This window comes from Eulemur rufifrons, chromosome 16 (assembly GCF_041146395.1).
Source record: "Eulemur rufifrons isolate Redbay chromosome 16, OSU_ERuf_1, whole genome shotgun sequence".
In the NCBI taxonomy this organism is placed as follows: domain Eukaryota; kingdom Metazoa; phylum Chordata; class Mammalia; order Primates; family Lemuridae; genus Eulemur; species Eulemur rufifrons.
In genome coordinates, this window is record NC_090998.1 from 78,811,879 (window position 1) to 78,883,967 (window position 72,089).

The 72,089-nt window shown below is 41.9% G+C and overlaps 1 protein-coding gene and 1 non-coding gene across 2 annotated transcripts; one reads left to right on the forward strand and one right to left on the reverse strand.

Moving 5' to 3' along the window:
* Positions 1-1,177: 1,177 nt before the first annotated feature.
* Positions 1,178-30,668, forward strand: DRAM1 (DNA damage regulated autophagy modulator 1). The gene is made up of 7 exons (XM_069490410.1): positions 1,178-1,308; positions 12,751-12,818; positions 15,555-15,697; positions 20,951-21,128; positions 25,647-25,705; positions 29,790-29,882; positions 30,436-30,668. The coding sequence occupies exons 1-7, from the start codon at positions 1,178-1,180 to the stop codon at positions 30,478-30,480; spliced, it is 717 nt and encodes a 238-aa protein (XP_069346511.1). The 3' UTR covers positions 30,481-30,668.
* LOC138397772 (small nucleolar RNA SNORA20) lies at positions 7,628-7,757 on the reverse strand. The gene has a single exon (XR_011235880.1). It is a non-coding gene; the product is annotated as a small nucleolar RNA SNORA20 (small nucleolar RNA).
* Positions 30,669-72,089: the final 41,421 nt, after the last annotated feature.

The following is a 72,089-nucleotide window of genomic DNA, read 5'->3' on the forward strand; positions in this document are numbered from 1 at the left end:
TGATCTATCCGTCTCCTAGTCCTAATGGTGCTATTTCATCTTTGCAGCCCATACTCTAGCAGGTGCAGCACCCAAGAAAGGTTAATGTGGCTGGAAGGAGCCCACGTTGGGTCACCATGACCCAAGAACCTCAGCCACGTACGTGGGGCCCAGAATCCCTAAACTATACTTCAAAATCACGGTGCTTGCAAGCTCCTCCAGAACACAAATCCCTTTTGCAGGGGTTGACATGTATCAAGTCACCATTACTCATCTTAGGTCAAGGCTCCAACTCTGGGCAATCCAGATCCCTGAGAGGAGAAAGGGAAATCTGATTTCCAGGAAACACTCCAGGTGCGCTCTTGTTGAAAGCGGCACAATGGGCCGCTCGGCTCTGCCGGAGTCAGCCCCACCCGCTGCCTCCTCCCCCTGCTCCTACACTGTCTTGGCTTTCAGGTGGACACCACCCAGGTGGGTGCCACATCTGTGCCCTGTGGCCTGGGGAATGTCACCGAACATTTCTGCCCGGACCCCGCAGCAGCAGCAGTAGCAAGGGCAGCCACGGGACCGGATGGTGTGGGTGTCCCCTCGCGCCGGCCACCCTCTCCGCCGCGATGCGCCGGCGGCGGGGCTTGAGAGGGGAAGCCCTCGGGGTGCAAGAGTCGGTACCCCGGAAACTCCGAGGGAAGGAGGGTCCGGGAGGAGTGAATCCATTTCTCCGGAGTTGCGCAAGAGCCGGGTGGCCAGGCTGGGTGGGAAGGACAGAGCGGACATACCCTCCGACGACCCCGCGTAGCCGCCCGCGCCCACCCGCGCCGTGTCCGAACCAAAAGCGAAAGTAACTTGACCACCGCGTCCCCGCCGGCTCCGGCGTCGCGTCCGCTGGGAGGTCGCCGCGAGCCCCCGAGGCGGCCGCCCCGCCGCTTTGTGACTTCACTGGTTTCGCAACAAGCCCGGGAGGCCCGCGCCCCACCCACCCCCAGCCCGGCCGCCTCGCCGCCCGCCGCCTCGCTCCGCTCCTCGCGCTTCCCTCCCGCCGGGGCCCGGCCCGCCCGGCCGTCGCGGAGCCGCCCAGTCCCGCCGCCCGTGGCCGTCCGCGCCGTGGCCGCCACCTGGCGGGCCGGCAAGTGCGCGGCCCCCGCCTCCAGGCAGCCCCTAGCAACCCCGGTTAGCGCAGTGCCCTCTCGGCGGCGGCGCGATGCTGTGCTTCCTCCGGGGAATGGCCTTCGTCCCCTTCCTCCTGGTGACCTGGTCGTCCGCCGCCTTCATCATCTCCTACGTGGTCGCCGTGCTCTCCGGGCACGTCAACCCCTTCCTCCCCTACATCAGGTGAGGGGCTGGGTGGGCGCCAGGGGCCAGGGAGCAGGCGCAGGAACCACAGGGGAGCGCCACCGTTGGGAAGGGACGGCGTCCGGACCCAGTTGGGGGCGTCTGGCGACAAGATCGAGGTCTAACCCAGAGGAGAGTGCCCCCCACAGCCCAGGGTGTGTAGGGAGCCGAGGGGTTCGGCGCAGAGCAGCGCTGCCTTTACCCTGAACTCAGCAGAGCGGCACCTGGAGAGTTCCGGACAAACGGTAGAGCTTCCAGTCTGGGTATGGGACAGAACCTCGGGAAGACGCTTGTGTGGCAATACTGAAACAAGGATGGGTCCTGAATAGATGGCATTCATTGTATAAGGTAGATTCAGGGTTGCTCTAAACAGCTCACTATTTCACTTCTGCCTCCCAACATCCTTTGAAGTGGATGTCTAGATTCATTTGTCGTACAAGGAAACGGAGGTTTAAAACAGATGAAATATCAACAACGTGACACTGATGTTACACTAAGAAATGGTAGAAGCAGAATTCACATCCAGATCTGTCCCATATGGAAAGCCACCCTGTGCTTTCCTGGTCCTTGGGAGTCTGGCTTAAGCTGCCCAAGACCCCTCCTCGGCACTGCACCCCTAAAGTCAGAACCCTCAACTTGCTAACAACTTGTGACATCTCTTGTGTTATTTTACCAAATCATTTTTGCTGTGTTATGCCCTCCACCTTTCCTGAGGGTCACTTCATCAGTGCCAGTGACAATGGCCTGGTCCTTTTTACGTCTCCCAGCTCTGTGCCTTGGCCGTACCTTGGTGCCTTGGTGGCAGTAGGCATTCCTTCAACATTAGAATAATCCATCCTTATCTAAGTGGTGTGACCCCTCTGGGTCTGCATTGGTTGGTGAGGGGATGATAAAATTGGTGACACCCAAAGTTTGTTATGCCTTTAAGATATAGGGTACAGGGTCTCCCCTTCCCTGCAGCCATTCTGTCTGGTGAGCAATGTTTTGTGGTGGTGGGTTTTTTTTTTGTTGTTGTTGTTGAGGAAGGAAAAACAAAGGAGAGGAAAGAAAGGACTAGCGTTTAAAAGATGGAAGGAAGAGAGTGATAGGTAGAATAGCTCACAGAAACAAATCTGCAGTAGCTGTGGTGGTTTTGCCCATGGAAAAAGAGATGTTCTATACATTGAGGAGACTTTCCCATCTGGTCTCGTGCCCATGCAGAAACCTGGGCTTGGTTTCTCACGGCACATGTCAGGCCCAAGTGCCATCGGCTCACTTGTTTATGAAGCAGGATAGATCCTCTTAGATGTGTGTGAAAGGAAAGTGCTGCTCTCCCTGCAGTGCTTTTTATTGAGAAAATAGTTGCTGTGTTTGGCTGGATCTGGAGGTCAGGGACACACAATATGTGATATGCATTGGCCAGGCTGACAGAGGCAGGGTTTGAATCTTTGTAGAAGTGTCTGATGTAGCTGTGATTTAACGTCACCCCAAGGTGAACTTGAAATGGGAGCTGTTCAGAAGTGGGGAAATAAGCTGACAGAGCGAAGAACCACTTGTGAGATGCTCAAATTACAGACACTCCAAAGAAGGGGGTTTAAAGTTTAACAAGGAAAGGAAGCCTTCAGGAAAAGCAGAGTTATGAGCAAAGAAGGCATGAAATTGTCCCTTTGCTGCCAGGAGTCCTCAGCCAACAAACAACAAACATGTGTGTGGATTGCCTATCTATGCTGGGGCTTTGGGGTTGTTTGCGCTCTCTGCTTACTTAGCTCACCCCTGCCTTTCTGAGAAAACTAAGTCACTGAATCAAGGGCAAGACGTAGCTAGAATCAGACAGGGAGAAGTGATGGGAGTAATTTCATAGTCATCTGCCGGCCAGAAATGTTCCACCTTATTATCTCTAACCTTAATGGCCCCTCCTCTCCTCTTCCTTTACTCCTTGGACTTCCCTTCAACCACACTGGCCTCCTTCCTGCGTCTTAAACGCATCAGGCACACCTCCTCCTCAAGGCCTTGCATTGGCTGTTCCCCCTGCCAGAATGTTCTTCCTCTAGATATTGCCAAACTTTCTCCCTTGCTTCCTTTGTTCCAATATTACCATCTTGGTGAGACTTACCCTGATCACCTTTTTTAAAATTGAGCCTGACCACTCCTGATCCCCCACATCTAGTCTCATTATCCACCGTAGTACCTGTCACCTTCTAACAAAGCATGTGATTTAACTTATTGATTATGTTTATGATCTGTCTTCCCTCACTGGAATATAAGATCCATGAAGACTCAATGTTTGTTAAATGAATATTTCTTGGGCACTCACTACCCTAGGGAGGGCGAGGGCAGAACCATTGGGGGAAAGCTTGGTAAGGCCATTCAGTTTGGTGGCTGGGCAGTGATTTGGAAGTTCTCAGAATGAGTCCCCTTTTACATTCTAACATTTTTCAACCAGTCTGGTGGTCTGATGTTTTTAGAACAGTTAAATAAGAGCCGGAAGCATAAGGAGGTCTTCTCCCCAGTATGACATTCAAAGTCAGCTTCCTTACCAGATATGTTCTCCTTGTAACATTGTTCGTCTTCAGTATATTGGATAAATAGGCAAATGGCTCTTAGACATGTGGAAAGATGCTCAGCTTCATGAATAGGAATAAAAATTTCAAGTTACAACTCCCTGATGTCAGTTTTCATCTGCTGGATTAGCAGAAATCCAAATGTTTGGTACTACTACTGGTGAGACTTTGGGGAAAGGGCCTCTCTCATACATTGCTCATGGGAATGTAAATTGATTTCAATCTCTATGGAGAGGCTTTGGTGATATCTGTGAAAATCTGTCTCTCACACACATACACACACATCATTTGATGCTACAGCCTCTCTTTTGTAAATTTATCTCACAGGTATACATACATGCTCATGTGAAGAATTCCGTATCTACAAGGTTACTCACAGCATTGCTTTGAATAACAAAAGATTGGAAACAATATAAATGTCTTTCAGTAGAGGACTGGCTAAATAAATATGGTTTATCCAAAGAATACCTCAAGCAATAGCTCTCTGTACATAGTATATTCTCTTTAAATCATTATACTGATACGAAAACATCTCCAAGAGACACTGTCACATGAAAACAAGCAAGATGCAGAACAAAATATGCTACCATTAGTTGGTAAAAAGGAGGAGAAAAATAATATATAATTTGTATTAGCTTGTTTAAAGAAACTAATGCAAGTGGCTTATCTGTGTGTGACAAAGGGAGGAGTGGGTCAAGGTCAGTGAGATATTAACAGGTGGGGAATAAGGATGATTATAAGGCATACCGTTTTATATGTATTTTAGCCCAGTGGATGGATTTCATATCAGAAAATGAAATTAAAAACATAGGATTCAAACAGCCACTAAATTTAACAAGTTGGAATAGCATACAGTGATATTTTTATATTATGAAACCATTAATGCGAGGATGTCAAAACCAAGGACAAATAAAAATCAACCTCAAAAGATTAGTTTAAATTCATACAAAGGCACACCCACATTCTCAAGCACACACAATCACGCTTAACTTGTTATAGTTTCTTACATTTCCTTTGTAACCAATTCCCTAAGGCTATCTTGAATTAACTTATTAACTCGTTCCACCACCCTCTTCTGTCTTCTTCCTGGGAATGGGTCTCTTGCATCCACAATGTTCTGTGACCCTTTCCTCTTTTTATTTTGAGACAGGGTCTCGCTCTGTTGCCAGGGCTAGAGTACAGTGGCATCATCATAGCTCATAGCTAATTTTAGAAGATACCTGTTTATGTGTGAATATAATATCAGATGCTTTCTTAACCAGCCTCAACTTAATCAACTTGCTGGGTTAACTAATAACTTCCTTCTCTGAAAAATACACTGACTGTAGCCAGTGGCCCTTGAAAATGTCTCCTAGTGTGGGGCCCCTCTCTGGGTACTTGCTGGCTTCTGTCACCTATATCTTTGTAGTCTTATCAAATGCCAGTTGTGTTTATTCTCAAATTATATTTATGTCTATGCCAGTTGTATTTTTTATTGTAATTGTGTGACTTAATATACATCAACTCTTGATCCTATGAATGCCAAAAGGGAATTATAATTTCTAAAAAAAATTGGTTGAACATTTTGGAAAGATTCAAAAGAGACAAGTTGTCGAAAAAAATTGCAGTCGTTTTAGTAGTGGATATGACAATTGTAAAGATTTAGGAAAACTGATAAAAAGAAAACTGGGAATCTGCACTCAAATAGCTTCAAAAGTGTCTCTAAGATTTCCAACCACTTTAAAGAAACCAAAACTGGTTTCAGAGTAGATGTGGTTTATATGCCAAGAGGACGCACAGTGGATCTGTACTCTTGTAATGGCCTTGACCCACATCAACAGGTGGGCAATGAATGTACATTTATGTGCTTTCAGTTAAAATGTTTGTGGTATGTATGGATCCTTATAATTTTCTGTGACTTTTGTTGAAACCAACTTTTTTGATTACTGAAACTATACTGAATTTCAGGCAGTGGTGACTTTTGCTTTCCTCTTCAGCCATAACAATGAGGACAAGGACAATAAATATTCAGATAATGAGGTCTGTGTGCCTGAAACCACATATTCTGCCATGATGTTAATGATACTTCAGTCTTTACAGGTCTGTGATTATTACCTCATAGTGTTTCTAAACCATAATGTCATAAGGACAAAAAGGCAGACATGTCGTTTAAAACTTTCAGCTAGAAAAGTATCGTCCTTGAAATGATCATTTATCATTGAATATTTACTTCAAAAAAGCATGACCTAGATTAGTTAATTCTAAGAAAAGCATAGTAAGAAAATTGAAGGTCCCAAACTTTCTCAGCCCCAAAATTAATTAAGGTGATGAAAGCAACGTTGTTCTGCCTCTGAGTCAACTGTAAATACACAATTTCTTCTCTGATTTAAATTTTCCACTGTCATTTGAGAACATAAAATTCATTTTTTTCCACCAAATTAAGTAAACTTGTGAACATTTTTCTTCTGTTATTCCTACTTTTAAAAAGGCATTAGAATATTCTCAGAAAGTCTTGGCTGGTGAGGGGCTGACAACTTTCAAACATAAGCACTCAATCTCAATTTATTAAAAAAAAAGTTTGCTCCATTCAATAGTCATCTTTATGTGACAGTAATTGCTTTTCAGTCCAAGAACATGCATTGAAGAGTATTGGGAGCCAAGGACTTCTATGTAAAGGCTCTGGAAGGAATAGCTGATACGACCCTGATTGTAGAGATACAATACTGTAAACTAACATGAAAATGATAATTTGTTTAAATAATGTAATGTAGCACAACAAAGAAGAGTTCCTAAGTTGTATCCATTAAAATTAGACAGTTCTAGATTTGCATGGCTTGGCTTCCTCATTTACTATCTATGTGACCTTGGGCAAGTTACTTTTCATCATCTTCAATATAGTGATGATAAGTACTCTCCTTATAATGTTGTTATGAAGATATTTTTTTTTTTTTTTGAGACAAAGTCTCACTCTGTTGCCCGGGCTAGAGTGCCATGGCATCAGCCTAGTTCACAGCAACCTCAAACTCCTGGGCTCAAGCGATCCTCCTGCCTCAGCCTCCCGAGTGGCTGGGACTACAGGCGCACGCCAGCATGCCCGGCTAATTTTTTCTATTTTTAGGAGAGATGAGGTCTCACTTTTGCTCAGGTTGATCTTAAACTTATGAGCTCAAGCAATCCTCCTGCCTCGACCTCCCAGAGTGCTAGGATTACAGGCGTGAGCCACAGTGCCCGGCCACTGTTGTGAAGATTAAGTAAGATGTGCCTGGCAGAGTATAAGTGCTGAGGAAAGGCATTTATTTCTATTTTTTCTTTTGATATCATTAGCTGCTGGAGTCTTAGAGGGGGTGGTTTCTAGAGACTCCTTTCAAAAAACTTTCTAAATCTGACGACTTTCATCTCCCTCTTTATTACCATGCTGGTCTGGGCCACTGTCATCTCCTGACAAACTGTGGAAATAGCTTTCTAGTAGTCTCCCGGGTCCACAGTTGCCTCTCTACAGTCTTTTAGAAACATCCTTTAAAAAGGTCGGCCGACTTCATAGCACTGTGCTGCTGTAGGCCCTCAACAGCTTCTCACTGTGTTTAGAATGGCTTCCGAAGTCCTTATCACGACCCCTCCCCCTGCCCACACATATCCCACTGTCTGCGCCCACCCCCTTCCAGCCACGCCCACGCCTTGCAGCCTTCTACCACAGGGCCATCTCAAGGCCTTTGCACTTGGCTGTCCCTTATGTTTGTAACTTTCTTGGCCCTGATATCATTTTTTTTAATTTTTAAATTTTTTCACAGTTTTTACCAAAACAATATCCAGTGATGCAGAAGAGATGAAAATGGTTACTTCGTTTCAATTTACAATGGCCCAATATAATTTTATTCCATAGGTATAACTGCTCATAGCATTGTGAAATTATAGCAGCAAATGAAGGGACGTTTTTTTTGTGTTTTCTTTAATAGACAGGGTCTTACTCTGTCTCCCAGGCTGGAGAGCAGTAGCATGATCATTGCTCACTGCAGCCTAGAACTCCTGGGCTCAAGCAGTCGCCTGGGACTACAGGTGTGAGCTATTGCACCTGGCCTGACTTAGCCCAGGTGTTCTAATGCTCACTCTCTCCTTTCGTTCAGGTCTCTCATCAAGGTCACCTTCCCAGATTACCCTGTCACAAGTAAGCAGCCCACCTATCTTTCTCTGGCCTCTTATCCACCTTTCCCTTTCTTCACAGCACTCCTCCCTCCTAGATTATTGATGTTTGTCAATATAAACCAGAATATATATTCCATGAAGGAGGGGCTTTTTCTGCTGTATTCACTGCTATATTTCCTGAGCCTACAAAATTGCCCGTTGCATAGAAAGCAATCAGTAACTAGGAATCTTTGAATTGTTTGTTAGATGCTAAGCTTTCTGAAGGTAGTACATTATCTTTTTATCTTTGTATTGCGGTCACCTGCCACAGTTCCCCACGCTTAGGAGATGCTTAACAATTTCTTTTAAAAAGTGTTGTATGCGTGAACAGAGAGGGAACTCTGACGGAGAGGGGGCAAAATTGCATGCGAGTAGTGCAAGAAAAGAGCAAGTCATTTGCATTCGTGAGTAGGAAATTCTTTTTTAGTTTAAAAATAGTTGATATAACTGTATGGTGCCTCCCACTCTGGAATAGTCATCACTAAGTGAAGCCGCCATAAAGTTAGCCCTAATAATTAAAAGTATCTAATAAACTGCAATATAACTTTTTACTACCATACTTATTTCTTTTAAATGTATTTAAATATGGTAAAGATAAAGGAAATAATGGTCTCTTTTTACTGGAGCATTGCATTTTTTTTTTTTTTTTTTTTGGTTTTGAGTCCTGGTCAATCTTCCAAGCAATAAGCTTATGATTTTAGAACAATCTAATAAACCTCAGACTGGATATAAAGGTAATGTTGCATCTTGTCAGCATCTAAGCCCCTCCAATAAACCATCACTCCAGGCTTTGGAGTAATTGAATCTCCTGTATCCAGTGCTTTAAAGAACAACATTTGACCAAGCTTGGGAAAGTCTTATGTTATCAAGCACATTTTCTTTGTACTGTTTTCATTACTTTGAGCATCAGTTGATTAGGCACTGGCTTAACTTCATAAATTAGTTTGGAGAACGATGTTACACAGACTACTTGGAATTTTCCACAGTCAGCTTAACCTGCGGATATGTAAATACAGGAAACGAGCACGTAAACTGATTTCATAAGCACAACCTACCCTGGAACAACCGTGTCCACTTAACAGCCTCAACAGCTTCTAAACCATAGGTAACAACTTGCTCTCCTTTTCCCATTGCAGTTTCCCGGAAGTGCCTCATTAACAAGCAGGCAAGTGAGGTGGTGGGTGGGGCTGAGGTGGGGTTGGGGCAGGGCCAACCACAGTGCTGAAACCACATGAGGCAGAATGATAAGGGAGCTGCATAGAGAGACTGCTGCCAGGTTGGGAAGCAATTGGTTTCCCCTCTCACTCGTTCTCCAGTGTCCTGAATCAGGCACCCAGGCACAGCTATGCCAGCCAAATACTACTACCTCTGCCCTGTGTGATGGAATCATTTAATATGAGCTAGAAAATAAAAAGAGGCTACCCACAGGGTCTCTTGGTTACCCCCTTAGTGTTATGCTCATCTGAATTCCAACATCAGAAGATGTGACTCAATATTTACTTACAACGTAATATATAAGATCAGAGACTGAAAGACTTATAAGAACATTTTTCATTGAGGGGTAAGAGCCCTTTCATTTTTATTAACCAAAATGGGTGACTGCTACCATTCTTAAAAGTTTGTACACATATCTACATTTTCATTTGCTGCTTGGAAAGTTTTTATGAAATATTCTTGAGCAAAATTTCAGCTAACATAATATCCTTTTGTCATTTAGTGGAAATAAATCACAAACTCTGACAATTCTTACCTGATAGATTTGGGAATTTGTGATTCAGGTTGTGTCTAACGAGTGCTTTGTTGATGAATGGATAAATGTTATCATTATCTTGAGGAGCCAAACCAAAAATGTTGAAAAGATGGTTGTTCAACCAAACAACTGGTTATGAATTCAGTGCATTAATATTTTCCCCAGTTTTTGTTATAGTGCCACTGCCTATCTTTTAGTGCAAAGATGTAGGGAAGTGGCCCATTGGTTCTCATGCATGGATGGTGGGTGTTATGGACTCAATAATCCTGAAAAATAATTAGATTTACCATGGTAGTTTTTGTCAAAGAGGTTTTACAATTCAGTTATAGTATTTGAGAAGTTTTTATGGTTTTGCCCAGTTTACATCTTCCTGGGACACAACAAAGGCATACTGATCTCTTCTCGTTACCGTGAAGGTTCATTCCCATGGTGTGCTGGAACCAGCTGGTATCTGCCCCTGAGAACCCACTGTGTGTATCTCTTCCCAGCTCCATGTTCAGTGACCTGCCTTTGGTAGCCTGAATTTTGACACGTTGGGAGTATTTTCACCATGGAAATTAGCAAATGCTATAATACAAATCAGGTGCCCTCTAGAGCTATCTGTTAAACATGGACCAGCATATTAGTGTTTGTGCCCCACCCCCATCACTCTCCTGGCTGCTTTGTTCCTTGCCTGCTGTTAGAGCTCAGAGGACGCTGGGACGTCAGGGGTTAAACATTTGGATTGGGATAAGGATTCTTCTACATAGCTCTTTGATCTTGAATGAGTTTTGTAACCTCTCTAATACCCAGTTTCCTCCTTTGTAAAATGGGGTTGATATAAAATCCACCTTAGGGTTGTAAGGATGAAATGAAACGATTACAGTAAGCACCTAATGGTGTCTGGTACATAGTTAATGCTCTGTAAGTGGTATCTATTAGGTCATTTTTTTTGCCAGTACTAATAGTCATTCATTCAACAAATACCTATGGACTGGCTATTTGCAAAGTGCTTTTGGTTCCACCTGTATGGTTTTAAGTGTACAGATAAACAAGAATAAAATACCACCCTGAAATTCTGAGTTTTCAGATCACATGCTTGATGTCCTGTGGACCATACATCTGGGCCTTTGACATAGTCTCAATTTGCCATCAATAGACAGGGTCCCCAAATCTGGTCTTCTTCATCGCCTGTTAGAATACTCTCATGCCCCCAACTGCCTGTCTTCCTAAATGTCTTCCTCATTCTTCCATTTCCTTCCCTTTCTCCACAAACAAGCAAATAAACTTCTTCCCAGTACATCTCCTCTGCCTGTGCTTCTGTCCCTGGTGAGTGGCTGCCTGAGTTTCCAGAATTACTCTTGGACCTGTGCAACAAGTGCCCTAGGATGAGTCATCTGGTGGCTGCTTTTTTATGCCCTTAGGCCAAGAGAGGAAGGCTTGATTTCCTTGTCAGAGTTAATTGACTGGCAAAAGTGCTGCCCGAAGTTGAGAGCTGTCTCTGCTTTCTTCCTGGTACTGGTTCCCACTCTCTTCTCCATGCTGTTCAGCAGTGTGCTCAGAAGGGCGTGGTGCATCTCAGGCAGCCGTCTCCACCTCAGCACTCCTTTAGTGTGCAAAATGGTTTTAGTGGGAAAAGTGGTAATGTTAAATTCTAAACCCTTCAGGTTCTTACAGGTACAAGTGACACTGCGATTGAGATAATTGGGAATAAAGGCATTTGTTGTAAGGGGGGCTGATAACAACCTCTGTATACTCTTTTTTTTTTTTTTTTTTTTTGAGACAGAGTCTCACTCTGTTGCCCAGGCTAGAGTGAGTGCCATGACGTCAGCCTAGCTCACAGCAACCTCAAACTCCTGAGCTGAAGCGATCCTCCTGTCTCAGCCTCCCGAGTAGCTGGGACTACAGGCATGCACCACCATGCCCGGCTAATTTTTTCTATATATATTTTTAGCTGTCCATATAATTTCTTTCTATTTTTAGTAGAGGTGGGGTCTCGCTCTTGCTCAGGCTGGTCTCGAACTCCTGAGCTCAAACGATCCGCCCACCTCGGCCTCCCAGAGTGCTAGGATTACAGGCGTGAGCCACCGCGCCCAGCCTGTATACTCTTTAAATGTTCACAAAACTTTACAATTCTTGCTTTCTGCAAACACAGGCTTCATGTAGAATTCTTCAGACACTTTGAAATGCATCTTTTTCAATGTGATCAGTTTTTCAATACTTAAATTTCAGAAGCTGTTTTGAAATGTGGAAGCACTCAAAACGGGTACAAGTTGTTTCATGTTGTACTGGGAAAGTTGCTAAGTGAGCAGCCTGAAAATGTAAACATTTAAAACTTGGAACTAATAGAAAATAGAACATGCCAAACAACATTTTTCAACTCACTTAATGTCGATAGACTGCACCTGAAAAATGTTTTATAGAAACCCTTTTTCATTAAAATAATTGATCACAATTAATATACCCTTCATACCCTATTGTTTCCATAAAGTACTAATAGAGATCAATAATATTGCTCACCTTTTTATCATTTTATTTTCAGCACTATAACAACATGGGCATAAATCTAGTTATCAAAAAATTAAAGTGGTGTGTTTAGGTATATTTCATGTCTCAATAGTAGAATTCTGAAATGTGATTTTAGATCAGTTACTTTTTTTTCCCCAAAATAGTCACAATCAATTTTTCACTGAGCATGGGTTTGATCATTTGAGAAACAGCAACACCATTCATTTTAAACATTTTCTAGCTTTTTACTATGGCAAAAAATTAAATGTAATCTCTCATGGTAGAAAAATTAGTTTTAGATTTTTCAGAGCCAAAATGAAAATACTTTAGGAAAAAATCAGGCCAAATCTTTGGAATTCAAAGTGGCTGAACACCCAGATGAAATTAATTGCCATCAGTTTTAAAACTGGGAGCTATAAAACAGGCCAATATAAAACTTGCCAGTTCTATGCCTGCTCAGAGGTCTGAACTGAATTCAATAATTTGGACATTTCTTCTCTTTCCCAGTGATACAGGAACAACACCTCCAGAGAGTGGTATTTTTGGATTTATGATAAACTTCTCTGCATTTCTTGGTAAGTACACAATAATTATTATCAATAAATGAAAAACTCACAATCCTAAATGAAGTCAAATGTGTTACTGACAGCATGTGTATGTATAAGTTTTAAAACTACAACTTTTGCAGCTAGAATTTTTCCCTACTTTGAGAAACTAAAGTGACTAGAAATCCAAAATTATTTATGGCTTTATTACAGAACTTTACTTTATCTGGTAATTTGTCACAGGATTTGCTGTAGGTGGTTTTAAATACCAAACTTCTGAAATTGATTTTAAATGTAATTTGGTTTTTAAAAATTTTGGTTTATATCCAAGACACTGTAAGCCAAAGACACCCAATGTAGAAGCTAATATTTCTCAAAATGTGTTCTGAAGGCAACTTGGTGAACATCATCTGAGGCTTTGGTTAAAACACATGTTCCTGGACCACACTACAGATCCACTCAACCAGAGCCTTTGGGAGTGGGGTCCAAGAATAGTTAACAAGCACTCTCAGGGACTGGGATCCTCACTAAAGTTTGAGAACCCCTTACAAAGGCATCATCTTATCTGTCAGAGAAAGGAGAAAGGTGAAGCAAGGAATTGTTTGTCTCCAACTCAGGTATGATTTTTCCTTTCAATTCCTCAGATGCTCCTGAGATGCAGTGGATGGGATACAACCCTGTCATGAGCCAACTAATGTAATGCACATTAATGGCAACTGTTTTATAATTACTGTAAAATGTAGTCTCCTATGGGGTGATCTGAGTGTACAGATGTCAGCTTGTAGGGCTCTTTCTCTTAGTCCTTCCATAGTCCTTCACCCTATGGAACAATCAAGTGTTTGCCAAGGGTCTATTTGTTGCTTTCTGCTGGTGCAGCGTGGGAAGGGACAGGTGCTGGAAACCCTACTTAGTGACTGGGCGTCTTTGGATTTTGTTAATTCTACCTGGTACAGAGAAGGTTTCACTTCCTCACCCGTTTGTGGTCCTCTCCTCCTGAGGTTTGGGAAGTGAGCAAAAGGAAGTAGAGGTATGGGGCGGATCAATTCCAGTGCCCTGTTACACCATCTTTGCCAACAGTCCAGACTTGGAAGACAGAGGGACTATTTTATCACCAGCAAGTGATAAAATCTGGCTTTTTGCTTCTAGGCAAGGCAGAAGCTGATGTGGACATATTCACTGGAAATAGTCATGATAAATTATTATTTTTTTACCTGCTTTTTAAAATTCACTAAAATATTATGGTCATCATTATGTCACTACATACAAGTCTACCTTATGCTTTTAACACATGCATGATGGCCATCACATGGATGTATTATAATTTAGTTAGTGAGTCCCATATTGTTAAACTATTTCTGATATTTTGTAGTTACAACATTGAAGTGAACATCTTTTTAAATATATTTTGCATGTTTATGTGAATTTTTCTATAAGATAAATTTGCTAAGTTAAAGGAATATATATCTAAAATTATGATAGCTGTCCATTTCTTCAACATTCGTTTACTAAGTATCTACTGTGTGATGAGCTTTGTGCTTAGTGTTGGGGTCACAACAGCAAACAAAACAGACAAGGCCGCCGCTCCCATGTAGATTACATTTTACTGACAAATTAGTCTCTTAAACAATAAATGCTATTAAATAGTTTGTTAATAGACTAGCTAAAGAAATGGAAAGATTTGGAAAAACATATCTTTAGTATTCTCACACCATACACAAAAACCAATTGCAATTAAAGAACTAAAAGTGAAAAGCCAAACTATAAGATAATTAAATTATAAGAGAATATTTTAAACCTTAGGATAGAAAGCTTACAAAAAACCTAGAAGTTAATTAGGAGAGAATTGACAGATTTCAGCAGATAAAAAATTAAAACTTCTAAATGACAAAAGATACAAGAGGCAAAGTTAAAAGACAAACAAAAGACTAGAAGAAAATTTGCAATGTTTATAGCAGACAATAGACTAATGTATATAACGTGTAAAAAGCACCTACAAATTAGAAAGGAATAGACACACCCAAGAGAAAAATAAGAAAAAAATTATAAACATGCAATTCTCAGAAAAAAAGCAAATGACCAGAAGACATACTGAAAGTTGCTAAATGTCACTAATGATCAGGGAAATGCAAATTAAACCAACAGGTTGCCATTTTTCATTCTTTAGGTAGACAATAATTAAAAGGGCAAAGGCATGCAGAATTGCTCTCCAGCTCTGCTGGTGGGAATATAAATTGTTAACAGCAATTTGGAGGTGTTTCTCAACATTTTAATTGTGCATGGTTTTTGACTCAGTAGCATGACTTCCAGGAATTGGTCTTTCAAAAACACCTGGAAGTGTGCCCAGAGATTTATATACAAGGGTGTTCATTGAGCATTGTTTGTAATAGGAAGCAACATAGAAATTTATCCTTAGGAGAATGATGAAGTAAATGTGGTATCTCATACCGTAGACCATGATGAGACCCCTAAAAACAATGAGGTAGATCTATTTGTCCTGACATTGAAAGATCTCCAGGGTACATTGTTAAGTGAAAAAAGCAAGTCACAGAATAATACATGTACTATAATAGCATTTACATGAAAAGGATAACCGCTAAGATGGGGGGTGGTGTGCGTCCATCACGCTGGGGACAAAGTAAGACAGGGTGAAGGACAGGGAGATTTGTAATCAGGATATTTTTCAAAAGTGATACAAAACTTCCCCTGTGTTTGTCATTCTAAAAAAATCAAATGATGAAAATTCATCAAAGTTCCTTTCTTTTTCAGGTGCCGCCACAATGTACACAAGATATAAAATAGTAGAGAAACAAAATCAAACCAGCTATTTCAGCACTCCTGTTTTTAACTTGGTGTCGTTAGTTCTTGGATTGGTGGGATGTATCGGAATGGGCATTGTTGCCAATTTTCAGGTATGACCTGAAGCTTCTTTAGCTATTGGGGGTGATGGGCACGAGTGTCTGGGAAGAGAAGCAGGAATGCAAGAGGCACACTTGCACCAGTACAGCTGAATGGTTGATGAGTTTGCAAAAATTGGGCTAGTTTGCTTTTTAGAAACAAATGTTTAACATTTGGAAGTCAGTCCTGCCTGGTACTTGGGAGAGTTGGGTGTGCCTGTTTGCGTGATTAGGAGAGTGTGTGTGCTTCAAATGACGCGCCGGGCTCTGCACTGCTCCGTGTTCTGACTGATGTGGTTTGGAGTGTTGGGAGAGCTCCTTCAGCCACTGTAATGATTTCGCTGAGTGTGAAAATATTTGTGTGTGTTTACCGATTCTATCGTTTGAACATCTGGTGTTCAAAGGGCAGCATCTGATCTCTTCCTTTTGCAGGTAACGGGGTGTAGGTTTCAGGAGATGAAATAATTTGCTCGGGGTTATTCAGCTAATAAGTTGCAGAGCCAAAATGTGACCCCACCAGGGCAAATTAACTTTTGTGACAACCACTGGGGAATCTGCTTGATATATTCTTACTGTGTCAAGTGTTGGAAAAAAAATCATCCTAATTCTAATTTGTGGATTCCTATTTGATTCCACGTTCTCTTTCAGGAGACAATATTTAATATTTTAAAAATATTTATTGAATTTAAAATGAATATACATATACTAATGCCCACCTAACAGGGTTTTTGCAAGGATTCAATGAGATAATGTACAGTAACCAGCAGTCTGTACTTGGCAGCTGTCATGGTCATTATCGGGTCGTCATTACAGCCTAACACTATCGTCGTCCCGCTCCATCACTCTTGTCTCTGTGAGAGCAGAGTGGAAGCTACTCCAGGAGGACTTCTGGGTTGGCCCAGGGATACTTCTTTAAATTTCTGCCCGCCAGAGGTAGGTCTCATGTGATGCTTATTTTCACAAAAAGACAGCGGCCTTCACAACCGAGGGCTGTTCAAATTCATGTCCACGCACTGAATAAACTCAGGCCCCTGCCCATACCATATGCTTTCCATCCAGTCTCTAATGTCTCTCCTGTGTGAAGTTGGACCATCGTCAGAGAGTCCCCTGTCTGTCCTACACCATGTGGACCTCATAGCCTTCTCTGCACGGCTCCTGGGGAGGTGCCGTCTGCTGATGGGCTGTGGGGGCCATTGTAATTAAGTGCCTCAAGAAACTCAGGGCTGTGTTTACCAAGGACGAAGGAGGAAAGTGCCCTTTCTTACATTACACCACACCTTCAGGATGACCCACAAGCCCGGAATAGTCTCTCAGGTCTCAGAGCCAACCAGTTTTAGTTCTTGGATGTTATAAATCCTGTGATTATTAGTGTTTCCTTGTTAACATTGGAAGCTGGAAGGTGAGTGCCAAATTTGTAGCACTTCTGAAGCAAATGTATAGGGCTTTGTGGGGCGGGAGCATTTTTTTTCAACTTTCTCCTTTATTTATCATTATTACTTTTTTTAGAGATAGGGTCTCACTGTGTCACCCAGGCTGGAGTGCAGTGGTGCGATCACAGCTCATTGTAACCTCGAACTCCTGGGCTCAAGTGATCCTCCCTCCTCATCCTAACTTTCCCTCTAAAAGTCATGTGGACGGCATTCTGTGCTCTAAGTTTGCTTCTGGCTCCATTTTGCTTTTCTATCCTTATTGTCCTCATAGGATGAAATAAGACAAACAGAGAGCTGCAGTACATGTTGGCATGTGACATTTGTCACATGGTAGAAGTTCTCAAGACATTTCTTTATGTTATATGATAGTATGCATTTTGTTTTTCCTAACAGCAAACATTTATTGATGTTTTTCTATGTGATAGACATGTTTATGAAAATGTCCCCTGTTTTAACTCATCACTTCTAATGGAAGCCTTGTAAGATAGGCACTATTGTTTTCTCCATGCCTCAGTGGTGAGATGGAGGCTCAGAGAGGTCAATACTTGCCCAGGGTCATATGAGTAATGTGTGGCAGTGGTGGGCTTCAACTTGAGGTCATGTTCTCTGAGCCAGTGGGAAGATTTATCCTCAATGCCAAAAATGAGGAAATACCCGTGAGAAAAAAGCAAGTATACAACTCACAGTTCTACCGTGAGAAAGCACGATGAAAAAAACCCCAAAAGGGGAGATCTAGAATGATGTAACTTGTCTAGTGCAGTGTGGATATATATGGATTGTTCTGGGGGGGGAGGGTGGTGGCATTGTATGCACCTTATCATACCACTTTATCCTCTGAATAACTCAACATCGTGAGAGATACAGATAAAACCATAACCATCTTTTAAACCATAAGGCAGACCTTAACTTTAGGAAGAAAACGTACATGGTTAGATAATTGAACTTTTGGTTCTCTTTAAGTTTTCAATGAAGTGATTAAATCTTTACAAAAACCAGAAATAGAATCTTCAGTAGAATCTTTAACTTTCCGGCAGAAAAGTATTTGTCTTGTCACTGTTCTGATAAATATATGTTTATCAGATAAATATATGTTTATCTGATAAATATATGTTTACAGCTTCCTTGTTTGATAGCCTGTGACTCATTTTCAGCATGCTAGGAGCAAACCAACGTGAGCTGTTCCTTGAGAATTTGAGATGTGAGGGCAAGAGAGACTGTGATTGCCTTTGGAGGTTTCTCTTGAGTAGCAATAAATTACATTTATGAAAAGTTCAAGATAACTACCTCTCTTTCCCAAACGCGGGGGTGGGATGACTACTTTCTGGTGTGTCCTCATTGATCGCTGTCAATGCTTTATTGTCCCTCGAGAAGTTTCCTTTTTGAAATCCTGCCACTTGGGACAACACAGATGAACCCAGAGGACATTATGCTAAGTAAAATAAGTTAGTTGCAGAAGGACAAATACTGCATGGTCTCACTTATATGTGGAATCTGAAAAAGTCAAACTCACAGAAGGAGTAGAACAGCGGTTACAGGGGTTAGGGAGGATGGGGAATGGGCAGATGTTGGTCAGAGGGCACAAAGTTTCAGTTAAACAGGAGGAATAAATTCGGGAGATCTATTGTGCAACATGGTGACTATAGTTAATGGTAACATTGCATATTTCAAAAGTGCTAGAACAGGAGATTGTAAATGTTCTTGCTACAAAAAAATGATAAGTATGTGAGGTGATGGATATGCTAATTACCTTGATTTAGTCATTCCACAGTGTAAACAGGTATGAAAATATACACAAGCCCCATAAATGTATACAATTATTATTTGTCAATTAAAAATAAAATTTAAAAAAAGAAGTTTCCTTTGTGGAAAAGAAAATTTGCATGGTTTCACCCTGTCAGTAGTCTAGTATTCTCTATTTTTTTTACTACCTTTTGAAATAATAAGAGAGTTTTCTAAAAAGGGGTCCACAAAGGGTGCCAGGTTTTCTTCTTATCCTCTATCCAAAATTCATGTCTGATCTAAGAATCATTTCCCTTCTAAAAAACATTTATGGTAAGAGAGTATATACCCTATGGTGAAAAAGCCACATTACAAATAAAACTCCCACTGAATCAAAGGCCTTTCGATCTGATAATATCAGGGTTAATGTGGGGACTCCTGAAGTTTGCAGATTAAAACTCTAAAAGATATGTTGAATTGGCCAGGGTTGAGGAAGCATATTCCCTGATGGTATTTGTGGGCAAAAACATGGTATGTAAATTCAGGATGTTGATGTACTTAGCACGAAAAGACAAGAGAGGGTGGAAAGTACCGGGATTCTCAGTTTATTCCTGAAAGTGACTCATTAGCAGTAGATGCCTGGCCTTTTGTTTATTTTTCCCTTGTCCAAACGTGCCTGACATCTAAGGAATGAAAGGACTTTATTTCTCTTAATTCTTTTTAAAAAATTCTTTTTAATTGTGCTGTAATATACATAACATAAAATTTACTATCTTAACCATTTTTAAGTGTACCATTTAGTGGTTATTTTCCTGAATTATTTAAATACTTAGGTTGTACACACTGTTTAAAAGGCACTTTATTTTTCGTATGTAACTTTCCTGACTCTCTATGTCCATACTAGGTATCTGAGGTATACAGAATCTATACCTAATAAATGAATAATTTATACGACATATTGCAGAATGTCAATGCAGTCATATTTGGATATAATACAAATCAAGTAATGAATTTCTCCCCATATTCCCAGGTTTGGTTTGTCCAGGAAGTAAATTTCCTTAGAAAATAAGTTAAAAGCTTTTTTTTTTTTTTTTTTTTTTTTAAACGTCCTCCTTTCTCGTGTGGAGAAGGAAGATTTAGTAGCAGTTCAAGCGTGCTCCAGCTTGAGGTTGAACAGTCTGGATAGAAACTCTGTGGTGCTGGGGAAGCCCCGGTGGCCCAGGTCAAAGAGCAGCCAGAGGACGGGTGTGCACAGTGAGGGGGGGCCATCGGGGCCTGTGGCCCAAACCAGGCTCTCGTGGACAACACTTGAACTTGCCCCTTTGCAACGCTCGAAGTTTTCAAGTTCAAGCTGAGACTCAGTGGTTCCATCTAAATGTCCTTGTTATGCTGGAAGGAGGTGCCCAGTGCTCATTTGAAAGGAGCCCAAGGTGAGGCTCCACCTGGGTGTGGACACGGTCGGCACCAGACTTTCTGCCGGGACTGGGCATAGGGGCTGCCTTCTGGGCAAAACAGCTGCTTAGAGGATGGTGGCCGGTTGAGAACTTGTTTTGAAACTGCCTTTGCATTGCAAGAGCAGTGGTTTTACTTGTTGGTGTGTTTATTTAGGGTGGCTTGGAAGGAGATTATCAGGGAGCAGGGACCCTGAAAACCCCAAGCCACCCTTGGTACCATCATGAAACGAGTTGTGTACTTTTATACAAAATTATTATATGAAATATATTATGTAATCCTCATCGCAAACCTGCAAGAAAGGGATGATTATGCCCATTTTACAGATAGAGAAATTAAGGCTTTACACCCAGGTCACAGAGCCTAGTCGTGGCCACGTGTGCCAGACTCCAAAGCCCACCACAGTCAACTCTCTCACCTCTAAGGCAGATGTCATTCTTTCCTTGTCCCGTGGTCCCAAGTTCGCTGTGGAACCACCAAGTTCTTGGCATTTATTTCAGCATCAGGAAGATTTTTCTCTTGGTAGTCTTCTGTAAGCAGCCGCATTTTCCAAGGAGCAGCCCATCTGTGATGACTGATGGCTCAGAGCAGCCCAGAGCGAGTGAGTGCTCGTGGCTTGATGTTGACGGACTCACACGGAGTAACATATTTGTGATTTTCTCCCCAGGAGTTAGCTGTGCCAGTGGTCCACGACGGGGGCGCCCTTTTGGCTTTCATCTGTGGCGTCATATACACGCTCCTACAATCTATCATCTCTTACAAATCGTGTCCCCAGTGGAACAGTCTCTCGACGTGCCACATACGGATGGCCATCTCTGCCGTTTCCTGCGCGGCTGTTGTCCCCAGTATCCTTTTTCACATTTGTCCGTTGTTAAAGGGAAAAAAATATTCAGTGACACTTGTTAAAGCATGGCAAGGAAAACTTTATTCAGGACCCCCGAGGTGGGTTACAGGAACCACTGCCATGGGGTCTTGCAGCTGGGAAGAGAGACTGGGCTCGGCTCCGGAATGCCACATGGGCAAGTGGGAATTTATAGCCAGGAAGCAGGGTGGGGGCAGTGGGTGGGAAAGTACTACAAGGAAACAGCAGAGGTAACAGGTATTCTGGAATTCTCACTGAAGACAGGCCAGGGAGACCAGGCACCATGTGGGGGACAAGTGGAAGATAAGGAATCTGACTAGATATTGAGGGCAAGAGGTTCTTGCTAAACTGACTTATACTGGATTTTATACAGTGCACAGATGGATTTAGGAGAAGGTTCAGGAAGCTTACTAAAGTTTGGCCAAGCAAAGAATCTTTGTCACAAGGTCCTAGCAAGCTTGACTCCCCACCCCCACCCACACATATAAAAAGGGCACGAAGAAAGCAAAGGATAACAATCAAGTTTCCACATTCTTTAGAAGAACAATTGGAATAAAAGTGTAAATCATTAAGAAGAGATCTCAACATTGGTTAGATCAAAAGAATCTTTGGGGAAAAGAATGTGGGGTGAAAGGAGGGTGGAAAAGTATAGGAACACTTCAGTTTCTATTTTCCTTCCCACAGGGCCGGCTCCATGAGCAGTGTGAAAATATTTATTTTTCTTTGTAGTACTTGGCTAAAGACACCAAATATTGATATTGTACTTAAAGTCATAGCCCTGTGATGTCCCGTGAGGCCAGACTTTCCCCTCTCCCTGCATGTAGGTGAGAAGACGGTTTGATTAACTGGTCCATATTAAGAAACTTTTAAGAAGCTCTAGATCACTTATTACTAAGTCAATTAAAATACATTCAGCATTTTCTTTTTATAGTCACTGATTTCATTTTCAAAATGAAATTCATTTTGTTCTCTAAGTCAGCAATGTGAAAAGAAACTATAAATTTATCATGCTTGCATATTCTGATTTAGAGGAAATAAAAGCTTTGTCTTTTCTTTTTCCTCTTGTTTTATTTAGTTATTTATTTTTTAGAGACAAGGTCTCCCTCTGTCACCCAGGCTGCAGTGCAGTGGCACTATCATAGCTCACTGCAGCCTCAAAATCCTGGGGTCAAGTGATCCTCCTACCTGTGGAATAGCTGGGACCACAGGCCCCTGCCACCACACCCGCTGTCTTTTCTTTCTTTAATAAAGTATTTAACAAAGAAAATAAAACAGCTGTGGTCTTTAAGGGTTGGTGTGCAGAATTTCCCATCTTTAAAATACCATTTGTAGTACTATCAGAGAAAGCAGGGTCATTGCAAATGATGACTAATGTCAGATTGTGAGAAAATTGGAACTATTTTACCAGTGGCAAATTTAGTCTGGGTTGAGTTATGGTATAAAGTGGGCAAGCTTGTGTGAAAACACATCATGTGCTTCTACATATTAAGCTTTGCATTTATTTTGTAAAACTGAAACTATACAAAATGTGGAGTCTTAAGTATGGTTTTAGGGGGTTTTTTCCATCTTAGGGAAGGAAAATTTTAATTACAAAATTTCCAAGCACAGAGGAACCAAATTTACCAACAAAGTATAAACTCTTATTCCTAAGATAATTCCTTCTCAATTTCCTTGTTCTGTTTGTAGATTGAAGACATTCTTGCTTTCTCTTTGAATATATTTTGCTAAAACTTTTAGCTTGTGTTAGTTGTAAAGGTTATAGTAGAAGTGTTTGTAGTGTTAAAAAGCAAAGTTTCTTGGTGTAGAAAACCCTTCCTTGCTTCCAACTTTGGAGACAGATCCCTAGATATTAAAGTCAGAGAGTTTTAGAAGAATAAACATTTCAGGCCTCAGATTTTCACATACTAAAAGTTCTCATTTCTAGGAAGTTCTCATTATGAGCTATGCCAAGGGGTAGCTGCCCCAGACAGAAAGGGGTTATGTCCCTATATCAAATTAACTCAAATGAATGCATCCCTATGAAAAAATCTTTTGTCTTCAATTTTAGCATGGTATTTATGTTTCCTCACAAAGACTAGAAAGCATCTTCAAAATGCCCTGGTTTCTCCTTACTGCAATATTTCTGTGAAATGGCCTCAGTTGACTCAGGAAGAAAGTGAGGCACTTAGGGAGGCAGGCATTAGACTCTTGCTTCTAAACCCTTCCTGCTAAATTATCCATCTTGTACCCGGCTTCTAAGGCTTCTGAAGGTCTTCACAAAAACCACTGACAGCATAAAGTCCAGGTGCCTTTGCATGAGACACATGCTCCAGAGACCTCCTGTTGCTTCAAGCTCATTTTTATGCTTTCTTCCTTGGGCTTAGCTGTGTTTTGTGCTCTAATTTTTGCCCATGCTCTTCTTGGCTAGATTATCTTTGTCTTTCTAGAGCTGTCAGTCCAACACAGTATCCACATGTGGCTTCTGCATACTTGGAATGTGACTAGTCTAAACTGAAATGTGCCCTAAATGTAAAATACACACCTGGTTTCAAAGATTTAATAAGAAAAAAAGTGTACTATCTCTTAATAATTCTTTATCTTATGACACAGTATTAATATTATTATTGATCATATTATTTGATATATTGGGTTAATAAGATATATCATTTATCAATATATAAGATATAACATTGAATAATATATCAATATTATATTGACAAATTTTTATATGTTGGATTAAGTAAGGTATATTATTAAAATTAATTTCACTTGGTTCTTTTTTATTTTTAAAAATGTGGACATTATTATAGCAAACTTATTTATTTTCCCTGCTTCCCCTCCCCCCTTATTGTAGAAAATTTAAAATTACTCATTATGTTTCTGTGGGATGCTGCTGCTCTAGAGAGCTCCTCAAACTGCACAACTTAGATTAAGCTCAACTCAGTGAAGCTTTTCCTGATACCCCAAACCCCATTCCATTCTGAATTAATAATTTTCCCTCTGAGTCATCACTGGACCCTGTTCTTTTCTCTTTAGCATGGCGCGATCCCTGGGCTCCACCCAACTGTGATATTTCTGAGAGCTGAGACAAGTCCATTTCGCTGGGGTTTTCCCTGTCTCTACCCCTGAAACTAGCATGGTACCTGGTGTACCCAAGATGCAACTAAAGAACAAATAAATGAAAGAATTAAGAGGATTTTATTCTATTTTTTTTTATTTGTCTGTAACATATCCCCAGAATAAGAGGGTTTTAAGCTATTAGAAAAAGAAGTATGGTAATGAAATTATCAGAGAATCTATGCTTTCTATTTCTTTTGTTTTGAGACACTGAGAAGTTGTTAAGCATGGCAACGTATGCGGGGAGGGGTTGCTGGCTGAATTCAGAGGAGGCTCCAAACTTTGCTTGGCTTAGCCCTTTGAATTCCTAATTTTTTGTAGACTTTTTAGAGCATCCTGTTTCCTTCTCACTTTCTCGTCTGCATTTTAAGTTCAATTTAAATGGTTGTCATAGCCTATTTACGCACAGTACAGTCCAAGGAAAGCAGGAGCCTCAGCCTTGGCATTATTAGGCTGGCCTGCAGGGGTTTGTCATTCACTCCCAAAGTCAGATGTAGGGCGAATGTCTTTGAACTGTAAACTCTTTGGGCCAGGAAGGAAGGGCTCCACTTATATACCCAATTACCCAACATGAATCTATTTTTTATTTCATTTTTATTTTTATTTTTTTGAGACAGGGTCTTACTCTGTCTCCCAGGCTGGAGTGCAGTGGTGTCATCATAGCTCACTGCAGCCTCAAACTCCTAGGCTCAAGCAATCCTCATGCCTCAGCCTCCCGAGCAGCTGGGGCCACAGGTGCACGCCACCACACCCAGCTACTTTTTTTTATTTTTTGTAGAGAAAGGATCTGGCTCTTGCTCAGGCTGGTCTTGAACTCGTGGTCTCAAGTGATCTTTCTGCCTAGGCCTCATAAAGTGCTAGGATTACAGGCGTGAGCCACTGCACCTGGCCAAAAGTCTATTTTTTAAAGATAAGAGTTTGAATTTCTGTAGCTTCTTTTTGTATATGAGCCTTGGTGCTTTGAAATGTTAAATTTTCCTTAAAGCTGTTACCTTGAAAATAGTATTTTAGGGGAAAAGTATTTTCATTCAGTTAGCAAGTACCCAAAAAGGACCCATCTTGGACTGCTGGGTCAGCCATTTTGACCAAATTTAAATAGCTAGTTTAAGTAGAAACACCCAGCAACATGCAGGATTGAGCAAAATGTAGCCACAGATTAAAATTTTGCTAACCAACTGAAAAAGTATTGCTAAGGACTTACCATACTTCCTTGTTGTAACTTAACTGCTATCCTAATGGAATTTTAGGTTTGAGATCATGAAAAGCTAATTGTTTTGTTTGTAGAAAAGTTGGTATTAATATTTTAGCACTGTGTGATGATTATATTATTAGTAGAATAATCGAGTCTCAACATTAAAGGAAATGTTTTCTGCTGTGGTTTCCTTAACAGCTTCCCTTTTTTTAGTGATTGCTTGTGCTTCACTAATTTCTATAACCAAGCTGGAGTGGAATCCAAAAGAAAAGGTAACATTTAAGTTGTTCTCATATGACTGTTGAGCCTGGTTATGTGACACTGTGGCTGGGCAAAGCCTAGGAAGGATCACTGTCATTTCTTAGGACAAATTGCAAAAATGTGGATTAATATGGTATATAATCAATTTACTGTCCAATTATTTGGCAATGTATATGTAGTAATTAAGCAGCACCGTAATCCCATTTGGTTCCTGGGATTATTTTCAAATTTTTGAATTACTGATTTATTTATTTATTTCTTTCTTTCTTTCTTTCTTTCTTTTTTTTTTTTTTGAGACAGGGTCTCGCTCTGTTGCCCCGGGTAGAGTGCAGTGGTGTCATCATAGCTCACTGCAACCTCCATCTCCTGGGCTCAAGGGATCATCCTGCCTCTGCCTCCCCAGTAGCTGGGACTACAGGTGTACACCACGCCACCCAGCTAATTTTTCCATTTTAGTAGAGATGGGGTCTCACTTTCGCTCAGGCTGGTCTCAAACTCCTGGCCTCAAGCAATACTCCTGCCTTGGCTTCCCAAAGTGCTAGGATTACAGGAATGAGCCACTGCCTCCAGCCCTCTGATTTCTTTCTTAACCATTTGAACTATCTACACTTAGTGAAAGAGGTTGGACACTTAAGGATGGGGGACAGTGTGAATGAAGATGTGTGGAGGCCCGAGGATACATGAAATGCCAAAAGCAGAGGGGATGAGATCAACTCCAGTGTAGTGGGTAGTTCATTTCAGGAGAGGGTGAGAAATAAATGTAGTCCGAGATAACTTTGCAAGGGAGTAGTGGCTTTCTTTAAGAGGCAGGCAGAGAGGCTCATACTTGTCATGGGTGACCAAAGTAAGCCTTTGAAAACTTTTGAATAGGAAAGTAAATAGAGTACTATTGGCTGAGTATTAGGCAGAAGTAATGCCTGGGAAGAATTGAAGAGAGAGCTCAGCATTAAGAGGGCAGGGAGAAGGCAGTTCAAATCAAGATGAGCCTGGTTTGGAAGCGATGGGGGAAACGTATTTGAGGGGTGCTGGCAAGTGACTCACATGAGAATGAAGGGGCATGATGAATTAAGGATGACTTCTAAGTTTTTATCTTGGGTGAACCAAAGAATTTATTCCCTTGACCAGGTAAGGTCTCTAACAGGTATAAATAATTTTGTAGGCAGAAGTGGATGACTTTGGTTTTAGAGTCCTTGACTCAGGCTGTTGTGAGACATCAAAGTGAAATGTCCAGTTAGGAACATGGGACTAGACCTCTGGTGGGATTGTGATTCGCCAGAGCATAGGGTAGTGTGACTGATAATTTCTAGACTAAACATCAGAACACATGGAACTGAATGTTTGGAATTGAGATCGACTCCTGCAATTAGATATCTGTAGTGGTGGTTCATCTAGATGCCATATAGGAGAATTAACGCTGCCCCAGGAGAGAAGAGAGTTAGTGAGAGAACAGCAGGAGGTTTTTTTATCCTCCCAAGGGGCAGGTGAAGGAATGTCTTCAGTGAAGGAGAATTAAAGAGAAGGAGTCATGGACCAAAGAGAAGAACCAGAGCTGTGCTGTGTAGTCAAATTCATCGACTCTTCTGCTGGGAGATGGTGGAAGGAAGGGTAGCCGTGGGATAGAGGGTCCCCAAGGAAGTTTATAGTTCAGAGGGACAAACAGCCAGTTGTCAACTGCTAAACGTAATACTTTGAAGAATAAAAGAAATGCTGAGCGGAATATTGTGGAAATATCGAAGCAACAGCAATGAACTCTATAATAACTATGGAGTGAGAGAAGATACTATCCCGGAAAGGACATTTTTCAAGGGAAAGGGAGAGGGTTAAGCATGGCACATGTAGCTGAACAGTCTTTAGGAATGAAGTCCCTCAATTTCTCAATTTGGGCAATAAGGGAGCCACTCGTGTTTTTCAAAAAGCAGTTTAATAAAATGTTGGGGTTAGACGCCAATTGCAAGAGGTTGAAGAAATGGCGAGGGCAATGGTTCATTCGCTCAGCTAGCAACCATGTGTTTGCTGAGTCCTATTCTGGACTGGACGTGAGAGGAAGAGGAGAAGCACCGTGGTGGCTGGAGTGGGCACAGGGCGAGAGGAAGGATTTCCCAGGAAGGAGGATTCTGGCGTTGGGGAGGCCTGCCCAGACGGTGGGGACGGACGCTGGTGAGGAAGACAGGGATCCAGACAGGACTTCAAAAAGTGCTTCCTTTGAACGTAACTTTAAAATGGACAAATTAGTTAATAGATTAGAGCTAGACAAAAGGCATTTTTCCCCCTGAGGTGTGGGGAATTCGCCCCATGCGAAGGGGGTTCAGTTCCTCTTTCCATTGGTGAGACCCGCTGAGCCCTCACCGCAGACTTTCCCGGGTGTGCTGCGCGCTTCAGCCACCGGAGGGCGCCCTTCCACCACAAATCAGCCGCCGGGACGGCTTGTCAAAGCCCATCCCCAGGCAGTTCAAAATCTGTTATATTCCTCTTTCTATCTTAAAAATGTGACCAGTACTTGGTTTTCTATTCACTTTATAAATTACTGTGACACTCGTGTATTGCCTTCTGTTCCAAACCTCAACGGATGCAAAAAGAAAAAAAAAAAAACCCGAAAAATGAATGCTTTACATTATTAGTTCACTGAATAATCGTTTAGGTACTGCCCCAAACTTCTGTATCGTGCTTGAGAGCTTTCCCAGCACATTTATGGGCATTGACTCACTTGGTAGGGAGGGTCAGGATTAGAATGTCATTGTCCCATTTCATACAGCAAGGAGATTAGAGCTTCACGTGCATTCACACATGTGTAGTGGAGGAGTAGAGACAGGTTCAATGCACTTTCATTAATATCATGCCAAAGAAATTCCACCCCCCCCCCCAATTCTGTCTCTATTTCTAGAAGCCATCTTCATTGTTAGGGCATGATATGGGTTGGGGCGGGTCTCCTGGTGCTGGCACCAAAAGGAGGAGGCCTCTGTTCCCTACCCCCTAATGTAGGCTGGTCAGGGTCTCCCCAGGGTGGCCTAGGATGAGAACAATGGATGCATGACAACATCCCTGGCATGGAGAGCAAAGAGCGGTGTCCACGAAAGTGTGACACGTCTTCACTAAATGTTTGTGGATGAAAACACAATTAAGAAAAAAAAAAAACACTGTCACCAGAGAACTGACTTGGACTGCACCACATTTGTTTGCTCACACTTGCAGCCTATAGCAGAGCAGAAAGTGAAGTAGGAAAAAGAAATTAAGCCATTATTTGAAACCAGAGGAGGCAAGCTGACAGTCCCCAGGCCTCGAATGGCATGTGAGCTAAGGCAGACATGCATTTTTGACTTGCACAGAGTTTAAAAATGCTTTTAAATTAGTTACCAGCATTAAAAAAAATCAGGAGATGGCTCCCTATCTTCCCTCTCTTTTCACAATCAGTTTTATTTATTTTTACTAATTTTCTGGCCTTGGTAGGCAGCTGAGTTTGGAACCTCTGATTCAAGCCATTCTCCTTCTTGGCTTCCATTCTTTCGTTCTTGCCCCCAGAAGATATGCAGTTAACATGTGGATGTCTTGTTATTAGCATTTACTTTGCAGATATATTTCCCTTATAATGATCAGTGGAACTATTTTCTGAATTAACAATTTCTATAGAAACAGAGGAACACAAAACCTAGTGGCGCTACTCAGCCAGTTTCATCTAGATGCATACACTTATTTTTTGGAACAGCTGCGGGTGTGCTATTAAGTGTGTGCCCTTCAGCTGTGGAATTCCCAGTGGAGGGAGACCAAGACATGTCTTGTATGGAAAGTTCTTTCTTCTCCTGAGTCCACATTTGCTTCCCAGTGTCAGCCATTTTGTAGTTCTTATTCTGCCTTTTGAAGTTCTGTAGAGGAAGTCTTAAAACCAGAGTGTGTGACAGTGGGAACTTTTGGAATAATTGCACTCATGTTCTCATCAGGCGGGTGCCTAGGCATTTATTTACATAGCGTTGCTTACTATATTTCCTCAACGTTCTGATTTATGCTCACTGGACAGCTTTTTCCTCTAGTCTAACCTTCTCATTATTATTTCAGTATGTATGCTAAAGTGAGAAAATTCTGTTTCTTTTTCATTGCTATTAGGATTATGTATATCACGTAGTGAGTGCGATCTGTGAATGGACAGTGGCCTTTGGTTTTATTTTCTACTTCCTAACATTCATCCACGATTTCCAGGTAGGTATTTATCAATTCAAATGTTATACATTAGTATTAGTAAAAATTCACAGAAACTTTCTTGCAATTTATTTTATCTTTTGAGATGGGATCTCACTATGTTGCCCAGGTTGGTTTCGAACTCCTAGGCTCAAGTGATCCCCCTGCCTTGTCCTCCTGAGTAGCTGGTGTTACAGGTGCACGGTACTGTGCCCAATTGCATTTTTAGAAAGAGCACTTGTTTTCTTTTTACTCTTAATGCATTTGGAAAAAATATGTAAGTATTGTGCAACTTAGTTTATTAGCTTATTCCCAAAGGGAAGCTTCTTTAACAGCTCTCCCAACCAATGACATTTTCATGATCCTCTGACATTTGATATTAATAGTCATGTGTCCTGGTTGTTTTGTTTTTGAGGAAGTCTCATTTACTAATTCCAAATAATAGAAAATATTTCTTTTTAAAAACAAGCCATAGTGAGGCCAGCTCTTAGGTGGCACAAACCTGTTACAAATGTCATTAGTATTGGAATTGTTTAACTTTTAAATGTTTTTCTTTTCATTTTTTAAAAAATAGGGTGTCACCCTAAGGATATCCACAGAAATCAATGGTGACATTTGAAGAAAGAAGAATTCTATCTCACTCAGTGAATGTCGCCGATAATTTCTAGAAGTGGTCCAGAGGACAGGCAGGGTTTTGATGCTGCCCTCATTAGCGTGTATCTGCGGCACATCCAGGACTTGAATTTCTTTAAGAATTCCCAATAGTTGTACTATTTTCAAAGGTATGTTTTCCTAGAGAATGTAGAGCACTTGTGACATTGTAGCAATGTTTTCATAATTTTCTAAGTAGACACTTTTTTATATTAACAAAGTCATATATAGAAAAGATGAGGTGTTACAGAAAATGGAGAGCTCTTATTTTTGTACAGATTCTGTTGTTGCTTTTTCTTTGTGTGTGAGTGATTTATGGAAATACACTAAATGAGGGCTTTAAATGTAGGACATTTGTTACAAAGTAAAATCAGGGGATATTCATTTTTTAATTTCATTTTTAGAGAATGAACTGTATCATTGTTTATTATGAAAGCATTTATAAAATTGAATTTATAACGATCATATGCCCAAATCACAAAGATTTAGTTAATAAATTAACACTAAGATACTCTGATTTTTTGCCTGAACTAAGCAAAATGCTTCTATTGAGAGGTCTTTGTACTACTATGCACAGTAACTCTAAGTGACTAGGGGAGACCTCAGTTTTGAAATCCTGCCTCCTTGTTTCTCCCTGTTCACAGGGCGCAGCTTGTACCCTTGCTGCTACACTTGATCTTAGCCAAAAGGCCAGGAACTATATCCTTGCTGCTAACTGGCAGTCCCTAGTGGGCGTGATTCCAGGTGGGGTGGATTCAGCAAGGCAGATGAGAAACTCTAAAACCGTCCTTTATTGTCACTGGCATAACTTGAAGTATAGTCTGACTCAGAAGCTGAAACTCACACCTCAAATTCATTTTTTGCCAGTAAACATGCAAAGAGGACAAAGGCCCAAGAGTGAGACATAGATCAAGGAGAGAAGGGGGTGGCCCAAGTTTCTGGGTGCAGGGTGCTGTTTAATGCCTGTGGGTGGATGTCCACAACACCTTAGGAAATCTGCAGGCCCGTCGTTAAGCAGGACCTGCAGACTCCACCTTTTCACCCAAATAATGAAAGACAAATGAAAAGCAAGTCATTCCAGAGGAAGAAGTAGCCCTTGAAATGCTAAGGCTTAAGCTTGAAAGTTGACGGGAAGGAACTCTCAAAGACCCCAGGGCTTAAACCCACATCTGGCCAAGTGGGACCAAGCATTAAAGGCCCATGCCAAGGGCAGAGCCGTCCATTTGGGCAGCCTTGGAGGGCACAGAGGTGTGGGGAGTCTGTGGCAGCTCCTCATTAACTGTTTGCTGGGTGGACACAGGGGTGAGGTTTAACAGCAGTCAGCCACCCCTGCAACGACAGGCTGTGTCTCCCCTGTGTGTTTCGAGGTGGGAAGCTGCTAACCATTTCTGGGTCTGCTGTAACTTGTCATAATGCTGTGAACCCCCATTGCACCACTGGAACTGAAAGACAGTGACCAAAGTTACAGCAAGCATCATTATTCTAAGGAGGAGGAGGAACGCCACATATTAAAAATACGTTTTCCATGGAACCTATGGTAGAGTGAATCCATGGTTGTGTCTCGCTTTGAACAGACTTTTGTTGTCAGAGCTTCTCATGATGCATTATCATTCTTCATTTCCAACTTCTCTCTCCACAATTAGATTGAGAGCTCCTTGAGGGCAGAGTATGTGCCTTAATCTTTATCTTTCTATCTCCAGCATTTCACATGGTGCTTCCTGGTACATTGTAGGTGCTCAATAAATACTCATTGAATGCAGGCATGAATGAATGAACAGATGAAGGAATGACTAGGATGTTTGTAGTGCTGTATAACGGGATTCACTCTGGTTTACTAGTTAGTTTAATGATAAACAAACAGTCTGTATCACCCAGTAATGTTGACTGTTTTGCTTTGTGTACTGTAAACATTTCAGTTGTTTGGGCTTCACCATTCTATGACAACTCTCTTCATCCTGGACAGTTACTACAGAAATTGTTACCTGGTCTAGACCAAATGATACACCTGTCTTGGCAAACTGAGAAAGCGAAAACTCACTCCAGACAATGACATTCTGCTGATTTCATGCACCCTCTAAAGCTGGTCTTGTCCACATTTTGGTATTATTTCTAATTTCTATGAACTTGCATTTCCTTGGACCTCATGGCTGAAAGAGTAAAATAAAAAGAAATATTTCTTTATTTTAGTAATTTGTGTTTCTGTTAAATTGTAACATGTCGCCTGGGTACTACTATTAAGTGTGTTTATCTGGGAGATGATTTCAGATCCGTTTGGACTTTATAAAGTTAGGGTTTAAAACTTATGTTTTCTTTCTTTTTTTTTTTTTTTTGAGACAGAGTCTCGCTCTGTTGCCCCGGCTAGAGTGAGTGCCGTGGCGTCAGCCTAGCTCACAGCAACCTCAAACTCCTGGGCTTAAGCAATCCTACTGCCTCAGCCTCCCCAGTAGCTGGGACTACAGGCATGCGCCACCATGCCCGGCTAATTTTTTTCTATATATATTTTTAGTTGGCCAGATCATTTCTTTCTATTTTTAGTAGAGACGGGTCTCACTCTTGCTCAGACTGGTCTCGAACTCCTGACCTCGAGCGATCCACCCACCTTGGCCTCCCAGAGTGCTAGGATTACAGGCGTGAGCCACTGCGCACGGCCACTTATGTTTTCTTAATTCGTGTAGCTTTTCATGTGGGCACGATTGGGTCATCTTAGTAGAGGTTCTCAAACATTAGCCTCCGAAGTTTGTATCAGTCAAGACTCTTAGAGTTGAAGGCATAAGAAATCCAACGGGAAGGAAAAAAGGGACCCTCTATTGCCTCCAGTACCTGAGAAGTCCAGGAGGGGGGCTGGCTTTAGGAATGGCTGGATCCAAAAATGCCACCGGGACTCCCTGTCCTCTCTCCTCGTCTGAGCTCTGCTTTCCTGCCTGCTGGCCTCACTCTCAGGCAGGCTTTCCCCTGGTGGAAGTGAGAGGACATCTAGAACCTCCCAGGCCTACAACCCATCCAGTGGAAAGAGAGGACTTCTCCACAGTCACAACAGCAAGCCTGAGAACTGAAACACGTTGCCTCTTATTGGCTGGCGTGGGTCACATGCCTATTGGAAAGCGTGATGCTCGGATTGGTCAGACCTGAATCACGTGTCCACCCCTGGGGCAAACTACTGGGCTCATGGTGGGTGAAATTTGTTTCTCAGGAGAAAGGGCTGGGAAATGGAACTTGAACAGACAAAAAGCAGCAGATTCCGCTATGGAATTAAAGTCCCCCTTACTCCAAAGCCGACCTAACTTGTTTCAGAGTAAACCAAAGTATACTTGCTAACAACTTTTTTAGATTAAAAAAGAAGGTAAATGTATGCCATTAACATAGTACAAAGACCTTCTGTTAACTTCAAGTCGTGTTTCTGTTTTTTTCAGGGTTCTTGTGCTCTTATTTAGCCTCTATGAGATTGGTCATGCGGTTAATTATCACATTTTTCAGATAAGAAAACAACGCAAGAGAGATTCGGCAACCTGCAAGCAGTTCTGCAGCCTGATGACAACAGATTCCAGTCTGGAACTCTGTTTTCCTGATTCCTAATCAAGTTGGCCTTTTTTATTTTTTTTTTTAAACACTAACACAGAGGATTCCACAGAAATTGCATTTTATAAACCAAATTAAGTACATCCGTGTTGTGCTGTGTTTGGGTTTCCTAACATCCCTTACATGTGGCATTGTCCCATGTTCCCATTTTTCACTCAGTTGGAGACATGCTGGTCTGGTGTTTGGGCCTGGAATGAGGAAAGGAGAGTGGGAGGAAGATAAGTGGTATCCCATTCTCCCCCACCGCCTGATTCTGGCAGGCCTGTAAGCCCAGCCGTCTCCCCACACACATACTCTTGGTCTGGCTCTGAATGCCCCGCATTCTCCAGTCCAGAATGTCATGCATCTGCGTTGTGTCTGTTGCACAAGAGAGCAACCACAGCCTCAAGCCCTGGAGGGGAAGCTTATGACTCTCCTTTGTCACTTCCAGCAGATTCATCTTCTAAAAGGAAGGGCAGCAGGGTCCCAAACTCTACTGGGTGGCAACAACCTCCAAAGTCAGTGCTTGGAAAATGCTGAAGGAGACACCAACAACCTCCTTGGTGGTTTCAGACAAGGTACCATGGGGGGCCTGGAAGGCCTGTGATTTAAGCAGCCTCTCAGCAACAAGCACTGCTCTGTGCCTTACCGTCCCCGAAGCCAGTTCTATCTCTGGACTTCTCAGTCACATGAGTTGACGGGGTCTCTCTTTAATATCAGTCAACTTGAGTTGGGATTTCTGATGCTTATACCTGCGAGAGTCCTGACTGATTACAAAGACTCAAGAGTTCCCCCAATATGAAAATATAGTAAACTGCTGTCACCTGGAGTCACCATTCAGGGTAGAAAGATCATTTTTAGATAAATGGGATTCAGCTGTCCCCGCTCACAGCCCTTACTCTCTGAGACATCTGTTCGTATTCAAAAAAAAGTTGAATGAGTAATATATTCATGATTCAAAACTCAAAACAATGTGAAAAGTTATACTATCAAAGGTCTTTTTGCTTTCCTCTACCCGCATTTACTCAATTCCCCCCTTCCTTGTAGATATCCACTTTCTATCAGATTTTTCTGAAAAGACAAACAAAACCAAATATCTTCACATTTTTATTTTAATTTTTACCCCAAATGCAGCATACTGTGCAAACAGTTTTGAGCCTTCCATTTTTGACTTAGCAATGTTATCTTGGGGATGTTTGCTTTATCAATACATAGAAATCTTCCTCATTTTGTTTTTTTTATACCTGGACAGTATTCCATTGTATGGGTGTGCCATCATTTATTTAACAAGTTCACTATTTGATGAGCAATTGTGTGGTTTCAAAACTTTTGCAATTACAAGTAAATCCATCATTTCACACATGTGCAAGGAAATCTGTAGGAGAAATTCCAGTGAGTAGGATGCTGGGAACTGCGTCTGTAATTTGACAAATATTGTCATCTTGCCTTTAGAACCTTTTATTTGAATATTTTTGTTGGAAATCTTCCCAGTTGCACACACTTCCTTCTAAACCGAGGATGCTGAATGTAAGTTCACCTTTTCTTGTGACTCAGGCATCCCTGAGAGCACCTGTGACTGTAGATGAGGCACAGATGTGGACTCTGCTGTAGATGGTTTGGGACAGAGGCCTGCTGACTTGGTCACTGGCCTTCTGCAAACACTCTCCGTCTTCGTTCCCTCTTTTATTCAAACACTTACTGCAGGGAGGGTAAGGCTGTGTGATCCTCTTTCTGCAGACAGCAGAACTCTACTGCCTTCTGCCTCGCCGCCTCTGACTCTACTCTCTTCTTTTGCATGGTCAAGAGTGTCTCCAGCTCACTTGGGTTTGTCATTGTGATCATGCACTTTTGTCACTGCCTTTTCCGTTTTCTCCCCCACTGTCCCTTTTTGGTATCTCTCTGAAGTCTTGTTACTTCTCTTACACTTTTTCTTATCTTTTGAGAGGATTATGCTTTTATAGACATCAACCATCAACCAACTACAATATTCCATTTCCTCCTTCTGGCTAACTGACCCATGACAGAAGGGGTTATCCACAGACCTTTTGACCCTCCTGGCCTTGTAACTTGGTGGTCAGTGCAGAATGACCCCACGAGTGGGGGACACCAGCAATCCAGGGGCCAGAGAGAGAGAGAGACAGGAGAAGCTCCAGCTTTGAGAAACTGAAAAATTGACTTAGAAATAATCAATCAGCTTTCATGTTGCTTACGTATGTCATTGGGAAAAAGAAAATCTTACTTGGAATTACCTATGGGGAGGTATAATTTTTTTCAGTACCAGGTATTTAGGGACTTTTGCTTAAAAACTAAGGATATTTCTTTACCTGCTTTCATTATCACTCAGCTTCCTTTTTTTTTTTTTTCCTTTTTTTAGTTCTTTGTTTGTTACTATAATCATTCTGGTTCTATTAACGTCGATGGAGCATCTACCATGTTGCAGATACTGTGAGAAGGGGATTTCCTCATAGTTAGCCCCATTTTGCTAACGAGGAAATTAAAGTGCAGTGAGGTTGTCACCAGGTATCAAGTGGTGGGCCTGGGACTGACCCCAGGGCTGTGACTCCTACAGTCAGCCTTTTCCATGCTGACAACATGATTATCAACCGTTATCCTGTGAGTACGAATTAATTTGTTAGATTTTTATAGTATAAGGCCCTGAGGAATGAAACTCCTGAATTGGCAAGTTCGGAAAAATGGGTGAAATGTCTGGGTTTCTGCCTCGAAAGGGCAGATCCTGGCTGACGTCTGAGCATCTAAGATTGGGGGTGCAGGTGACAGGCAGCAGGAATCAGGAATAGAAACAGTAAAGAACAAGGGCTCATATGACTCACTCAGTCGTTGGTGGAGTTGGAGATCAGCTCTCCCAAACCTGTCATCAGCCCTGGGGAGGAGCACTGAAGTGGCCACCGTTCCACTGGGCAGTGAGGCTGGGGTAGGGGCCCTCAGCATGAGTAAGGCTCTGGTGAGCTGTGGCTCCTTAGGATTCTCCACTTCTAGTATCTTTTGCCTCTGGTTGGTGCAGTAAGATGCACTAGGGCTGTGTTCTGTTTGGAAAGAAGCATCTCTCTGGACTTCCCAAGGGGAAAGTCATAGTGGGGCCCAGGGGAAGACCATGTGGGCTGCCACCAGGCTGGGGAAAAGAAGTCCTCGGTGTTCAGTTTTTATAAAAACAATATTTTATTTTATTTTATTTTTTAAGAAGGGGTGGGGAGTGTGAGGAAAGGTGCTCAGTTTCCTTGGGTTTTGTTGTTGTTGTTGTTGTTGTTGTTGTTGAGACAGAATCTCACTTTGTCACCCTGGGTAGAGCGCAGTGATGTCGTCATAGCTCACTGCAAGCTCCAACTCCTGGGCTCAAGCCATCCTCCTGCCTCAGCCTCCTCGGTAGCTGGGACTACAGGGGCTGGCCATGATGCCTGGCTGGTTTTTTTTTTCTTTTTGGTAGAGATGGGGTCTCACTCTTGCTCAGGCTGTTCTTGAACTCTTGACCTCAAGTGATCCTCCCGCCTTGGCCTCCCAGAGTGCTAGGATTGCAGGCATGAGCCACTATGCCCAGCCTCATTTTCCCCTTTTTTGATAGTAGCTTTCCTAAAGGGTGAGAGGTGGTATCTCATAGTGGTTTTGATGTGGATTTCTCTAATGATTAATGATGTCGAGCATCTTTTCATGTGCTTATTGGCCATTTGTGTATCTTCTTTGGAGAAATGTCTACTCAAATCCTTTGCTCATTTTCAAATTGGTTCCCCTGCCCAGCACTCAGTCTTGTCACAGACATGGGTTTGAAATCAGATCACCAGCACACAATATAGTCTTTTCTGTGCCTGAAGCCACAGCAGGAAATGATAAAGGACCCAGGGTCTTGGGCTCCAGCTCTCTCGCTGTCCCTTGCTCATCAGGCTGATATGAGCCTGAGGGACAGGAAAGCCTGGAAGACAAACTTCACGTTCTTTAACAATCATTTTGCTTAGGGTCAGCCCAAAGAGTAGCAAGTTCCAAGTGCCACACATGACATCTGATTTAAGGTGAAGAGTGATGTATTCAGAGTTGGCCAGGGCTTTGGCAGCTGCTAACATAACCTTTAACATGTGTATTAAAATGAATACTGAGCTTAGTTCAGTCTTTCATTTCCTCTTAATACTTGAAAAGCTACAGTTTTGTTTTAAAGTTCCCTCAAAAGGCTCTAGCGGGTAAATTTATTCTTCCGCTTGACTGCATTTGGAACCCTTAAGTAAAAGCCACCTTGAAATAGAAACCAGGAAAATCCTGGGTCTCTGGCCAGGAGAAGAAGTGAAGGTATGTTCTGAGGCTTATTAAATAATAACCTAGTTGTTGACATGCTACTGGGGGGCAGAAAAAAGCCGAGGTGTTGGCAGGCATGAATAGAGATTAGTAAGGCTCTTGGGTGATGAGGCTTATAAATGAGGTAGCACAATTTGGTGTTCCTTGACCTTCGACTCAAGACAGTCAAACCAAGGGATGTGGTCTTCAGGCTCAACCTGGCCTTGGCGTCATATGTCATTATATTGACTGTCTCATTGGTCATGGTCAACTGTGAGCCAGTTGTTTGGAGCATTCACAGCAGTGACTTGGGGAGAAGAAAATGGGGCATCAGAAGCATAACCCAGAATGAGCAGTCGGAATGAACAGCAGATAGGGCAGGTTTCCTAATGTAATAAATCGCTCTGGGACTAAGTCAGAGCTTCAGGGAGGGACGATGTTCTCATTTGGTGATACCTTTGATCAGTGTTCCAAACTTCAGCCATCTGTGTTCCCCCTTCGAAATTTCTTGTCATACTATGTACTGCAGTTGACTCAATACTTTGTGATGACTCTTTAACTTAAATATTTTTATTTCAGAGAGAAACTTCTTGTACTGCTTTTCTCCTGGATTGCCTAGCTTGGTCAACGGTGTTATCATCCACTGGGTGACCCAGGGCAGAAACTCCAGAGTCATCCTAGATTTCTCACTTTGCTCAACGCCCCCTCCCATGTTCTATTAACTTTATTTCCTATGTACAGAGTGAATAGATAATTGTCATCCAAGCCAGGGCATGCAAACCAGGGGCATTTTGGGCAGTGAAAGGGACACTGTTAAGAATTATGCCCAGGGTAAACTGTCTGAAGCAAATTGAGGATGTCTGGCCAATCCATGCCGATCCTCGTCCTCCTCTCCATTCTCACTGTCACTGCCTTAGTTCAGGCCTTCATACTTATTTGCTTAGACTAGTGCAGTAGCTTGCAATTTTTTCCTTGGCTTCAGTCTTGGTCCTTTCCAACACATCTTACACACTGCACACAAACATTTGATATATCACCCTCTTAAAATCCTCTGGTGGCTGCCCATAACTACATGATAAATTTCAAATTCCTTAGTATGGCTCATAAAACTTTACACAGATCTTATTCCTTTTTATTCCAGCCAGTTTGCTCATTCATCTATTCCTTTATTCCTGCTTATTGAGTGTTACCCTGGGTCAGGCACAATGCTACGCTCTGGGAATATAATAATAAATAAGATGGGTTTCTTATTTACAGTGGAGTGCAGAAACAGCCAAGGAGACATTGCAGTAAAATGTGCCATGGTGTAGCACTGCACCCTATGACCTCGATACTCAAGGTGTGGTCCCGGGAGGTGCAGCCTGAGTGTGCCCTGGGAGCTCCATAGAAATACAGATTCTCAGGGTCCCTGAGGAGCCAGACTCACTAAATCCAAATCTGCATTTTGACCAGATGCCTGGGTGATCGCAGTGAATGTCAGGTTTTGAAGCCCCGGTCTATGGAACCACACTAGCTGAAGCACTTGATTCAGATCCCCAGGGGTGGTCATGCCTGGTGGAAACTTGGAGGATACAGAGTTTGCTACGTGAAGGCGAGGTGGGGACAGGCACACCTCCTGGAGGCACTGGCGTGTGCTGTGGCAGAGGCAAAAGAGAATCTGCTGTTTGGGGTCAGTTACAAGTTGTTCCAGATTTTGGGAATACAGATTACCAGTGGTGAACTTATGTGTCTCAGAGACACCCTCCATTCAAGGAAAAGGTTTGATCAAATTTAGTACCCCCATCCCCTTTCTGAGCTCATCCTGAAACATAGCGATCAATTAAGAACAAGTACTTTTGATTCAAAGACAAAAAGCAGAATAGAGGTTACCAGAGGGACTGGGGCCGGGAGGCAGGTAGAGAGTTACTGCCTAATGGGTAAGAGTTTCTGTTTGGGATGGTGAAAAAGTTCTGGAAATGGATAGTGGTGATGGTTGCATAGTATTGTGAATGCCACCAATTTATACACTTAAAAATGGTTACAATGGTACATTTTATGTTATGTATATTTTACCATAATTTTTTTTTTTTAAAAAGAGTGAGTACTTTTGGCATCCAAGAAGACCTGATTTTCAAGTTCCAGCACTACCACTTCCTTGCTGCGATGCCCCAGGCAAATCAGGTGACTTCTCCGAGTGTATAAAACGGGAATAACGCTGGCACCGGTCTCATAGGCTTGTCATGAGGTTTCATTAAAGCAATGCCCGTAACACTCCTGGGAGCTTGTTGGGCGATATTTACGCCCATCAAAGCTTGTAAAACCCCGGGCCCTAGCACGATGCCTGGCCCGGCCAGAGCTGTGCACGGCAGTTGTGTTATCCTCCCTTCCTCCTCCTCTCTGACCGCACACCCTCAACTGTCTTCTTCCTCTACGGCCGCCATGATCAATCCTGGCTGCACCTGGAGAGCTTTGTAAAACCCCATTGCTTGTGGCAATGACATCAGAATTTCAGGAAATCAAGCGGAAGCATTATTATTTCAGGTGATTCCAATGTGCGGCTAGGGCCGAGAAACGCAGTTCACAAACTTCAGTGGGCAATGGAATCACCTGGAGGAACCCAATTCCTGGGCCTCGCCTCCAGAGTTTTAAGTTAATGGATACAAAACGGCTCTCCCTTTTCATTCCACTATTTGTGTGGCTGCTTTTTCCTTCTGTTTGCTGTCTGTGTATTTCTACCCACTTCCTAGTAACCTCTTCCAGACCCACTCCTGAAGTCTTTGCTAAAAACATTTGCAAACAGCCTTATTCCTGTCAGTGGTCTAGATATTCTCAAACCCGCTCTGGCTTTAGACACAGTTGACCATGTCTCAAAATTTTCCTCTGAATTCAGAGCCATTGCTCTTTTGGGTTTTCCTCCTTTCTCTTTGCTTCTCCCTCCTCCACTTGGAAGTAGTGACTTCCATGACCATTTCCTTGGGTCCGTGTATTTATCCCTTAAAAAGAGCCCAGCCTCAGATGTGTGCCAGGTGTGGGTTTATAGCTTGTACTTGGGCAATTCACTCAAACCCTGAGCCTCGTTTCTCTCACTGGTTAGTCACGGGTGATGATAATAATGCCCCTATAAATAATACAGCCTCACACATAACACTCAGCTGTTAGCTATTACAGTGTTTTACCTTTAAGATCATTGTAAAATCCTGACCTCAAAGCGAACTCCAGGGGTGGTGGATCTAGGCCACAGGGTGCAGAGGGCAGAGCTGGGAAGACCAAAAACAAGCACGGAGGAATGAAGCCAGGATTTACCAAAAGGCAAGGAGAAGGTCCCAAGGGTTTTCCAGGAGGCCTGGGGAGACAGGGAGGTGACAGATGGGCTCTGACAATAGGAACTAAGCAAGAGATTTCCTGTGACCGCATTAAAATGTGAGCCTGTGAGCTGGTCCATGCACAGGGAGGGTGCTATTAGCCGTGCCAGGATGGGCTATGGAATGGCCCCCGAGGAACACACAAGGGGATTTCAACCCCATGAGCATGAAAGGAGCAAAGTGATAAGGAACCTGTTATAGTTTGCAGCATTTGTAATAGTTGGGTGCAAACATGACTGTGGGTGTTACACAGAACTGTCATTACAAGATAAGCTCTCCCAGTGCTGTTTCCCGTCATGATGTTATTCAGCAGGATGGCTCACATGTTGAAATTTGAAACTCCTTGGGTGAAAAATCCCTCTGCAGGCTATACCAGATGTTGCTTGTGTAGCTCCCCAAGCCCCAGAAAGATGAGTTAATCCTTGAAGGAAATTATTTTGAACTTGCATCAAACTCAGAGGCTTTGATCCAACAGGCCATGGCAATTAAAAACAAGGCTATCAGAAGAGCTGTGGGTGGTAGTCCTGTCTCTGAGAAAGGAACAGGGCCACTGGCTGACGGCTGCATTCCAGAACGCCTCCAGATGCAGAGGGCCTCATTTAGTGTGATGTTGTGAAAATATTGCACTTTAAGCACATGGAGTCATAAACAAAGCTTCCTTGCCCTTTAAAGACCCTGTAGAAGTATCACCCTCTCCAAGATGCTTCTCCCGAGGGCTCCAGGCCCCACTGACCTCATTCACCTCGAACCTTCTCTTACCCTGATTGCCTGTAGCACACAGCTTGCCTCTTGTTATGCTCCAAATACATCGTTGTCTTTCTCCAGTTATATAAGTTCCTAGACATCCTAAACCAATTATGTTTTGTATTTCTTTGTATCTCTGCATGCCTAGCATTGTAAGAGGCACATAATAAAAAAAGCATCATGCTCATCTTTGCACCCCTAAAATCTAGTACAGTACCTGGCACATAGCAGAGATCCAATAAGCGAATAGATGCTTATTAAATGAGTGGAATTGTTGGTTGATAGCTAAGTTGAGTTGGCACGAAAAATAAGTAAGGGGAGATTTAACAAACATCTCATATTGTTTGCCCAGCACCTCACCCCTCTTCTTCCAGAAGTTTCCCCTCCCTGGCCCCATCTTTGTGGCTCCCACAGGAGCTGACGCAAACTGCTTCAGTGAGTCCTTCCCTGGGACTTTTTGACTTGGAACCAGAGAGAATGTTAAGATAGAATCTTTCTAGAGCTCAAAATTTAGGAGCTCTCGGCCTCTATGTTTTTCACTACACGAACTCTAGCTAAAGTGAAGGAAGCTAAGGAAGTGAGTGGAGCTGCAGAGACAGGAAGGATAAAAGAGAACCTTGATGGTGTTTGAGTTCTTGGTTCCAGGTGTTCCTGAGCCCTAGGCACATTCCTGTCTTTGGGTTTCAGGGCCATCTCATTTTCCGTTACAATGCCCCCCCACCTTTTGCTTAAATTAATTTGAGTTACGTCTCTGTCTCTTGCAACCACACGAGTCCTAAATACCACAGAAATGTCTGCTTGCATGGTAGACAATAAAAGAATGGATGAATAAAATCTCATTATGCCAAGTTATGAAGTTTTGCAAACAGGAATTTTTCAAAACTTCCCATTTTTATTTGTGGTTTTAAGAAGTACCTCTTTGCCATTCCTCCAGAACTAGTGCAGTATTAGCTATAGAGGACGCATGTGGCATACATGAATGATACAGTTTCTGGTAGGTTGAGTATTCATTTTGCATTTTCAACAACTTTTTTCCATGTTTGCAATTGTTGAGAAGCTCAGATGCCTGGCCCTGCAGTGGCATCTGTCCATGATGAAAAACATTCATAAGAATTTTCTAAAGTGCAAAAGGGTGATGGGCTCTGAATAGCAGCCACAGACTTAACACCAGAGGATGGTTTTCATGAGCAAGAGCTGGAGGAAAGAGCTTTTGCATAGCTCCATGGCAGAGAAGGTGGCTCTAGAAACTAAATGGTGGTCACAGTCTCTGAACCTCAAATGCAGACACATGGCTCAGTGCATAGGAGGGAATTTATGGAAACAACGGGACAGCTTATTTAATGTTGGGTGGCCAGTTCAGCATCTCTGGTTACTGTATTTAGAGAGCTAATCTTTAGCATCAAACCCTTCTCTAGACAGACTTGTTTACTTACTGCCACCCAAATAGCTCATGTTGGTTTTATCCTTGGCATATTTGCTCAGAAAATTGCAAGTGCCAGACACCTCTCCCTCCCTTGCTTTATTTTTTTCCTTTTATGTCCTACCCGCGGTCCAGGTCCAGCTATCTTACCTACTCCAGAAACTGCTCTTCTGTCTAATCTGCCATGCGTGGCATTTCATTATTCATTCTAAGACTGACCAATACATGCCATATAACCACATATCCACAGTCCTGTGACAGACATCACTAACTGATATTGTTGCTTTTTCTCTCTGTAGCTGGCAAAACCCCTCAGAATTATTCTTAACGTAGCACTTGAGGCAGTCACTAAAGGCTGACTGGAGTTATGTGAAACCTAGTTGCTATCTCTTATTCATTCCTTTATACTGTTATTTGAAGTTTCTGAGTGTGCTTGTCTTCTTTCTCCAGCTGGGACATTAAGTCCGTGAGGGCAGGGACCATGCCTCAATAATTATAACAACCATAATAATAGCAGTGGCAAATACTTACTGAGTACTTATATGTCCTGGTGCTGTGCTGACCGTTTTACATGTATTAGCTAATTAAATCCTCAACACATTCCTGTGAAGGGAGTATTATTTTCCCCATTTTATGCATGGAGAGTGTGAGTCTTGAAGATGATAAGCAACTTGTCCAAATACACACAACCACAACGTGGCAGAACCAGAACTTGACCTGCAAGCCTTTGCTTTTATCCGAAGTGGTGCACTTGCCTTCCTTTGTATGTGTGCATAGTAGGTGCTTAATAAGTATTTGTTGAATAGAGCCTTTTTAGAAAACAATGAAGTTCTTTACAAGAGACACAGAGAAATTGTATTTAAAATACCAAAAACAAATTCTTTACCCCAAGGAGTTGGAATGTACTTGAAAGGGGTCTACTTAACTTTCCCAATATCCTTGGCTGAAGGCAATGGCTGTCCCCATTCCACAAGTAAACATGCTTTATGGATGCAGAAATACTAAAGGTCAACTCTAAGGGGGTGGGGACATCCTGGTGGAGCTGCAGCCTGGGACCTCCCGACAGGGGTCCTTGCAGTCACTGGCATCGCCCTGGGACTCAGTTTCCAATTTGTAGAATGATTCATTTGGACTTGATTAGCACTTCCCAAGTGTATTCCCTGGAATATTGGCCCGACAAGAAATTCATATAAAAAGTGGTTCTGTTGTCAAGTGCGATTGGGAAATTGCATTTCCCTTGGGAGACACACAGTCCATATTAAATGCTCTGAGAAGGCCAGCAGGAGAGAATCTCCTTATTTAATATTTTCTTAATTCTTATTTAACCCAGCATTTCCTAACATTCTTTGGTTTCACATAATAATGGCAAGTATCTCTCATAACTAATCCCATACTTGGTTAAAAAAAAATTGGCTAAATATTTTCTAAGGACCCTTCCTAATATTCTATATTGTCTATGAAAATGATAATGTAAGTTGACTGTAAATTTCCCCTCAGTGATTTAAAGGTGGAATCACAATTTTGAACTTTTGAGATTTATTTGAGAAGTTTAAAGGGTTTTAAGATAACTTATCCAAGTTTAGCAGCTTATGCTGCCTGGTTAGTTTCCTAAAGTGGACCATAGGGGGCGCGAGGGGACTATGGAAATGGCCACCCATGCACAAGCTCAGCGAGAAAGGGCAAAGTGAAGGTGTAGAAACCAGAAGGATTTCAGCAATTCCTTTTCCAGCTGAATGGAAAGCTACTGAGAACAAACTCCTTTCCCTTTTGGGTTTCCTCTGCCTCTCTTTCTTTTGGAGGAAAAAATGGGATAGAATCAAGATAGGTAACATCTTACTTTGGCCCTTTCCCTCCATAGATAGGAAGTCACATAAATCAGCTCTTTTCAACTGCTTGTCGATGGTTTGTGCTCACTTTGGAGCAGCTACAGTTGACTGTGGAAGTTTTTTATTGAATAAACATAGAGGCTATGAGGCTATGAGTTGAAAAAAAGAATTCTTTCCTTCATCAGTTCTCTCAGTTTAAAGGAAAAAAAAATTGTACATGTGAAGAAAAGAACAAACTTCTTAAGGCTATAAGCTCTTTTTAATTTAATTTTTTTCTCTAGACTTTGGGCTTAAGACTTGTACACTAAGATTCTTTTTAAGGATGTGTCGGGTTATAAAAGGCTTGGGGGCAAAAGGGCTATACTATGTACCTTTTTTTCACTGATGGCTTCCCTGTCCAAGTCAAACACACGAGGTTTATGCAGTGACTGGTTTTAAGGCAATATTATCAGTAGCAAGTGGTTATTTTGTTCCCTACCTCCACCCTTGTTATTACCCACCTCTGCCAGGGCCGCCCCTACACAGGACCCCTTGCTTAGGAAAGACAACTTTACAAAGACTTTTAAAATCTTTTCCTCAAGAGAAAGTATAAAACAAGATTCAGGAGTTTAGCCCACAGAAACCAACAAAAGACAGAGAAATCACCCATAGAAATTCTCTACACACCAGTTCAGAGAAACTGTGAGGTTGGAGGGTCTTCAGCATTCATCTAATTTCAATCCCTTTGTTGTAGACACACAGGGACCAGAGTCCCTATGTCATGCAGGGAGGTGCCAGCCTGGCCGGTGCCTGAACTTCTGGCCACTTGTTCCCTGAAGCAGTGCCCTTCCCGTTGCTCTGTGCAGACCCCAGTCTCAAGCCCTTAGGAGATTTCAGGTGTTCATCCTATAGGCAGCAAGGGGCACCAGCAATAGCCAATCCCACCTGATTCTCCATGTTGCGTGGAGCATCTTGCTTTTGACAATTCCATTCCTGTCTCACTGAGTATAGTGGAGACATGGAGTATGAGGGGGTATTGCTGGACCAGCAAACAAAGCCAGATTTGTCTGGCTAATTTGTGATCCTTTTCTACCACTCACCTCTCAAAGTAATGCTGGGAAGAGCTTGGAAGCTAGAAATTAAGCAGTTTAAACTCTTTGGAAAGTTTCTAGTGCCTTAGAATTCCAGGAAGTACTGAATCATAGAATCACAGCATAGGAAAAGATTTGTAAGAAAAGAGTGAAATGAATGTTCATTGAATACCTCCCATATTATTGGATGTATTTTTATCACAACCTCACAGTCATTCTCAGAGGTAGGTATACCGTGATTTCCTTTTTATAGGGGAGGAAATGAAGGATCAGAGGGGGTAAGGAAATTGGCCCAAATCACTGAACTTGTAAGCTAGGATTTGAACTCAGGTCTGTTTTGACGGAGGCCGTTGCTCAGACCATGACACCATTACTTTTTGTTCTCACCTCCTGTTTCCTATTGGAGGATGCTCAGTCCATATCCTCTATCTGTGAAAGATTTCTCCCCTATACTTTCTTCAGATTCCCAGACAGCAACATTCTACAACCACATTTGCGTGTGCCTTTCACAACCATTAGAGTGAGCAAGTGCTTCCTAGCATCTAATTTAACTCCCCCAATGCAAAGAGAGCCGCTGGCCCTGTCCTCAGGGAACATGGAAAATGGCTACAATATTTCAGTTAGCAGCGGCTTCCCAGTCCTGGTTCCAAACTGCTTCTGTTAAAGAAATTGCCAATTCAAAACACATGCGCTGTCGTGAGGCCTCACCCCGACCCAGATGCTCAACTCTTCTTTGGGTGAGTCTGAATATCACTCAGAATCAGGCTCTGTTAACCCAGATTGCGATCAAGAGGGACCACGGATTCTCTTCTACCCCCATTCCTGAGCTGAGCCCCAACTGGATCCTTTTTTTCAAAGTATATTCTAGGGCTAGCATTTGATGTGATCAAACAAAGTGGCTTTTTGCAACTGAGCTGTATCAGAGATAAGAAAACTGGAAATTTGGGCACTTTATATGATTCTTTATTAATAGAAAAATCTAGCCCTTTGCAAAAACACATGTGTATATCACAATAAAGAAATAGAGTGCAGGCCAGGTGCTGTGGCTTATGCCTGTAATCGTAGCACTCTGGGAGGCCAAGGCGGGAGGATCGCTTGAGGTCAGGAGTTTGAGGTTGCTGTGAGCTAGGCTAATGCCATGGCATTCAATCTAGCCTGGGCAGCAAGGCAAGATTCTGTCTTAAAAAAAAAAAAAAAAAAAGAAAGAAAAGAAAGAAAAAGAAATAGAGTGCATAGTAAGTAGTATAACAACTTGCATTTAAGAGCAAGTGAAGGTTTGTGGAAAATGTAGGGAATGTGGAGGTGAAAGACCTGTATTTGAATACAGCCATAGCTCCTCACTAGCTGTGAGTTCTTTGGCAAGTCACTTAACCTCTCTGAGTTTCAATTTTCTTCTCTGTGAAATGCAAGTAATAATATATAACTCACTGGGTTGATGAAAAAATTCCTGCCAAGTGCTCCATAAAATTTTTAAAGATATTATTATTGGCACTATTGCTATTGCTACAGCTCTAAAAAAAAAGCATACCTCTGATTCGAGAGAAGAATAACCTTCACTCTTGCTCCTTTTGGGCACACTGTCATTCTTTATATATTTAATACCTGATTCTAATAGTAGCGCATGTTTAGTGGGTGTTTACTACGTGCTGAGCTCTACAAGTCTTACGCTTTACATGTTTTAGCTCATTCCTAATAATCCTGGGAGGTAGATGCTGTCTTTAGCAGCCTTATTTTACAACTGAGGCAAAGAAGCAAAGCAAATTACCTAAAGCTACTAAGTAATAAATGACTGAACCCAGGCAGTCTGATTTCAGAATCCATGCTCCTGAGCACTATATCGGGATTCATTTTGGCTGTGATAACAGAGCAGTGGCTTAAACTAGATTTAATTTTATTTCTCCCTTATGTAAAAGTCCAGAGGTTGATAGTTCAGTGCCAGACCAGAGGCTCGACTCCACACAGTACTCAGGGCTCTAGGCTCCTTCCCTATTCCAGTTTTCCTAATATGTAGTTTTCTCCCCAATATCTGAAATAGATGATAGTGCTTCAGTCTTCACATCTGTATTCCAAGCAGCAGGGTAGAAGAAGGGACAGGATGGAAAAGGGACAGAACACATGCCAGTTGTTTATTATTGACTGTTCTTGGATGTAGCCATGTGATATTTCTTCTTACATTCCTTTCATCATCATAGCAAGGGGGCTGGGGTAGTCATTCTTCTAGATGGCTTTGTGACCAGTTATAAATTAGAGGATCTTATTCCTGAAAGAAGGGGAGAGGTAATCAGAGCCTAGCTGGGTGCATGGAAGACTAGTGGGAGGTGAAGCTGGAGAAGTAGGCAGGGCTTGGGTGATGAGAATTTCCCAAGATCCTACATCTCACTCCTCTAATCTTTGGCTTCCTCTCCCATTTCAGCAGGTACTAAGGGGAAGGCAGGGCTGTCCCTTGAGAACCGTCAGTTATGGCCATTTACTGGCCCTCTGAAGCCTTATCGTCGGCACTCCCAGAACACAAGTCCAGTCTCCCCCTTGGGCATGGGCTTTAGGCAGGTTCCAGTCTGGGACTGCTTCTGATCACATCTCCAGACAGTCAGGAGGTGGGTGGCTTCTGATTGATGTCTCCAGAGAGTCCAGAAAGGAGGTGGGTGGGGAGGATACAGTGATGGACCACAGGCTCTGAGTGAGTGGCCCTCAGCTGGTTGCTTTGAACCTCCAGAGCAACCTGGATGCCAGCCACTAGGGAGTAACTTCACGGTCTCCAAAGCTCTTCTGCACATGCTATTTCCCTTGAAACACACAATAAGACCGTGGTAGGGCTTGCTCTGCTCCCTGTTTTGCCAATGAGGGAAAAGGAATCCCCGGGTGATATTCAGGAGGATGGGGTGAAGTCTTAGAGTCTGTCCTTTCACAGGGATGCCAGGTAATTCTTATGTTCAAATAACTTTGGGAAACACCACACTCAGGGTGGTGAATGACATGGGAGGGTCACACATAGGGTGGCAGATAAATCACAAGACCACAGACTCTGGGATGACTTTGAGTTATTTCACACTGCTGTATCTCTGTAGCTGGCATGTTGTAGGTACTCAATAAATATTTGGTGAACGAAGACAAGCTTAGGTATCCAGACATCTTGGATCCTATTTCCTCCAGTGCCGTGGAATAATCCTAGAATAAGTTCACATTTTTATATGTTTAGCACCCACAAGGCGAGAGTTACATATGATTAAAACCACCATTTTACAGATGTGGAAACTGAGGTTAAATGACTTGCTCAAGGTTACACAAATAATAAATGTTAGAAGTAGGATTCAAACTCCGGCTCTTTTTTTTTTTTTTTTTTTTTTTTTTTGAGACAGAGTCTCACTCTGTTGCCCAGGCTAGAGTGAGTGCCGTGGCATCAGCCTAGCTCACAGCAACCTCAAACTCCTGAACTCAAGCGATCCTCCTGTCTCAGCCTCCCGAGTAGCTGGGACTACAGGCATGCGCCACCATGCCCGGCTAATTTTTTCTATATATATTTTTAGCTGTCCATATAATTTCTTTCTATTTTTAGTAGAGATGGGGTCTCGCTCTTGCTCAGGCTGGTCTCGAACTCCTGAGCTCAAACGATCCGCCCACCTCGGCCTCCCAGAGTGCTAGGATTACAGGCGTGAGCCACCACGCCCGGCCCAAACTCCGGCTCTTAAATCTTATACTCTCATGTTCTTGAATAGGGAATCATTGTTTCATGTCAGTAGATTTACCATTGCTCAGACCATTTCCTGGGAAACAGAAAAAGTCTATTCTGTAGATGTTTAGCGTAACAGTTAACCTAATACACAGACGAGAGTCTCCTCAGTTGACACCACCCATGTTATAGAAAAGTTCCACTCTGCTTCATAGACTATTTGCTCACATTCAAGTGCCAAACTGGATTGGCGGAGAGGAATGTATATTGGCCTTGAATGTTTACTTTCCTTGTGAGCACACATCTGTTTTTGTTAATGGGGACGAGGGCAATCAGTGTGAGCTCTCCTTAGCAGACAGTCTTGATGGTGGCATTCTCTCCCAGTCTGTGAATTTTTATCCTCCCTCAGGCTGGATAGCAGGTTGTCAGTTTAGACAGTGCCCTGGTGAACCCAGAGGCTTCATTTCTTTGGGGCTGAAGTAGAATCTTAAGGAGATGTGAGATTTTTGTGGTGTAGTAACTGTATCAAAAAGACCCCAACCAGAGCTGGAAGAGCAAAACAGCTCTAAAAACCCCTCTCTTATCCAGTGACAAATCCAAAGTATAAGAGCTGAGCCCTTGTCTGATCTGCTTTCTCAGGGCCCTGCCCGCTTTTATATCCACTGCCCCAGCTCTAGCTCATGTGGGGATGGGAGGCTGCCCACATTGGGGATAGTTTTCATATCCTTCCTTTGTTGACGTTCCTTTATAGAAGACATAACGCACACAAATTGCACTGGCAAACGCTGCCACATAATGCGTTTGGCACTAGTAGCCTTCGTGTGATCAGTCACCAGTTCTCCATTTGTCTTAGATGCAGATGACCTGGCCCCCGCCTGTCTGGCCCCTGTAACACAAAGGCAGCTAGGACTCTGGACGCTCGGTTAGCGGGTTTCATGAGGACTTGGCTTTTTCACTCAGCCACTTTTCCTGAAAGAAGAGTTGAAGACAGGACTGCATGCTCTTTAGGTGCAAGCTACTGTGACTGGGTTTTGGGTCTATCCCACCACCCCAAGTGATAAGAACAGTTGTTGGTTCATTGGCTGACAGAAGCTAGACCCTCTGACATTTGATGGAATTGAAACATTTTCAAAGGGCAGGGCATGAAAAAATAGAAGTGGGAGGTGGGGCCACAGAGGGCCTTGATAGTGTGTCCGTGAAGTGCTGTTCAGAGTCTGACTTTGTGCTTATATTTTATCTCAATAAAAGTGCTGTGATCCTTTTTTCTTGGTTACAAAACAAATATGATGACTCATGGTTCAATGCTTCCATATCTGATTTCTTAGAACTTTTACATTTATGTCACACTTTTAACAGTTAAAATGTTTGTCTTCTGAAATATCTGCTCATTCCCTTGGGAAAATCATTTTTATTTTTATTTTATTTTATTTGTTTTGAGACAGAGTCTCACTCTGTTGCCCGGGCTACAGTGCCATGGTGTCAGCCTAGCTCACAGCAACTGCAAACTCCTGGGCTCAGGCTATCCTCCTGCCTCAGCCTCCCGAGTAGCTGGGACTACAAGCATGTGCCACCATGCCCGGCTAATTTTTTCTGTATATATTTTTAGCTGTTCATATAATTTCTATTTTTAGGAGAGATGGGGTCTCGCTCTTGCTCAGGCTGGTCTCGAACTCCTGAGCTCAAACAATCCGCCCGCCTCGGCCTCCGAGAGTGCTAGGATTACAGGCGTGAGGCACTGCAGCTCACTTTCACTGTCTTTAAAGAAATGATTTCCCTGTTTACCATGTCACTCCTCATTCTACTGGCACCTTCTGCAGACATGTGCGGCTAGAATACTTTAGGTCTGCCATCTCTCAACTCAGTCAGGAGCTGCGGGCCTCTTGGTTAACTTGCCTCATCTCTGCTCTCTGAGGTTGTGTATTTCTTTAAAGTATGGCTGGGATTCCCACTCGATCCCCAGCCCAGGTGGTTTGCCCTGCAAGCCCCCACTTTGGTAACCCTCTGCTGAGCTCTCCAGTAGCACCATTAATACCTTCTTTATCCTTCACTGGGCTGTTTAAGGACTTCAGGACACTCTCCTTATCACATGGGAGCCAAGGATGGCTGGGCTTAGCAGCCCACGTCGGTAGAGGGGACACTCTGTCTCATTCCAATTACTGCCCTCATGGTGGAGAAGAGGAAGTTTCTGCTCTGCTGGAAGGAAGTGAGCTAGACTTCCTGTCCTTGGCCTTGAGGGAAGGTCACAGAAGGAAGTAGGCCCTATTCCAAGGGTTGGAAGTGAGGGCTCTGTGGGCTCCTCAGACCTGAACCAGATTCTCTCTTGCCTCTCTGAGAGCCATGTGCTGGCCATGTTTGGGAGCATATTCCCATCTGGCTATCATTTCTCCAGCATAGAATGTGGGAGGCCAGGATCGCACGGCATTCCCTTGTCATTCCCAAGATGCCTCTGAACTCCCGTTCTTGAATTTTTGCTTCCACTCACACTGAACTTCTTGAATGGCTCCCAGCACACACCATGTTACTTTCTATTTCTGAGCCTTTGCCCATGCCGTTTTCTCTGCCCAAACTGCCTTTCCAATATCCACTACTCTTCGAAAATTTCTACGCATTTCCTAAGATACTGCCCTTGCATCTTCCTGTAAGATGTTCACTTCTTTCTTAGCACTTTGCATAATGACCTTTATCAAAGAGAACTTTTGTGTCTGTCTTCATCATGAGAATAGAAGGACCTCAGAATGCTGGATGCTGGCGCTGGCAGGGATGCAGAGAAAGGGGAACCCTCATGCACTGCTGATGGGAATGTAAATTAGTACAGTCACTATGGACAACAGTATGGAGGTCCCTCAAAAAATTAAAAATAGAACTACCATACGATCCAGCAATTCCACTACTGAGTATATATCCAAAAGAAAGGAAATCATTATATTGAAGATATATCCACACTCCCATGTTTATTTGAGCACTATTCACAGTAGCCAAAATGTGGAATCAACCTAAGTACCAATTAATGGATGAATAGGTAAAGACAATGTGGTATATACACAATACAATATTATTCAGCCATTAAGAAAGATGAAATCCTGTCATTTTCAGCAACATGGATGGAACTGGAGGTCATTATGTTAAGTGAAATAAGCCAAGAACAAGAAGACAAATTCACGTGCTCTCACTCACATGTGGGAGCTAAAATAGTGGATCTCATGAAGATAAGAGTCTCACCAGAGACTGGGAAGGGTAAGGGGGAGGGGGAGATGAAGAGAGATTGATTAACAGGTATAAATACACAGATTTATAGAAGATATAAGACCTGATATTTGATAGATCAGTAGGGTGACTATAGTTTACAGTAATCTATTGTATATTTCAGAATAACTGGAAGAAAATAATTTGAATGTTTCTAGCATAAAGAAAAGACAAATATTTAAGGTTATGGATACCCCAATTACACTGGTTTCATCTTTACAAACTATATGACTATTAAATTATCACATGTACACCCCAAATATGTATATCTATTATGTATACATAAAAAAATAATTTTTTTTTTAAAAACCACAACATCCCAAGGGGCAGGGGTTCCATCTGAAGCATCTTTGTTTTCCTGATGCCTGGCATAGAAAAAGTGCTCAACAAATGTTGATTTACCAAAGTGATTTTGGGTTGAAAGGTGTGTGGATCTCTGTACTATTTCTTACAATTATGTGTGAATCTACAACTATCAAAAAATAAAAACATTTATTAATAATTTTAAAAATCCCTAAATGAAAAGAGCCTGTGATTTTCTAAAACTCCCCAGAGTTGTGGAAGACCAGAGTCCAAAGGAAGTCCCAGGTCTTCATGAAGCTGCCATCTCCAAATGGGAGGTGGAGGCTTCAAGCTATTAGTAGATGGGTGCATGCTCTCCATTTGCCCTCAGAACTGTCAAGCTCTAAAAGGCTTTGAGGAAAGTTGGGGCACCTACTAGCACATTCAGATTATGCCACTTATACAAAAGAGGGCCTCCAGGCTGATGAATTAGGAAGAATGGCCTTCTCTAGGCTTTGTGGGTGGATGGTATCTCTGTGTAAAATAAAAGCATGGCACCCATTCCTCCAGGCACTTCACCCACACAAACAGGCTAAGAGAAGAGCATAGGCCAAATGTCAGCCCCTCTTTCCACCTCAGCCCCGCCCTCTTGGGTATGGCACAGCCTGAGCACAGCAGCCCAGGCCTAAGTATTTTCCTAGGTTTGCCATCTCATTTCAAAGGGCCAACTGCTATGTTTTCATCTCCTTGGAGTGTCTGCTTTTATGAAAATGTTACTTGTGGGTGTAGCAAAAACTTAGTATTTTCTGTTAATTTTCTTAAATGAGTCAATGTAAGTAAAGAGTTAGTGTGTGGCTCATTCTCCACAAAAATTAGTTCCGTTTTAGTGAATATCCCTTCTGTCTTAGTCCATTCAGGTTGCTATAACAATGTACCACAAACTGGGTGGCTTATAAACAACAGAAACTTATTTCCCAACTTTCTGGAGTCTGGGAAGTCCAAGATCAAGGTGCCGGCACACTCTGTGTCTGCTGAGGGCTCACTTCCTGGTTCCCAGATTGTGCCTTCTTGCTGTAACCTCACATGTTGGAAGGGACAGGGAGTTCTTTTGGGCATTTTTTATAAGGGTACTAATCCCACCCACAAGGGCTCCTCCTTCCTGACTTAATAACCTCCCAAAGGCCCCACCACCATCACCTTGGGGGTTAGGATGTCAACATTATAAATTTTTTGGTGGGGGAGATGCAAACATTCAGGCCATAGCATCCTCCTTTGGGGTTTCTTCCTAGTGGAAGTTTTTGTCAGGATAGAGTTTTCTGTGGGGTATTTTTCCCCCTCGGGAGAGTGAAAGTGAGGATCCAGGAACCAGTTTCGGCACCCTTTACATATCTCAAAGGTGTGGCCCTACAAGATTTTGCTAAGCAGGCAGAAATATGCATCTTAGTTAAGATTGTAATTACAGGCCATAGTATATGTGTTGCCTGGAGCAGGATGGAGTAACATCCTGTTAAAATCGCTTCTTGAAGTAAGAAGTGTCTGTAAGTGTCTTTGCATCAAGACTAAATTTTTTGTGTGTAGCGACCTTTAGTTCACACCTACATGCTGACTAATCTACTGGGATCTGACACTGTCATACCAAGATGGCACAGACACACACTTGACTAGTGACTTGGGGCAGAAAGTAAAACAAGTTTATTGGCGAAGCTTCCACGTAGAGAGGCAATGGGATGCATGGGTGCCCTGGGCTGCAATCATCTGACCGAGAGGCGCGTGCTTGGTCAGCCAGAGCTGGATGCACCGTGGCAATTATTCCAGGGGAAGGACCCTGCCCCTGTATTGCTCTATGTGTATGTGGGAAATGATGGCAGAGGACATCTAGAACACTGGATACCAGGAACTTCCTGGTTGAGGAGGCAGCCTTATTAGAAGATGGAACCTCCAGAGATGAGCTGCTAGTATCAGCCTGTTCATCCCTTGAGCTAATGCAGACCTGCTCAGCCAGCTTCTTGCCAAACTACCTAGAAGGCTGCTGGGATTGTCTCTCCTCTGGCACCAAGTAGGTGCCTTTCCTTCCATGGGCAGGAGGAGGCACCGCAGCTTTGGAAGGCAGATGTGTCACTGAGCACTGGGCAAGACTTTTTTCTCTCCTTCAGACTGAAGAGCCTCCCAGGGTGGGATGGATCTGCAACCTCCTGGTGATGGCTGGACCATGCACTTGCAATACCAAAGATAAGGAAACAGCCTTTTTTGTGGAAGGTCGTTATAGCCCATTCACTACTACTGGCTATTAACCAGGCACTTTGCTAAAAGCTGTACAAGCATTTTTTCACTTAACCCTAGAAATAACCTTATGAAGTAAGCACTTATGCAATTTAGGAATTCAAACCTTAGAGAGAGGCTGCGTAAATTGTTCAAGATAAAACAGCTTGGAGTGGTAGAGCCTGGAACAGAACACGGTTAAGTCAGACTCTAGAGTCCAAAGTCTCACCATTATCTCGTTTGCGTGTGCCTCAAATGTCTCAACAACAAGTAATTTATGCGGCCAAGACAGCTCCCTTCAGTGAGTGCCATGTGGCAATAAATTGTGTTTATCCTGTTCACCACTGCCTGGTCCCATGCCTAGCACAGTGCTTGGCCCACAAGAAGTGTTCTACCAGATACGTCTTTGTGGCATGAAAACAGGGATGTGTATGTAGCAGAACACCAGCCATTTGTACTGAATCTCTTTCCTGAAGTGAGCTATGAATACTACTCTCAAACCAGGCCAGGGGAAGGAGAATGTAATCGTCAGGCTATTTGTGCTTTTAATATTTTAGATTCAAAACAAGCACTGTTTTATGATCAAAATGAATTATCCTGACATCCTATCACATCTTATCAGACTCTTCTCTATTCAACATGTTGTTAGTACTATTACTTAATAAACCAGAGCAAGCAATAAATTCCACTGGTCTACAGAGACTGTGGTTGGGTTCCCAGTACCAAAATGATTTTGATTATTGAGTTGGCATCTGCCCCTACACATTCCTAAATCAGTGGTTGGCAGCAGCAAGATTCTGAGAGAAAGAGAAAAAAAACAGCAGCACACACACACACACACACACACACAGACACACACAGACACACACATCTAGAAACTTCAAAGCCTTTCACACATTAATGAATTCCTTATGGATTACATGGCTGTAATTGTGAAAGAGGACAAAGAACTAGAAGAAACCTTATTTCTTTAAACAAAAAAATTTTTTAAAAAAGATACTCCTTTGAAAAGTCAATATTTCTGAAGAGAGTAGGGGAAAAAAAAAACCCAACATAATGGAACTCTTGAAAATGTGTGTCAGCAACACAATAGGAAACCAGAATAAATGTAGGCAAGGCAACCACATGAAGTCAATCACAGAGTGAGTTCATTTGTACTCAGATGTAGATGGAGAAAACAACTTGCAGAGTAGAGAGCAGTGAGAGTAAGAATGCCAACTCATAGTAAGAGGGCCGAGGGAGGGGATGCAGTAGGCGGTAGGGGGAGGAACATTCTAGAATTCAAAACAACAGACTATTCATATCATATTCCTAAAATCTGTATAATGAAACCTGTTTATATAATATCATCCTCAATTAATTATTCAATGTTCAAATTTCAGTGTCCCAGCCAGTGACCCACCAACAATTTCCTTATTCATAACATTTTCTTTTCTTGGTCCTTTGAAAAAAATAACGAATGAGTTTCTTCATTTATAAAGCTGCTCTGAAATGTCTTCTTACGTCATGGAGGCTGGCAGGTCATCTTGGGACACTGGATGTCATGGGGGGCCCTTGGCTGGGACCAAGAGGTTTTTGTGATTGTGAGGCAACTTCTGATCCCATTAGCTGATGGTTGACTGACATTTTGGAACAAGATTTTGCAAGAGACTGGGGAAAGGAAAAGAAGGAGCATGGGAGGGAGGCACTTAAAAGATTGAGAAGGCAGGAATAAGCTGAGTGCTCCCAGATTTGAGGAGGATTTTATTATTGGATGCAGATCCCTCATGAGCTTGCAGCCAGGACCTCGGAGGCCTGTTTTCAGGGGCCTACTTTAGGTTTTCTTATCAGCTTTGTACTGACATTACCAAACAAACTGGCTCTTTGAGAAAAGATAAATTAACTTCCCATTTATAAATTAATACAGGCATGAGGGGACAGCCCTTCCTGGAGGGTTAAAGGAAATATTTTAGAGAAAATAAAATGAAGTATCACTTTTATGCTTGGAAATTTCCTCCCAGAGAAATGACATAAGCTAAAAATAACTAGTTCCATGAAAGATTTACCTAGATTCCTTGTTGCTAGATTTGTAATAATATTCTTAGTGGAAATGCAGTACTTTGGGGGATGTTCTTAAGTTTTCCTTAGTATTCCTGTCAGAGGCAGAATATTGCTTGGGTTGAATAAAATCTAACTCATTATGTAATTTCTCACTGAAAATAATAATTACACTTTGGAAGATTTCAGGAAGCCCCTCTATCCAAAGAATGTTGAACTGTTTAAAAAAAAAAAAGAAAAAAGGAATGGGCTTTGCAGTCAGACATCTGGGGTTTGCAGCTTACTTGCACTACCTCCTGACTGTAAGACTTTGGGTAAACTGCTCAACCTCTCTAAACTTCAGCTCAATGATGAGGATAAAAATAATGTGCCTAACAAGGTTTCTGTGAAGAACAAGTGAGACTGTATATGTGAAAACCTAGCATGGGGCCTGGCACATAGGAGGTGTCCAATAAATGTTAGACCCACTTGTTTTCTCCCCTGCCCCCACCACTTCTGCACCCACATCTGCTCCCTGATTACTGAAATTCTTTTAACCAGTGACAGAGCTATTCCTACATAATTAAAAGTAATGGTAATGATAATTAGTATAACATAGCATAAATAAAGAACATAATAGCCCTAAGCACTTCCCATATATTTCATCTCATTTGATCCTTAAAACAATCCTATGGCATAGCTTTCATTATTTATCCCATTTTACAGAGGATAAAACCAAATCATAGTGGGATTTATTGCTGCATAAAAAACCACACCAAAACTTAGTAGCTTGAAACAACCACTATATTATTGTATCTCATGATTCTGTGAGTTGACTGGGCTCAGCTAGGCAGTTCTTCTGTTCCACATAATGCTGTCTGGGCTGCATTTATATGGAGGTTCACCTGGGTGGGACATTCCAGATGGCTCACTTGTATGGCTGGCAATGGGGGCTGGTTGTCAGCTGGGAGCACAGCAGGGACTGTCCACCATAGCACACCCATGCTTCTCGATGTACCCTTCCCAGGATGGTATCTGGGTTCCAAGAAGGAGCATTTCAAGAAGAAAAAATGGAAGCTTCCAGTTCTCTTGAGGCCTAGGCTCAGAAGTCTCAAGAATGTCACTTCTGCCATAATCTAGTGGTCAAAGCAGTCACAGACCCACCAAGATTTAAGAGAAGAGAAAACAAGTTTTACCTTTCAATGGAGGAGTGTCATCAAAGTACAGGGATGGAAGGAGTTGATGACAGCCATGTTTAGAGACTATCTACTGCAAATGCTTTGCCCAAAGTCGCAGAGCTAGTCAGTGTTAGCGTTAAGATTCCAATCACACCAATTTGACTTCAGAATCTACATACTCAGCCACTGGGCTGTACACATACACATGATAATATACAATTAAATGCCAATGTCTATGGAAAACACATTAAGTAGAATTTAATTTCAGAGGAAAGATCAATACAAAATTAAGAACTCTAAAGACCACAAACAGAAAAATGTATGCTTTTTCATGCTTTTCCTCCCCATGTAACACAGAATAAATGCTATTTCTTAAAATATCATAAAAATTATGTATACTAATGTTTAAGATAAATTCTTTCCGAATTTTTTTTCATTTCAAAATTCTGGATACATTCATTAAAGCTGGTTTTTTTTTCTCTTTCTGTGTGTGTGTGTTTGTGTGTGTGTGTGTGGGGTGAGGCAGTGGCAGAGGTGGGGGAAGGGAAAATGTGAACAAGAATGAGCAGCAAGTAGTAGCCTAGGGGACCACGCTGAAGCAATTTGTAAATGGGAGGGCTGATTAATAACTTATTTGATGATTGGAGCTAAATTGGCTCCCCATCTTCAGAGGTATCCCAAATTAGCTTTGAGAACCAGATTACAAAGAATGAAGATCCTTGGGACACACATCTTCAGCTGTGCAAACTCTGAGACTTGGCCTTGCTGAAGGCAGATGCCTGGAGAGCCCTCTTAGGGGTTGAGTGGGGAGGATGCTGCTTGGAGATCACCCCAGTGGCCAGTCCAGCAACAGCTAGGCTTACAATACTGTCTTCCTAGTTCACTTGGAAATGGATTGACAAGGAAGCCCAGTCATCTTAACCCTTCTTATAGTACTCTCTAGGGAGTCCACTAATCGAAATCTCTCTTACATTACTTCTCTACCAGTAATTCCCAGTGAAGGCAAGGACTTGGGGATTTTTTTTTGGAGCCATTCTGAGCAAACACTATCTTCAGATTATTTTCCTAGGAAGGTGGCTTCTATCATTCTCCTTTGTAGAACCTTTTCTCTTTCTTCACATTTGAAAGAAACCCAGTATGACTGTTGTAATTTTTTCATGTAAATTACAAATATTTAGAATCCCTGTCAAAGGAATAAAAAAAAAAGCAGATGTTTTCTCTTATTTTGGCCCCAAGTAATGCCACATTAGAAAACAGAGAGTATTTTCAAGTCTTGTTAAAAACATTTCAAGAAAACAAACATTTGTTGAATGCAAACAAGAATAGCAAACAAGTATGGCATTTTTAAATATTAGTTTAGAGCTAAGGAGTCTGAGGCCCAGATACTGAGTGATGTGTGGAAGGTCACAGAAAGAGCTTGCAGCCATGTCAGAATCTGACCTCAGTTCTCTCAAGTCCTAGCCTGGAGTGCTTTCTATACTCTATGTAGTAGATTAATTGCAAAGTTGGCCACAATCCTGTTCCTCCCTGTATCCACATCCTTTGCAATATGACTTTGCAGCTCTTCTCATCTCAAGACAGACGAGGTCCCCACTTCTTGAATCTGGGCAGGCTCTGTGATTTGCTTTGGCCCATAGAGTGTAGCAGAAGTGATGATGTACCAGTTTTGGGCCTCAAGAGGCCAGTGTGCTTCTGTTTGCTGCATTGGAAATTTATTGCCACCATATGGACAAGCTTAAGCTTAAGTATCATAGTTCATTCCTGCTGCTATAACAAAATACTTGAGACTGGGTAATTTATAAACAGCAGAAATTTATTTCTCATAGTTCTGGAGGCTGGGAAGTCCAAGATAAAGGCTCCAGATGGTTTGGTGTCTGGTGAGGGCCCAGTCTCCGCTTCCAAAGTGGTACCTTGAACACTCTTTCCCCCCAAGGGATGAATGTTGTGTTCTCACAAGTTGGAAGGGCAAATGGCTCCCTTGCATGTCTTTTATAAGGTCATCAATCTCATTGGGAGAGCTCTGCCCTCATGATTTAATCAACCCTTAAGGTCCCCTATCACATTGGTGATTAAGTTTCAACCTATGAATTCTGGGGGACATATTCAGACCACAGCCCTGGGCTAGCCTGATATAGGACAAAAAGTCACATGGAGAAGATTCTAGTTACTCCAGCTAAAGCCACCCTAAACCAGCTGACAACCAGTTGGCCACCACATATAGAGAGCCAAGACCCCTCAGCAGAGCTCACAGTGCTCATGAGTGAGGCTTGAGTGAGTCCAGCTGAGAACACAGAACCGCCCAGCCGACTTGTGAGCAATAATATACACTCATTGATTTAAGCAGAATTCAGCAAACCTTTACTTTTAAAGGACCTGATAGTAAATATTATAGGTTCCTGTGATGTAGGCTCTCCTCCACTGCTGTAGTGCCCAAAATAGCCATAGATAATACATAAATGAATGGACAAGGCAGTGTCCAAATAAAACTGTCTTTATAAAAACAGGCACCTGGCCTATGGGCTATATTTTACTTACTCCTGACTTTAAGCCCTTGAGTTGAGGGGTAATTTGTTAGACAACAAGAACTGGCTAGGCCAGGCACAGTGGCTCACACCTGTACTCCTAGCACTCTCGGAGGCCAAGGCAGGAGGATCACTTGAGCTCATGAGTTAGAGACCAGCCTGAGCAAGAGCAAGACCCTGTCTCTGCTAAAAACAGAAATATTAGCTGGGTGTCGTGGTGTGCGCCCGTAGTCCCGGCTACTTGGGAGGGAGGCTGAGGCAGGAGAATTCCTTGAGCCCAGGAGTTTGAGGTTGCTGTGAGCTAGGCTGACACCACAGCACTCTACTCAGGATGATGGAGTGAGATTCTGTCTCGAAAAAAACAAAAACAAAAACAAAACAAAACAAAAAACTGGCCAATACACTCCATGATTCTGACTTGATGTCCCAAATAAAGAAAAGCATCAAAGTTATTACCAACCAGTGTATTTGCAAAGATAAAAGGAAGTAGCAGAAGGAAAATGTTCCCATTTGTTTGCAGCTCACACCTTAACTGCCTTTAAAAGTCTGTCACAACATTCCATTGTTTGCAGACTGGGTATATTGCTGTTGTGTAACTGCTATTTTAATCCCAACAAATAAGATTTCATGAGGCTAGCCAAACTTCTAGGGGAAAAAAGAAACATTCTGGTTGCAGACTCAGTTTTAAAGCTTCTGAATTCAAATTTCAACCCCACTGAAACAGATTTCAGAGATGCCTAGAGAGCTTGCAAAGCCAAATTGAGCAGCCTCTGCTTAGTTCTCTTCAGTCTGTCTCCGCGCATTTAGTGCTTCTGATAACACCTCCTTAATGTTCTCTCCTCCTTCGGCTCCACTGCTTCTAGTTCATTCATTTTGTCATTGCTCTATCAGCAGGAACTCCCTATTCAGAGATGCTCTCTTCCTTGTACATTTCAGTTCTGAGCCACATTTTCTTTTTCTTTTTTTTATTTCAGACAGTGTCTCACTCTGTCACCCTGGGTAGGGTACAGTGGCATCATCATAGCTCACAGCAACCCCCAAACTCCTGGGCTCAAGTGATCCTTTTGCCTCAGCCTCCCAAGTAGCTGGGACTACAAGCATGTGCCACCACACCTGGCTAATTTTTATATTTTTAGTAGAGATGGGGTCTCGCTCTTGCTCAGGCTGGTCTTGAACTCCTGAGCTCAAGTGATCCTCCTGCTTTGGCCTCCCAGAGTGCTAGGATTACAGGTGTGAGCCACTGTGCCTGGACTGAGCCACATTTTCTTTATGCTCTATACCAGTGGGTCTTGGTTAGGCATACGTGTCAGAATTCCCTGTGGAACTTATTTAAAACTTGGAAGCATAATAGCCATCATTTGAAAAAGCTCCTCAGGTGACTTTGATGAACACTCTTGTAGCAGATGGTATTTTCCAAAGGTGGCTCCAAAACATCTCCCACCCAGCCCAAATGCCTTTCTGGATGTGACTGTGCCATCCCCCCATCTCAACCTCTTGAATATGGTTGGGTCCTGTGACATCTTTGACCAATAGGATGTAACAGAAGTGACACTGTGCTAGTTCTAGGCATGGCCCTTTATTGGCCTGGTAGCTTTCACTTCCTGCCTCTTGAAAGAAGTGTGATTATCTTGAGACCACCATAATATGAGAAACTCAAGCCATGTGGAGCTGCCCCAAAGGATGAGATCCCATGTATGAGCGACAAAACCATCTTGGAAGCGGATCCTTCAGGCCCACTCTCCACAGCTAATACCATGTGGAACAAAACCACCTAGCCAAGCCCTTTCCAAATTTCTAACCTACAAAACCATGAGCAAAATAAATGGTGGCGTTATGTCTTTAAGTTTGGGGGGAATTTGTTACTTATTAATGGATAAACTAGACCAACCGTCTTTTCTGATACACACATACAACCCTGATAAGAACCACTGAAGAACTTACACTGTTTACTTGGCCTTATTCCTGTTAAGAACCACGAGCAACCTATACTGCCCACCTAGTCTATACAGATTAAGCCACTATACATGGGCTAACAGTCCAAAAATCTTTATCTTATTCCTTCTCTGAGCTCTGGACCAGGTATTTAGGTAGATGTCCTGCTGGTACCTCAAATGTAATACATGCTAAACTGAACACATCAGCCCCTTTTGAAAGCTCCTTGTCCCCTTTTGCAAATAACGACCCCCACTGTCTTCCAAGTTGCCTTTGGAGCAATATTTCACTCCTCACTCTCACTTGAAACAGCCAGTAAGTCCCAAAGTCCTTTTTGTCCTCTTCTTTATATCCACTTTGTCATTATCCTAGTTAGGTCCTTATCATCTCTCAGCTGCATGGTGGTTGTGGTCTCTCTTCCTTTTATTTCTTCAGTTCATCATCCATACAACAGCCACAGTGAGCTTCCCAAAACATGAGTAGGGTCACGTTATTTTCCTCCTTTAAAAGGAGTAATTGCTCCTGAATGTTTACCCAAAAACAAAACAAAACAAAAACCAAGCAAAAACAAAACATAAACTTCACACTTCTCAGTGTGGTAGTCAATGTCCTCCATTATTGAGTGGCAAAGTAACTTCTTTCATCCATTATCTCCTGTCTCAGCATAACTTGCAGCCACCTGGTCTACTAGCTGCCCTTCCCTGACTCCTGGCTTTTGCACAGGCTCTTTCCTGTGACTGGAAAGCCCCTGCTTTCTTTCTCCATATGTAGAAATATTTTGTTTCATTTTCATTTTCTCTTGGATGCATTTTCTGATTGCTTTTTTCCCCAGGGCTGCTACATGCACCTGTGCAGGTGTGTACTACACAATGCTAAAGAGAGCCATTCACCATAACTAAAATGTGAAGTGCACCTCCTAAAGTTGTACAATGCACAACTTATAACAACCCCCAGCTATAAGTAATTATTTTGTTCTCTGCACTCCTTCAATACAGTTCTTTATTTTGTCTCCGAAAAATACTTCTATAACACCTGCTATATGCCAGATACTACCTAAACATCACAGATACAAAGATGAATATTAGCAGGTCTTGGCCTTGACAGGCTTAAAATTAGAGCAGAGAGACATATGATCAAATGTGTGCTACAAAAATCTCTCACCTCTATTTTATCCTTATTCTTCTCTGTATTAGAGCTGATTGAGAGCTCTATTTTAGCAAAGAATTCTTAAATGCAGAGGTCATGTCTTATTCATCACAGGCCACAGTCAACACTAAGATTTGTACTACACAGGGCTGAGATAATGGTTATTAGATTGTGTCAGATGTACCAATAGTAACGAGAGTAACTAATTATTGGCTTTTTACATGGAACATTGCTAACTCCACAGTGCTGGATGGGAAGTATACATTTAGAACTGTGGCAGACACTGCTGTGTGTTCACCCTAACCTCATTTCCTTTTCATATTGGGCATTCAGCTGGACTACTTTTCTCAGCCTTCCTTATCACTCGATATGGTCGTGTGACTAAGTTCTGGCCAATGAAACATGAGTAGGAAGTGATATATGTTAATATCTAGGCCTATACTATAAAAACCTCCTGCTTAGTCTTCTACATTCTTTTTACATCCTATAGCTTAATGGAGAGAACCCTGAAGAACTAGAAGAGGTGGAACTACAAGATGGAAGGAGCCCAGGCCCCTGAGTTGCTATTTGGGGGATCATGGGCTCACCAGGAACACCTGCATTATACTATTGCATGAGTCAGAAATAAATTTCTATTGTGTAAAGCCTCTGAAATTTTGGGACTGCTTGTTACAGCTGCTAGCTTACCTTGACTAGTTCAAATGCTGAGTTTAATGCAACCCTTCTAGATTGATGTGATCACTTACTTTTCAAAAGCATGCTCAGTAAAAATGTTTTCAAAACTGCACTTACTACTCCATTGACTTTTGGGTGCTCTCATTTCCACGATCAGAAATAATGGCCTTGTCCAATCTCTTACTTTTATAGTCTTAAAGATATGTGAGTGGTAATAATACCAAAAATGGATTGATTTCTCCTGAAATACACTTTAATAAGCTCAGGGAAAACTGTCAGGTGTAGAGTATGAAAGGGTCTCAGGGATCTCCATTACTGATAAGGACAATGCTCGAGCTTTCCACAGCAGGCCGCTGTCTACAGGGGCTGCCATATGAAGGGATGCTGAGGTTCAGGCCTGCTGAATGCTGTGAAAGAAATAGGTGACTAAGGTTTGACTTCCTTGATGCCTCTGAACCAGTTTGGCACTTGTCGCAACTTTGTGATTTGTTTTCATGTGACAACCTCACCACTTCTTGTCTTTATCCCAAAAAAGAGCTTCTAGGAGAGAAACAAGGCCACAAACTATAGGGGACCAGTGTGCATCTTTTTCTTCCATTTCTCAGCATAGATTTACTGAGCACCTATTATGTATGTTTCTCTGTGTGGGCATGGGTGTTGGGGGAGAGTACAAACAAACATAACAAACAGAGCTGCTTCCAGGGAAGTTTTTAGGCAGTTGGAATTTGATAAAGCAAACAGCTGTTTGAAAGACAGTACAGTAGAAAGGTCATTGACTTTGGTGAGACAGACCTGGGTTCAAACTCTGGCTCCATCGATTACTATGATTTGAATCTGGCCACCTACTTAAGTACTTAAATTCAGTGCCCTTATTTGTAGTTTTTCAGAATTGTTATAGGAATTAGAGAACCTCCTAGCATAGTGCCTGGCAATTAGTAGGTGTTTAATTGGTGACAGCTATTCTTATTTAGGAGACAAGGCATACACACACACACACACACACACACACACACACACACACCGTGATCAGTTGGATATATGAGAAATGGCAAACAGTTGGCGCAAACAAGAAAAAATAGACAAGAGTGGAGGAGAGAAATCACACTGGGCTAGAATGGACAAAATAGGTCATTAATTTTTCTTAAGGCTTTCTTTTAGAGGATTTCTCATTTCTTATATAATAGGGATACCAGATCTAAACATACAACTGTCTTGCAGCCATCCCCAAAAAAGAATAAAAGGAGAGAGGAATTCATTGTTTCAGAAGAAAAGTTTTTTATATTGGATGAAAAAATTTATAGTAGGCACTGCTGACTCAACTCATGCATTTGTGTGTGTGCATGTGTATGTGTGTGAAATAAACATGCTAAACACATTAAGGATAAGTTGTAAAATTGTTCATATGTTCAGGAACAAAGAGTTATGATATAATTTCTAAAACTGTAGAGATCCAGAGTCGGAAGAGGATCTTTCAGTCCAAACCAATCGTTTCACAATCGAAGTAATAGACTCAAAGAAGTGAAATGACTTGTCTAAAGCCCACAACTAGGAAATTGTCAAGCTGGGACTTTAATCTTGATCTCCTGAATTTCCAGCCCAATGCTTTTAGCGCTAACTCCTATCTGGTCAAGAAAGAAGGTATTCCATGATGCCACTGGACAGAGCTTCTTGGAGGTCTTGGTTCCAGGGAATGAAGACTTCCCACCCTGACAATACTATCGACAGAAGTCAGGCTTGAACAATGCTCTATTAAGGGATTCCACAAAATATTTAAAAATACTTAAAATAGCCCTCATTTATTGAACACTTGCTATGTGCCAGGCACTGTGATGAATGATTTATATACATATAATTAATTTCTTCATTCACTTAAATTTTTATTCATACCTACCATATACCAGGCATTACATGCTACCATACGATAGTGAAAAGACATACATGATTCTTGACTTCATAGAACCTGTAGGCTTCCCCACAACAATTCCATACAGTTTTGTTTGTTTGTTTAGTGCATCCATTTTACAGGTGGTGAAAATGAGGCCCAGGGAATAATAATGATGACTGCTGTGTATAGACTGCCTACCTCCTTGTCAGGTAGTTTCAAGCACAAGCTCTTAGTTAATCTTCACAACAGCCCTATGAGACTGGAAATGAGGCACAGGAAGCTTAAATGACTGGTTCAAGATCACAGAGGTAGTAAGCAGTAGAGCATGAATTGGAACCAAGGCTGTCTGGTATCAATGTCCATGATCTTAACCACTACTTTATATGACAGGTTGGATTCCTGCTTTTATTCTTTTCATTAAAAGATGATGCATATTATGTCAAAACACTACTAGTGAGAAGTAGGATCCTGAGAGGCATAAATTACTTTGTGACACATCTGCTGAGAACACAAATATTATTTTGTAGACAACAACATTTGCCTGAGTGCTTACCATGTGTCAGAGCACCACACCCCTACATGTAACCTCCAGGTAAAGCAAACAGCAGGATGCTGGCCCTAAGTAGGACCTCAATATAGTAGAAAAATGGCAAGCAGTAGGAATAAATAAGGCTAGAAAGAACCTGGAAATTATTAAGGAGTGGGGGCTGCTGATAGCCATATTTCTTGATCTGCATTTGGACAAAAATATGTCTGTATTTTTGCAAGGCTGTGTTGCTTTATTTAAATATATAAACAGCAAGTATATATATAAACCTTCACAGATCCGTTAGAAAGAGGGCAATTTCTGCAGAATTATACATCAGCCATAACATTTATTGTGTAATATAATTTACCCATCTGTTTAAGCCATTGTGTTGCAAAGCACAGACACATTCTTTGAAAATAAAAAATGAACTAGAACAATTTTCACTTTCAAGTAAATTTTTTTAAAAAGGAATAAAACAGTGAAATTGCAAAATTTCTCCATTCTCTTCCACCATATGGGTTTCTTTGAGGTTTAATAATATTATAAATAAAGCAACTTTGAGATGAAATGCAAAACAGTGAACAACAATTTAGAAACATTTTGAAGAAGTAAGTATTATATCCTAGGGTTGCCAGACTTTCAGCATAAGTAAGATAGAAAACAGAGCGAGAACTCTTATTTGTTCTATCAAGAAAGCATAAATATTGGCTTCGTACTATGCCAACCTTTTGCAGCTGTACACCAGCTCTCCACTATTAAAAAGATTCTTGAACTCCCAGGGAAACAAAAATCAATTTCAGCCATAGAAATCTTTATATAAGTTTATTGTACTTTATTCCAAATATTTTCTCATCAAGGAGCTTGGAATAAACATTTTTTAAAAGAGAAAGTCTCCAATTCACCTACTACACCATTATAAATATTTGAATGACTTCCAGTAACTTTGCTTAGAAAATTTCAATGTCTATATACCATGCCAATGACAGCTCGCCATTAGTGTCAATACATTTCATTATCTGGCAAGATAACCACTGATAGCAATAGATTGGAATTCAGATTGTCGTTTTCATATATTATATTTCACTTTCATCACAGTCCACTGGAAGGTTGTGCTTGCCTTTTCTTGCTCTCTTGGCATGACACTCATTTCTCAGATTATATTAAAAATCTGTTTTATCTGTTAAAGCTTAACATGAGGTAAGTGATTACTGTTTTAATCCCAAATCAATACGTGTAGTTAGGTCTTGAAAGAACTCAAATAACTGTAGCCCTTGTTCATATTTTAGATGAATAATAATGCTATTGTGCCATTTTCCTTGGAGCTCATTTTGTATGTTCCATTTGCAGGGATTATGACCACTGATACAGTGACTGTTTTTTACATGGCTTAAACAAAGAAATGGATGTGATATTTATTTTCTGGATTTTGTAAGAATCTGTACTGATAGAGTGAAATATTATATAAATTTGCTAAAGTTTGGCGACATAAGAGTAGAGATGTCTTTCTCAAACTTTAGTATGCAGCAGAATCACTTGGAGAGCTGGTTAAAACAGATTCCTGGGTCCCACAACCAGAGTTCTGATTCAGTAGGTAGGGGTGGGTTAATTTCCAACAAGATCTCAGGTGATGCTAATGCAGTCAATTCCAGGACTACCCTTTGAGGAACAGTGGAATAAAATGGAGTGTTCAACAGCAAAGGCTTTGCAGTTAAACAATCTTGAGTTCGAATCCCGATTTCCCATTTAAAGGCTTACTGATTTGTGGTAATTAAACTACTTTTAAGCCTTGGTTTCCTTGTCTGCTCAAATAATGTCTGTATAGTACCTGACATAGTGCTAGGCAGGTAATACATGATAGCCATGGTTTTTAGAAATGAGGTAGTCTCTTTTTGGGGGATCTGTCTGGTTGAATATGCAGTGCTTCTGCTTCATATCCTAGTATATTTAGAAATTATTTTTCAGGTATGACTAGATTAAGGACTATTTGATTAGTGGGTTAGTAACTATTCAGGACTTGAATTGCGCAGGTGGGCCCTAAAACTCTTAAATATTTTGACCCTTGGGCCTTCCTTAAACAGGACCTCCAACTGAACACCATACAAAAATTTTGTTTGGTTCTCTTCTTTAAATTATTTTTCATTTAAATAGCTTTATAGTTCCATGGTTATGTCTCCTTATGAATGATCTTTCAAAGAACATAAGTTTATTTTCAAAATCATACTCAGGTCTTTGGAGACTAATAGCCCTTCTCTCCATATTTTGCTATTCTATTAAGAGGCCTGGTGTTCTGCCAAGGCAACACTTTAATAAATTTAGGCTTGAGATTTTCATTGTCATGTGAACACTGAAATTGGCTCTCAATTACACAAAGCAGCCAATTCAACAGGATACGTGTATTGGATTTACAACAAACATGATTACTTTAAAATCCCTGATTTTGTGGTTTGTTTTTAATTTGTTAAAAAAGCATGATCCACAAGTCACAAAAATCTCAGCCAATTCAGACCAAGTTTATTTTGAGAAATATATTTTACTTTAGTTAAGTGTTAATAACTAAATATGTTTTACATTTATTTATTCAGTTACTCATTTAACACTAAGTCCCATCTTGCTGATAGGAACTGGGCTAGATGCTAGAGAAAACACTTCATCCTCTCAGAGCTTATAGTCTAGTGAAAAAGGTAAAAGCACAGTTATTATTATAGAACCTCATTTTAACAGACTAATAAATCTCCAGTCCTCACCAGTTAACAAGATTTAGAAAGCGTTTGTGCTCACAGTTAATTACCCATGAATCCGTTAACCATCACTGAAAGTTTCAGACACATCCACAGCACTATGTGGTGTCTTCTAGAAGTAGGGTCTCCCAGGAGCATCTAGACAAAGGAGAACTTTAAATTTCCTATGGTTTTATTTGTAAAATGAATGCAGAAAAGGCAAATCAAGTCAGCTTTTCAGCTTGTAATTAGCTGTTACATAACTCTCTAGCAAAACGATGTGATTGAAAACAATAGCAATCTGTACATCAAACTTGATTTTGGATTTTCAAACAACGCAGGGATTTACATTCATATGATCTGTTATTAACTGATTGTTTCTGCACTCCCAAAATTCATATATTGGAGCCCTAATCCCCAATGTGATGGTTTTTGAAGATGAGGCCTTTGGGAGAAAATTATGGTTAGAAGAGGTCATGAGGATGGGTCCCCTCATGGTGGGATTAGTGCCTTTATAAGAAGAAACACCAGAGCGCTTGCTCTCTCTCTCTCCCTCCTCCATGTGAGGACACAGTAAGAAGGCTGCCATCTATCTACAAACTAGGAAAAGAGATCTCACCAGAAACCAAATTGGTCAGGACCTTGATCTTGGACTTCCCAACCTCCAGAATGGTGAGAAATAAATTTCTATTATTTAAGCTGCTCAGTCTATGGTATTTGCTATGGCAGCCCAGGCAGACTAAGACATGACCTTATAAAGATCACAAGGATTTATTTGTACAAAACTGCGGAAATGCTCTAAACATATCTCTTCTTATTTCCAAACAGGGCTCCTCAGCCCCAGTCTGCCAGGTTGGAGCTTTAGCATTGCCTGAACACAATTTGCTCTTTCTTGCCTCTACTATGTACTCCTCCTTGTGCTGTTTTCTTTTCCCAAAATGCCCTCCCTAAATCTTCCACTTCTGGCTGAGAGGATTATCTCTAAGAAATCTTTCCTGATTATCACTAGTCCTTTCCCGAACAATCCTTCCTTCAAACTTTGTGTTTTGCCATGCACTTACACGTGTCTCACTTTATTGTGTCCTGTGTTGGTTCAAGGATGTAGGTCTTATTTCCTCAATTAGACCTTGAACATCCCAAGACAAGCCTAGGGACTTGATTTTTCAAACTGTTTGTGTCCTATATTGGCCCTCTTAGAGTGTTGCACAAATACAATGGAAATAAAACTTATCGAATGAAAATTGAACTAAATACTGAGAGCCAACAAATATTCCGAGGCAAATGAATCAAGTAAT

What these genes read in the sequence shown, in the direction of transcription:
- DRAM1 (XM_069490410.1), top strand. Translation starts at nt 1,178, where the DNA reads ATGCTGTGCTTCCTCCGGGGAATGGCCTTCGTCCCCTTCCTCCTGGTG. An exon ending in CTGCGCGGCTGTTGTCCCCA is followed by an intron (nt 21,129 to 25,646) that starts GTATCCTTTTTC and finishes CCCTTTTTTTAG; the next exon opens with TGATTGCTTGTGCTTCACTA. An exon ending in CATTCATCCACGATTTCCAG is followed by an intron (nt 29,883 to 30,435) that starts GTAGGTATTTAT and finishes TTTAAAAAATAG; the next exon opens with GGTGTCACCCTAAGGATATC.